General features: G+C 44.1%; 3 protein-coding genes and 1 long non-coding RNA gene across 5 annotated transcripts in view; 2 read left to right on the top strand and 2 right to left on the bottom strand.

The window, feature by feature from the left end:
- Positions 1-4,849, top strand: part of KLF11 (KLF transcription factor 11) — a 12,156-nt gene extending 7,307 nt beyond the window's left edge. The window contains exon 4 of the mRNA XM_083431687.1: positions 957-4,849. Within this exon, the coding sequence (XP_083287813.1) occupies positions 957-1,252 (296 nt within the window). The 3' untranslated portion in view covers positions 1,253-4,849. The remainder of the gene's footprint in view (positions 1-956) is intronic.
- Positions 4,850-6,053: 1,204 nt separating this feature from the next.
- On the bottom strand, positions 6,054-11,414 carry CYS1 (cystin 1). Its single transcript, XM_083431867.1, has 3 exons — positions 10,757-11,414; positions 8,543-8,595; positions 6,054-6,636 (listed from the first exon to the last, which is right to left on the bottom strand). Exons 1-3 carry the CDS (start codon positions 11,096-11,098, stop codon positions 6,540-6,542), a joined length of 492 nt encoding a protein of 163 aa, XP_083287993.1. The 5' UTR covers positions 11,099-11,414; the 3' UTR covers positions 6,054-6,539.
- Positions 11,415-20,860: 9,446 nt separating this feature from the next.
- Positions 20,861-28,685, top strand: RRM2 (ribonucleotide reductase regulatory subunit M2). Its single transcript, XM_083431727.1, has 10 exons — positions 20,861-21,139; positions 21,631-21,708; positions 23,068-23,226; positions 23,352-23,468; positions 24,480-24,613; positions 25,020-25,114; positions 25,215-25,348; positions 26,067-26,171; positions 26,310-26,423; positions 27,897-28,685. The coding sequence occupies exons 1-10, from the start codon at positions 21,026-21,028 to the stop codon at positions 28,047-28,049; spliced, it is 1,203 nt and encodes a 400-aa protein (XP_083287853.1). The 5' UTR covers positions 20,861-21,025; the 3' UTR covers positions 28,050-28,685.
- A 19,003-nt stretch (positions 28,686-47,688) lies between these two features.
- Positions 47,689-55,036, bottom strand: LOC310673463. 2 transcript variants are annotated; one of them, XR_014509040.1, is made up of 3 exons: positions 54,804-55,036; positions 54,340-54,463; positions 47,689-48,249 (listed from the first exon to the last, which is right to left on the bottom strand). It is a non-coding gene; the product is annotated as an uncharacterized lncRNA (long non-coding RNA). The 2 variants fall into 2 exon arrangements; XR_014509041.1 differs by lacking the exon at positions 47,689-48,249 and adding an exon at positions 53,042-53,434.
- Positions 55,037-71,007: the final 15,971 nt, after the last annotated feature.

The raw sequence follows: 71,007 nt of genomic DNA, 5'->3' as shown, positions 1-71,007 counted from the left end.
AGAACATTTCTTGTTTAGTGGAGAGGGACTGTTTTTAGGAAGACCAAAAGAGGAATGGGGAAACTGCAGCTATTCCAATGTTGCTGGACTACAGCTCCCATGATCTTGCCAGAATATTTACCATGTGTTGGGGCTGATGGGAGTTGGAGTCCAGTAACATATGGAAGGCCACTGGTTTTCCCCACCCCTATCACTGGTTTAGAGCTTCTAAATTCCTTGCATCTAAATGTCTAGGTGGAGACTGGGGAACTCCCCCTCCCTCCAAAAAACCCCCCACCCTCTGAATGTTCAGTAGAAGATCTGGAAAGAGCCACTACATGTGTACAGCTGTATGCATGTAGAGTCTTCCTTGTGGTCTGGAGCCCTCTTGGTTCAGGATACAGAAAGTCTGAAGAGAGCCCTAATTGCATTGAGTAGGTCTGAGCAGGTCTACAGGCTTAACTTCTAAGTAAGAACGATAACACTGTGCAGTAAATAGACTTAAGACCTGGTGTAACTTTAGGGAAAGGAATTTAAAGAGAAGGGTTATTTCATAACACGGGCCATCATGGGTGTCGTATTCTTTTATCTTGGGGGTGAAAAATACTGACCTTTAGCATTTTAATTGTAAAGACTGTAATCCCTTGATGAAAGGGTATGTCCCGGGATGTGTTGGGAACAAAGGAGGTCTTCTTTTTTTTATAAAACTTCTTGCTCTATTTATTCTTTAGAGGAGAAGCCCCCTGACTTCTGTAGTACTTCTTAGTAAGTGCAGATTCAAGACACGTTCCTGCAGTTGAATGAATTGCCTCTTGTCTTGTCCTTTCTTCACATACTCTGCTATAGAAAAAAAAAGCCAGTCCTAAACTAGAGATGGTTTGTGTGGCAATGTATGACCTCTTTGGTAAAACCATCTGTCTTGTTCTTGGGTTCCCTTTGATTCCCCCACCTACCTGCCCATGCTTCCTCCTTTCCAGGAGAGAAACCTTTCACCTGTAGCTGGGAAGGTTGTGACAAGAAGTTCGCCCGCTCCGATGAACTCTCTCGCCACCGCAGAACTCACACAGGGGAGAAGAAGTTTGCCTGTCCGGTCTGTGACCGCCGCTTCATGCGCAGCGATCACCTGACGAAACACGCTCGCCGCCACATGACGACAAAGAAAGTGCCCAGCTGGCAGACAGAAGTTGGCAAACTGAACAGAATTGCAACCATGGAGAAGCCTAAGAGTGAGACTCCTTTGAGCATGCTTCTGCCTATGCTGTCTTCTGGCTAGCAGGCCTGCTTTGGAAGATGAACATTTCAAGAGGAACTTGGGTGGTTTCCAAAAAACCAGCTTTGACTGTTTTTTTGTTTTGTTTTGTTTTTTTAAAGTATCCAAGAGTGGTTGCATTTATATTGTGGAGGAGGAGGAAAATCCTGTAAAGTCTTCTGCCCTCTCTTTTTCCTCCCCATCCCTTCGTATTAAGCCCTATTTAAATGTTAACGTTTTATTTCTGTTATCCTTTTGTTTTCTCCAATGCTTTTAGGGCATTCACCAGCACTTGGGGGGAGGAGGGAGAATATTTTTGGTGGAAATGTTGGCAATGGGCTTTGCAAACATATCTTTTCTGTTGAGTTAACAGTGGTTGATGAAAAGTGAAACAGGGTGGTCCCCCCCCCCCCCGGCATTTTAAACTAGTTTTTTTCCCCTATCTTACGAGTTCAGCTGTGGTCTGATCTTGCAAAATCACCCTGTGAGAAGAGTGAAAAGCAACATCAGAGGTACCACTTGGAAATTTATTTATTTTTTTCCAAACTAATTTGTAATTTCAGAGTGTCTGAACTCCAGTCTAGCAACTGAATCCACTTTAGGATTACCTGCTGTGCCACATTTTAAAGCAGTGTCGTTCTTTCCCAAATGTCTGAATATTGAGGCCTAGGTATTGTTGATGCCTATAACTAGCTCAGGACCAATTTAGGTGCAGCACTGACCATGTGCGTCCCTGCTGGGAAGTCCTAACCTGTGCAGTAATTCCACATGGTCAACTGCACGCTCAAAAGGTTTTAACCCTAGACACCATTCCATAATGCACACCCTCTGTTAGTCAGTGGTTGGTGTGTAAACACGTATGGATTAGTGGATGTGGTACATTGGCTACTTGAAGCTCCTGTATGTGTACGATTGTACAGTGGCAGGGCTTCATATATTCACCACTGCATTCAGATTTGCTTGTGTGAACAAAATCCTACTTGTTGCTTCCCTGCTTGCAGTCTGCTGGTCTGACTTGAGTTGGGTAAGTTTGGTGGACCTTGTTCATGTGTATTTTGTGGCAAAGGAGTGACTTGCTAAAGTGCCCCCTACATTTATTAATTGCAACGTGAGAAGTGCCCTTTTAATTTGAGTGCTGATAACGTTTGGAAGCCTTGGGGGCAGCTTGTCTGTCCGTTGGGACGGTCCTGCCAAACCGCAAAGACTTCTGTATATCCCGTCTTCAGAATGGAAGAACTTTCGGATCACATTCCCTTCAGAGTGAAAGTTAAGCATGCCCATCAATATATCCCTTATGACTTCAGTGGGAAAAATAAGTGCCTAGCTTTGGATTATGCCCTTGATCTCTTAATAGTAATGAGTATAAGGACCCCTTAAGGGAAATGCCCAAACCACATTGAGCTATTGTTTTGATCTAAATAAAGTCGGGGGAGGATTTATGATTTGAAGTAAAGGCTGAAAATGCAGTGCCTGCATAACCACTTTTATAATCATCCAAGCAAACATTTGAAAATCTGATCAATGACACAACCACAACAGATAGCACCTTAAATAATTCTCACTTGAGTAGTTCATAGGTAAAGAGAATAAACAAGGCAACAGAGGCAATTGGACATTAAGGGTTCAGCACTCAACTCGGCTCCTGTCTTGCCACTTTCAAAATGAGCTGGATTTATAATGGGAAATTGCTGACTGGCGATGGATTGTTCCAGATCAACAATTTGTTTCTCACAAAAGTGACCCAAATATTCTTAGCTTTGGCGCAAAAGCGCTTTGTGGAGATGTTAACTGCTGCTGTTGTGGTCTCCTTTTCCACAGCACATTGGATGAGCGAAATGAAAGGACGGCTGATGGAAGAGAACTAAAATTAAGGGTGGACCATTCAGCTGCCATTTCACATGATTTGCTCGATTCTGTATACATAATATTTAATCAAGCTGAGATAATTGTTCTAATGATGACGAGAAAGCATGATCAGATGTGTATGTATATATGTGTGTGTGGAATAAGTAATATCTGACACTTCATTGGTATCTGAAACTAGGTAGACCTCTCGCAGTTGGAATCTCAACCTGATCTCTTTATTATTCAGCCAAGATTGCAGTGCATTTGCCAATTTGTGTTGGAGCCATTGGAGAATATTTCCACAGATGGTGGGAGTTTACTTGGAAACACATCTGGAGTAAGTGGCTTGAGAAATGCAGTTCTAAAACACCTGCACCAATGTACCCTCAGTTTCAGCACAATGACTAGGGCAGAGATATGGTATGTGTGGCTCTCCTGATGTTGTTAGACTCCAGCTCCCATCAGCCCCAACCAGCATGACCAGTGGCCAGAGATTACAGGAGTTGCAGGCCAACAACATCTGCATTGCTGGCTTGGGCAGTACTGTTGAATAGGTTTGCCAGTATCTGCTTTTGTACCTCCGACAGCAGCCTGATCTGCAGAAATCAAGAAAGTGAAACTCACCCTAGCACTTCATTCACATTCTATGAAGACCTTCAGCTGCTAAATTTCTGCAAGTCAGGGGCAGAGACTGGTTGGCAACTCTACCAGCATCACATCATATGTTGGGAGCCTGCAGAGCCACTGCAATCAGTTTGCCCATTTTAAGCATTTAACTACCTCCCTGTCCATTATTGATAACAGAAGCACCCAATTCTCTCTTTTTTTTTTTAAAAAAAAAGTAGCCATGGTCATGGATATGGGAATTATGCATTGAAAGATTCTCATCAATTTAAACCAATCTGGCCTATATTCCCAATTCAAGTATATTGGAAGCAGGCAGACTTTGAAATTGATGATAAACCAATGCTGCCGCATTGTGTGAGCTACCAAGCCTATTGCAGTTTCCAGCGGTACATTGTGGCTTGGCAGGTGATTAAGCAGATGGAAAGGATAGGAAGTTTCCAGGAAGTTCTCCTAGGTGAGTGGACTGCATTTGATGGGTCACTAGTTCTGCACGCATGGAATGTTACCCATACTGCACCTTACTGTATTTGTGTGCTTGATTTACTATAAATAATAAACTTTATTTCACGAGCCAGCAGATCTGTGGCTCCTCTGAAACATGTTAGAAGGTGCAAGATGAGTATAAATAGGTTTTCCCCCCTTCACTTTATGGTCACCTAGTTGAACAAAAATGAATATTATACACGTTCAGTGTTAAAAAAAGGAGCTGGTGAGAAGACAAGCTACATGGCAGAAATGCAGTGTATATGAAACCAAAATGCAACAACTTGATTAGTCTGGAACCACTGTCTCTGCCCCTTTCTGACAATATGCAGACGCAATAGTCCATTTTTCTCTGGTTTAATTCCATTGAAGTTCATCAAAAGTTGCCAGAAGTCAAAAAGATTTTCCTTGTGAAATTGCGAGGCTTTTCAAAAAGTTTCCTAATTCTCTCCCCCCTCTCCCATGCTGATTATTACCTGACTTAAGATTATGGGAATTTATGTTTGGTGTAGTAAAATATTGTGCCTAATATTTTATAAACCTTGTTTTGTCTTTCTGTTCATTTTATTGTGGGATTCCTGTATTTGTGTGTATATGCAAATATTGTTTGTATTCCTTCAAGGGCTGCATTGTAATCCCTCTTCTAGTAAAGTGAATATTTGCATAGATGGTTTTGCCGTTTCTCCTCCCCTCTGACAGCTCTCCTTTTACCTCAAAACAATAGGGAAAGAGGAGAAAGCAACGTTTTTCTTGGCCGATACGAATGCTTTGCATTTACACCACACTTTGAAACACTCAAAAGTGCTTCGCATGTACAAGATCTGCAGAATTTTGCAGTCAACCCTGATGCAACCAAACCTTTGCATCAGCAAAGAGTATTGAAAACAAGGATTGGGCATGACCAGCCGATAGCCTCTTGTGCACAAATCTTCACGAATGCACAATAGAAAGAGTGTCTGGAAGGGGGCCCTTTGAGAGATGAATGGGACCATTAAGATGATGAAAGGGTGTATGTTTTGGCAAGGGAAGCTGGCTCCTATCTGGAACAAGTGGCTTTCATTCTAAAGGAAAAGGTTCCTGGGGAAATCCGCCAACCACTTGACTTGAGTGGGCATGTTTTCAAAGCAGCGTACGTGGTTCCATCAGCCTCAGCTGATTTTTGCAGGGAATTTCCTGTTTCAAAAAACAGACTGACAGAAGAATGGCATGTGCATCCCAGAAGGTTTCCATAGTGCGATGGACCTTGGTTTTAGGTACATCTGTATCTATTCCAAGTAATTTCTTGTAAAGCGCTGGCCAATTCTTGAATTGTTTCGCAGTCCTAAGCTGTCTCCATGAATGACGCATAAACACCAAACACTTAATTGTAGAAAAATATCGAAGCTGCATGATGTGTACATATTTGGGGGAAAAAAAAGATAAAAGAACAGGAAGTACAGGTACCACCCAAAGTTAAAATTTAGCCTCTGGACTTGCTGTATGAGCACTGGATTACATTATGAATACACATTTTGTTTAAGCTTTATGCCAACGTTTCATTAGCATTTGTGTTTTAAGCTTGCCTAATCCTGTAAGATTTTCTCCAGCACCTCTGCTGTTGAACCTCAAATAGAATTTTCTTTTAATTTGAACAAGAACAACCTACAAGAAGAACTATGTCCAGCACCAGCAAAAGGCAGAGGCAGGAGAAATCAGAAGCAGAGAGCATCTTATGGTGTCAGTTAAACTGCTCACAGAAAAGGAGAGGAAACAGTGCCTGCTTTAATATTGTTAAGAGCTAGCCTTTAGCTTGGACGCATGGCTGATAAATTTCCTTCCGATTCATTCCAGTGACCACGGAGAATCTTATAACTACAAGAGGCTGGTACAATTTGCTGGAAATATATGTTTTAATAATGTACAGGTTAGTGCTTGGGGTCTGACAGGATCAAAGCTGGCACACAGAAAAGGAAAAGTGCAGTCGAAAACAAGCATTCAAGTCCCAAGACTTTGAGGACGAAGGTGATGGTGCCTCCATAAGTCATAATTTTAAGATATCAGGAAAACTTGACATTCCGTCTGTAGATGCGCCAGCTTTGGAGATGTATTTACCCAAATGGACACAACAGAGTCCCTATAAGGCCACATCCTGACATAATGGCAGAGAGAAATCTGCAGAAGCTTCTCCAGCCTGTTTGAGGATTCTACCAGCCTTCTTGGATGGTGGCATGCCTTCTTCTCTGCTCTTGCTTTCCCCACCCCTCCCCACCCCATCCCAGAGAAAACACCTTTCTGAGAAACACCGCTGCAGCTTCAACTGTCTCGCCCCATAGTGAGCTTGTTCACAAGTCACTGTTGGCACAGCCCACAACCGGCTTCAGCGACAGTATTCCTGCTCAATCGTTGCCATCAGCTCCTCTTCGGAGTAATCGTAGGATATCTTGGCCTGCCTCTCAAGCTTCTTGAGTGGCAGCCTGCAGAAATAATAATAATAAAAAAAATACAAACAAACAAACTATAGTCAATATGCAAAACTAAATGAAGGAGAGGCCCAATTTTTCTGCACCCCAATAGCAAACTGTTATTTCTGCACAGAGCCCTTTTTTTTTGACTTTGAATATCTTTTGTCTCCTATCTACACACTTTAAAAAATAAATATTTATCCATAATATTTACGCCCCACCTTGAAATGCTAAATAAAATTGAGCTTGGAACAAAAGCAGGAACTTTTTGAAAGGGAAATGTGTCTGTATGTGTGGAAGAGGTGGAAATATATCCTCTGGGATCTGGGCATATTTAATTTAACTGAGGGAGAAGTCATGCAAATTGTAAGGACAGCAGTACTAAGAAGGGAAGGGAAAGAATTGTTCTGGAATAATAAATATCAAGCTAAAACAAAATTGTAGTAAAGGAACCTCTTCAATTAAACATCAGTAAGCCTATTAAAATATAATTATAATATAATTAATATAATATAATATAATGGGACATGGGTGACGCTGTGGGTTAAACCAGAGCCTAGGGCTAACGGTTCGAATCCCCGTGATGGGGTGAGCTCCCGTTGCTCGGTCGCTGCTCCTGCCAACCTAGCAGTTCGAAAGCACGAAGTGCAAGTAGATAAATAGGTACCACTCTGGCAGGAAGGTAAACGGCGTTTCCGTGCACTGCTCTGGTTCGCCAGAAGCAGCTTAGTCATGCTGGCCACATGACCCAGAAGCTGTACGCCGGTTCCCTCGGCCAATAAAGCGAGATGAGCGCCGTAACCCCAGAGTCGTCTGCGACTGGACCTAATGGTCAGGGGTCCCTTTACCTTTACGCCTATAAATAACAGACAGGTGCTTTCCTCCTTCAGCAAGAAGTGCAGAACTGTAGTGGGAATGCTTGTCAGGCAATTCTAGACCTTTCCCCGCCCTGTTCTAGAAGCAAATGGAAGGCTGCATCACACAGCAGAGTGATTTTTTTTTTAAGGGAAAGACATTGGATGCTATGAATAATTATTTTCAAATTTCCCAACACGCTTCTTGAGGAAACGGCTGTCCCTATTTAGGGGAACTCACTCAGCATCTAAATTAAGGCAACCAAATTCTGATGACGTTTGGTCTCCTCCAGTTTGCCTCAGGGTGAGTGGACTTCTCCACACTTACACAAGGATAAAAATAACAGCATTCCGATCAGGCTTCGTGGCCATAAAAAAGCTGAACGTTTCCTATGTGCCTGTAATACGCAGGGTGTGTGTGTGTTGGTTCCCAGACTGTTAAGCAAGAGATGAACTATATTAAGGTTACCAGATTTTTTCCAATGAATCCAGGGACACTTTTCAACTTCAGTAGGAATGAAAGGACTTTATCAGGCGACTGATTTGTAAATCCGGGGACTGTCCCCGGGAAACGGGGATGTCTGGTAATCTTAAACTATATAGGTGGAAACGGTGCCCTTTTCTGCAAAGGAGAATAATGATGCTCTCGCCTCCATCATGGGCTGAAAGCCAATTCCGCACAGCAGGACTCCCTTGCCTCAGAGGTCCTCAGTGGGAGCTGTTGCCTGGCAACCGCCAACAAGGAAAGGCTTGCCTTCATCATGGGATGGAGCAAATTCCAGCTCCTCAGACCCACTCCCTTGCTCCAGAGGACCTCAGTGGGCAGAACCAGGAGAGACGAAGGATGAGCACACCGAAATGCCACCTGAGTAATCCTGCTGCCACCAGAGGGCCATTTCTGTTCCTGGTGCCAGATTCGAATGCCTTTTTTATTATTATTGACAGAATCTTTTGTAAGCTGCTCTGATAACTTCCTGCGGTTCTGAGGTGGGATAGAAGTATTCTGTAAAAACAAAACAATGCCCATGGCTGAAAGGATTGGCATTTGAATTCAGGCGACTTACTGGTTGGCAAAGTTGTTGCTCTCTAGGCCTGGAGTGGATCTTGCTGAAAAGACCTGGGAACAAATCAACAGGACATCATGGGTGACACACAATGAAAAGTCAAATTCGCTGAAGTTTGTGCTCCTTTGTGCACAGGGAAGGTGGGAGTGGTAATTTTCTGTGGTTTATCTCTGATCTCGTATCTGTGATTAAGTGAGAGCTGAGGAACTGTGTGGCACCTGTTCTTGCATTCAGGAACAATGAATTAAGCGTGCATCTGCAGCATCCAGACCCCTCTCTTATGTCTGTTGACTTAGCAGATATCCTGCTGCAGGATTCTATTTTAGAGCCCTGCCAGGGAAAGATCCCTGTAACATTACCCAAACCTGAAAGGAGTTTCAATTACAACACAATCTCAACAGTGTGTCATTATTTTCCTGTAATACCTGTCCTCCTTTTTTCTGCCACTGTGCACTCTTAAAGATAGTGAAGAGACCCAACATTACATCCGTGACAGTCCCACCACCACCCCAAAAATTGCCAGTCATAGCACAGAGCCTATTAAGTACACTGATGCTGTTGCATAATTTCTATTCGTTTCAGCAGGTCTTGTGCAGGAGAGATCCCTGTGGCACCGTGCTTTAAAAAAGTTTTCATATGAAACCACAGAATGGCTGTGTTTGTCACACACCAAATCAGGGCACAGCCAGGAATGGTTAAGAAGGTAAGCCACAAGATGGCATTGTTTCACTTAACACTATAGCAAGCAGAGTATTTTTTCATAAAACTAGAATTGAAAGGAGGGCTGAGGCTTTGTGCACATTATCAACACAAAACAGCTAGGTTCTTCTTTCTCAATTTGGATCAAGGCTGGTCAAAATGAACTACTTCGTTAAAAAATGACATAATAAACATGCATGCACTGTTGCCACCCTCCAGGTGTCCCATGGAAGGGGCACAAGGAGAAGGACCTCAGGTGACAGGCTCTGGGTCAGTTCATGTGGGATGAGACGGTTCTTACTAACTAGCTCATTCTTATGCATTTAGCTCTGTCATATTTTTGAAGACAGGGCCCATGTGGACCACAAATATGCCAATCCTCTGAGTTCAAGCCATGCAAAACACCTTTCTGAAAGCAATTCCTAGATCACCTCCAGAGCCAGGCAGCCTGCTTATTGATCATTTAACCCAGAGTTTGCGGGAAAGTTCAACAATATGGCTGTTTCTTTAGCATCTGTCCTTGTTTGTTTGAGGGGAAGGTATTATGATGGGGAATAGCTTTGTGACAGACCTGTTGGGCTCTCTTGGAAGGCGGTGCACTCGCCTTCCAGGGAGGTTCCAAAGCAGAGATTAGGTGCTTCAGTTGAGATTTCTGCTTTGCAGCAGGTGGCCAATTTGAATAAAATATTGAAGGGGGGGAAGCCCCGTCCCGCATAATCAATCACATGACGCAGTGCACATACACTATTTGAATGGCAATGCCTATCAAATTTGAAGGCGTCCGGCCCTCACAAATATTTTACTGGGGGGTGGGGGGATCGAAGACCCCTCGGCAGTCAGGCGTTGGCTCTTGTGCTTGCAGGGGTTTGGACTAGATCACCCTCGGGCTCCCTCACAATTCTATGATTCCATGCGGCGTCGAATCATTTGTTATCCAGCTTTCCAGCACGCCAGGCCGCTTCAGAAAGCGCGCTGCGCAAGCGGCCCAAACCAACCGGAATTGCGCGTCTCGGCTTTGCGCCTGCGGGACAGACTCCCACCCCCCAAAACACAGCTGCCTGCAAGCGCCCTTAAGACAGTGCACATGCCAATAAGGCGCGCGCTTTCTTCCAGGATCCTGCTCCCTCTCCCAGACCTTCCAAAAGTCCCTATTTTCCAGGGACAACCCCAGATTTACAGAAGCCAACCCGGTTCCTGATTTGATCCTGGGATGTCCGGCTTTTCTTTAGGACGTCCCTATTTCCACGGCAGAAATGCTGGAGGATATGGAGCCATACGACCCCCCCCCCCCAGCCAAGGAAAAAAAACCTTGGAAAGCCGCCCAGCGTGGCTTGGGGCAACCGCGTCATCATAAAACGATCATCATTACTATTGTGGAATAGGACGTCCCTATTTGCATCGGAGAAATGTTGCCCGCCCGTCTACTAGATGCTCAGCTCGCTTTTCCAAAAACGCGTGAATGGAAACCCTGGACGCGCCGTCTCGCCTCCCCACCGACCTGCAGCACCGCCTTACCTCCTCGCCGCTGCCCTCTGCCGGGCGGGAGCAGCCATCCCCGGCGGCCTCGAGGAGGAGGGGGCGGCGGCGTCGCCGCCCCGTCGGCTGCCCGAGCCCTTCGTCGTTGCACTCCTCCAGCACCCGGTCCAGAAGCTCCGAGTCCGAGTCGGACTCGCCCGCCGACGGCGAGGTGGTGGCGCGCGCCGGCGTTTGGCTGTAGCACCTGGGCTCCGCGCCCTGCTCCTCCTCTGCTCGGCCCTGCCTGGCGGGGGCGCTGATGCTTCCGCTGCCCCGGCCGGGGCCACGCCAAGGCTTCACCAAGCTGCGCCCTTTCCCCGGCCTGCTGCTGCCCGTGCCCATCGCGGGGTCGCCTCGCCGCAGCCCGGCTGTGTGGCTCGCGGCCGCCCCTGCCTAGCGCTGCTGCTCCGGCAGACCCATCGTTCGGGTTCCAGAGCTCAACTGTTGCTGGGGCTTGGCGGGCGGAGGCAGAGGGCGGGTGGGATCCTGGCTCCTCGCCTCGTCCTTGGAAAAATATATATATATCTTTCCCTTGGTCACAAAGTTAAGCGTTTTTGTTTATAACTTAAGGACGAAAACGGTAGCAAGCAAAGGAGCTGGAAATCCAGCTCCGGCTTAAAGCAAGAAAAGCGAAGTTGGAATTATTTTCAGTCCTCCCTTCCCTTCCTCCCTCCCCCCCTCTTTTTTTTTTTTTTTAATTCCAAGAATTTGGCCTTGAAAGAAACCAAATGGGTGTAACCTCCTTCCTCAGAATGAGGTTGGTTTCAAAAATAGTCTCTGGGCAAATATTCTTAAAAGAGTATTTTTCGACGCAAGTGCTTATATGTGTATAGTCTTCATGATATATAGATATACGGAAAGGCAACCCTCACAAATCATATATGCGGTGGATTCTTGGTGACTTGAAAACCGCTTCAAAATAAACAGATTCCTGGGATCTGGAGCAAATGCTGTGGAAAGTATTCAAAGGGTCCAAACCGCAGCTCAGCCTCTCCTTCTCTCTCTCTCTTGTATTCCCAAGTGCTCCAAAATACATTTCCTTTTAAAAGCAACATAGCAACTCAGCTGTTTAACGTCTTTAAAATACTGCCAACCTATCTGTTAATCATATCTACTAGGCTGAATTGCAGAATTATTTGGTTAGACGTGCTGTTCCATTTGGACCACTGGAATGAATACTCCTATCTTGATAAGACTGAAGCTCTAAGCCAAGATGGGGGACCTTCAAGGGGCAGTGGCCATACCCGGCCCTTCAGACCTCTCTCTGTGGCCCTTGGGACAACAAAATCCCCTCCCCTGCCACACCCTCTCTCCCCAGGCCACATTCCTCAGCAACACTTCATTACACCTTCCTGAAGCTTTTTTCTTGGTTGATAACATCCTTGAACGCTGGCCGGCTAAACCGAGTGAGGGTCGCCAATGGGTCTCAAACCCTCAGTGGGTTAGGGGATTCCCCTGCATGTGAAGACGAGCTCCGACGGATTGAGTGGACGAGACCAATAGTGGGTCCAATGGTCAAGAAGGCGGTTTCTGCATGTGCTGTAGTGGGAAGTGAGGGGCAGATGGGGCTCGCCAACCTGGGAAGGTAGCCCATCTAGGAGAAGGAAAACTCCAATCCTAAACTTCCGCTGCCTTGCAGGATATCTTCGGGAGAAGAAAAGGTAAGGAGTAAGCCCTACACCGGGAGACAGCAAACTTTTTCAGCAGGTGGCCGGTCCGCTGTCCCTCAGGCCTTGTGGGGGGCTGGACTATATTTTGAAGGAAAAAAATGAACGAATTCCTATGCCCCACAAAGATGCATTTTAAATAAAAGCACACATTCTACTCATGTAAAAACACACTGATTCCTGGACCATCCGCGGGCTGTATTTGGAAGGTGATTGGGCCTTAATTTGCCTACCCATGTCCTACACAAACCCAGACAGGAGTCCCTAAGGCGGTTAGATGGTGGCTAGTAAGCCTCCTTCTGGGAATTCAGGCAGCCAAGCTGGTGCCAAACGTATTGCTTTGATTTCCTTGTCATCTGGGCAGTTCCGGGAGCAAGCAAATAGGAAATGCATCAACACCCCCCCCCCAAAAAAAAAGAGGTCTAGGGAGAGATTTGGAAAAAAGAGAAAGGAAAAATATATGAAAATAACAACAAGAGATGTGGAAAAATAATAAGAAAGGACTGGATAGTACTGTGAACATCATAAGGTTAGATTTGTGGACATTAAAACAGCAGTAAGAAGCAAGAAGTTGATTGGATCCCTTCGGAACTTGAAATATGGGTACCCCCAACAAAAATTTAAAATTCGGCTGTGTAATTTGGAATTTATGTAATTTGGTTTGATTTGATGTGATTGGTCGGTTAATAAAAAATTATTCTTAAAAAAAAGAAAGATGACCCTTGGAGTCCATTCCAACTCTACAATTCTGTGAAGATATGCCAGCCCTAGGAAAACACAACAGTTCAACTGTCAATTTGGCGAAACTATCCTGATTAAAATCTCTATAACCACCTCAGAATTTGACCCAAGGTCGGTGGAAGTTGCTGTGCATATTGTAAACTTGCCCCTATATAAATTGCCATCAATGCGTCCCGTCCCCCGCCCATTCAGCACACATGGATGTGTTTTTAGGGCCCCCATGTCCCCTTTCTGTGGTACAATGATCTCTCGATCTAATTTATTGTTGGCCTGTAAAACAAACTCTCCTGTTTCTTCCCCAATGCTATGGTTGCTTAGGCAACTCAGGGGCTTCAGATGGCAATTCCTTTTGTGCGGCACATTCCTCTCCAAATAGCGCAGCCCCCACAGATTAGCAATTTCCCTGCCTTTTTAGCCATGAAGAACGAGCAAAGTCTGCCCCATCTTTTCTGTCAGCGGCATTGACCCTGTGCCAAGCTGAGGTTAATGTTTGCTGACTCTCTCCAGCTGGAATGTAAACAAGCGGATAAAAAAACAGGATTTGACTAACCTCTCTCTTCTGAGATTGCTAGAGGTGGCAATGTTGCTTCCTAGAGTACTGGCAGAAACAAGAACAGGCCCTTCTAGTCATTCTTATTAGTCTTCAGAAAACAAAAGGAATTAAAATGCAACATAGAAGAGAGGCTTTCTTGGCCTCTTCCAAATACTTTCAGCCAGTTCTCCTCTGGAAATAACATCCCCCAATTTTGAGGCAAGCTTCCCAGTTCGGAAGGAAGCGTCCCAAACTCTGTTTTCTGAGACTCAGACGGAGGTGGTCTGTTTGAATTACTTCACATTTTGACACAAGGGAAACTTCTCTGATATAAAAGAACTTTTCAATCCTCTGCAGTTTTTCCTGCAAAATAAACAACAGCTTCTGATACTGCCAAGTTTTGGACTATTACTGTAGTGTAGGCTGGTTCAGTAGCAAGCGTAGGCTGGTTCCATGCAGTGTGAACCCCACGAATGCTGGAAAATGCTGGAAAAAGGACCATGAGTTTTGAGTTGCCCTCCACAGTGGCTATTCATGTGGGCACATTTTCTACAGTTGCCCTGCTCCTGTGAATTGGCACTGGAAAGTGTGTCTGAGGGCACTTCCAGACTGTCACTGTCCTTTCGCACAGGATTCAGTCACACAGCGGCAAATTCAGTTTGCACAATTGAAGTTGATTTGGATCTCGTACACAACAAACCTGCTCCCTCCACCCAGACTTTTTGCAATGGGCACTGTGGAGGTAACGTTTGCTTGCTGCAATATTTTCTAACCTCTCCGCGAATGAATCAGGATGAATGCCCAATAAACAGGTCATACGGAAAGCAATATTTGCCAGGAATTTTTCTCCCCTGCATTCCTGACAGCTCACCATATGGAGGATTTTCTAGCCCGGTAAAACTGTTCTGCTAGCGGAAAGTTCACTTTCAGCTCTCTTCTCAAATAACGTCTTAAGAATTATACATCTGAAGTTAGGAAAGGTTTGAGTATCACCATGACCAAGCCCTTCAACAACATTCTCAGGCAGTTTGCAAAAATTAGTTTACCTAGGGCGTTTCCAGGCAATTGTTGCTGCTTTGGGTGGGATTCAATCACATACCAGAAAATTAAGGTTGCACGATCATGGCTGAATGGGAGCTCTTGTGCAACAAGCTCCTTCCCTCCTCCGAAAAAAAACAACCAGACATTTTGCAATACTGAAAATGACAGGTAAATGAACTGAAAATTGTGGGGGAAACCCTTGCCTGGTGCAGCATTGTATAACCAAACAAATCTGAACGGATGCTCAGCAAATAGCTGGCATGATCTAACCTCCCTGCACACTTTGTGCAAACAAGCCAGGATCAATGAGCAATAAGCAGACCACCTGGAAACAATCTTACTTACGTAATTTGCATCCCACATCTTCAACATAAATCATTGGGTGGGGATGTTTCACTGATATGTAGACGAGGAGGACCTTTTTCACAACAAAGGCTACACATGCCTCTCCCATCTATGCAAACAAGGGTCCTTATCAGTGCTCAATGACCTATTCCAGCCAGGCAAAAACACTCCAGGAGGATGTGAAGCAAGGCTGGCGAGAGGTGTGGGCTGGGAAAGAGGGTGCAGCTAGTGGTGAGGCCTGTGGGGAGTCCCAAGGTCAGAGATGGCTGAAGAGCTGGATACGGCCCCCAGGCCTTCCTCTCCTCCTCCATTTTCCCTTTTGTGTCATATATTTTAGATTGTACTCCTGAGGGTGGTGACTGTCTTGTACTTATCTATCTGTAAGCTGCCCTGAGAGCCTCTGCAGGTGAAAGCCTGGGTTAAAAAAAACCCTTAAATGTAGCAGAACAGAACAACAAATTCCACAAAGCTCATGCACTACATTTCATATCTGCTTGGAAGCAAGTCCCACTGAGTTCAACAAAGGCTTATTCCCATGGAAGTGCAAACAGGACTGCAGCCTCAAGGGTTGAGCCCGCCTTCCTTGACTTCAACAATCTGCTGCTTGATAGCATTTTGAACGTAACAGAAGAAAACAGCCACACATTTGGCTTTTCAGACTGGTAACAAAACAGTGGATTAGCTAACAGAAGAACAGCTTTCCTGTTACTGAGTACCTTGAGCACTGTCATTCTTCACTGAACACAGTTTATTTATTAATCCACTCTCCTAACTTGTGTCTGCACAGGGAAAGCCACTTTTGCCTTTATTTAAATTTGAGTGGAAAAACAAAAGGTGTCTGGCATTTGAAGCTGAATGGACTTCGTCCAGATTTTTAGGGGCACACCATGCCTAAAAACCAATCAAACTCTTTCCAAAGATGATATTAACAAACACTGATTTACTTGATTGGGGAGGGCAGCTGCCCCCCTGCCCCTCCTTGGCTATGCCAGGGTCTCGTTGACAATCACTCCCATATTTTGGAATTGTTTGCCTTCTGAGTCTCTGTTGGTCCCCAGTCTTGCTGGGTTTCATTCTTCACTTATCTGCTGAACCAGCCCAATATATAATGCAGCGGTGGCTAACACGTGGCACATGGGCCGGATCCTGCATGCAAAGCCCAAGGAAGTACCCTCCAGGCCCCCAGGTTTCCCCCAGATTTATCTTTGGAGATTGGTCTCCAAAGATCAGGCAGAGTGCTTTATCCTCTCTCAAGAGTAACAGAAAGGCTATTTTATTTCAAAACTTATCACTAAGCACCACATTATAATGCAGGCATGCAAACCAATATGCCTTTAAAATAACTCTGAGGGTGTGTATCCATGTGTAAAAGAGGGGATAAACCTTTGAAAGGTTTTGTTTCTCTCCTGCTAGGGGGCAGCATTGTCATGAATACAGTAAATACTTAACTATTCCATGCTTTTATGCAGGTGGGTGGCAGTGGGAAGCTAAGTTAAATACATTTGATGTACTTAACACCTTCTTTACCATGACCAGGCAACACAAAGCCACTAAAACAAGTTCCTGTTTCTAATGATACCTCTACAAGTGAGAGGCAGTATGATCAGTTACAGAAGCAGAGAATCCTCAAGGCCATGCCTCTCTTTCCTGTTCAACAGTCTAGCAGCCTCCAGTTGCAGTTCTTACCCCACTCAACACTCAGAATTTCTTCAGCAAGTTCAGAACCACCTTCATCGTTTTCTTTGCAAAGCTTGATTATCCTCTTGCTAGATTGCCCATGCTATGTAAACAAGTGGGTCAGCTGGAGGCGTAGGCAGGTTTGATGCAGGGGGGAAAACCAATTACCCTTTCAACTTCTTTCTGTACAGCACTGGGCATTTTTTTTGTTTCCAGTGTGAAGTCAAATTATGAAGGAATGTGAAATGCTTAACGTGGTTGCTGAAGCACTACAGCATACATTACACATTCTGGTCAACCAAAGGTTCAACCAGAGAAATGCTTATCTGGCTTGTGAACTGCGTCTTGAATTACACAAACATGTGCAGGCATATATCTGTGCCCATTTTAAGACAAGAGCAAAGGTTTATACATGTTCATGCATTGCAATGTGAACATGTGGAGAGCATGTGTGATGAATTAACATGGACCTCAAATGTAACTCCTTAATGCAGGTCTAATAAGGGATGGCATTTTGAATCTGGCTCAATATGGAACCCTTTTTAAAAGAGCAAAATGGTTGAAGTTAAAAGAATACAGTAAAAACAAAACAAAACACTTATTTCATTTCATTGTTATTGTTAGCTTTTCTCTTTTTCTGTATTCCCTGTTTTTGTTTAATAATTACACACCCACCATGCTATTGTTTTAAGGATTCGGTAAAGAGTATGTTTCTGTCATTGCAGTGAGATCATAAAGTTATGAGTTTACCTGAGCTAAGACATTTGTTTGAGAGTGCAAAACCCATCCACACATCCGCACCAAACATTTAAAGCAGATAGCTTCCCCCTAAAATCCTGGGAACTGTAGTAGTTTACCCCTTACTGAGCTATGTTTCCCTTCACTTTTAACAAACTGCAGTTCTCAGGATTCTTGTGGCAGGGGGAGAGGAGCCATATGCTTCAAATGCACGGTGTAGATGTGAAAATACATTATTAAACTATGATTCCCCCATAACCATATACTTCTCTGAAGTATCCGTCTTTTCCTAACCCTTGATTGATGAATAGAAGGCATCAAAACTGATCTTAACAACATGTACTAAGCAGTAATCCCCACGGAAAAGCAATGCTAACTTCTGAATAAACACACATAGAACTGTGCTGCAAATTACATTTGTGGCCTAAGACTTGGGGCAGCAGGGGAGAGCTAGGTTCCAGATGTAAAACATTGGGAGTGGGATAAGGCATCTCCATCCAAAGACTTTAGAAATGGGCTCTTTGCTGATCGCAATTAACCTTGCTTTGCAGTTGGATTTTTTCCAGCTCTGCCAAGGCAGCAGATGACAGCAAGAGAGGCCTTTCTGAAGCTGGAGTTTACTTTTAATCACAGCCTGCACATATGTTGAATGTTGGCAGGCTTCCTCGCGGAGCAGCCTGCTTGTGACAGGCAAAGCTGAATAGCAGGAGGTGATCAGAACACGCAAGAAGCTTCTTGTCTGTTCCCGGGAGACGCACAGAAATAGCTTCCTGTTAACTGAACCAAGGTATCACAGGTGGGGGCTAGTGCGGGTGGGAAAAGCCTATTAGAGGGATGTGCCAACATTCAGCACAGTCCTGGGTGACTGAGATCTGCAATTCATTGACCACTGTGTTCTATTACAGGCTCCAGGATTGTGGCAGACAATCTCAAGATTCTCCTGCTGAGCTGAAGGGTGGGGAAGCTGTGGCCCTGCAGATGTTGTTGGACTACAACTCCCATCATCCATGACCTTTGCCCATGCTGGCTGGGGCTGATGGGAGCTGGGGACTGAGAACATGTAGAGGGGCAACGGCTCTGCACCCCAGCTACAGGCAACATACAAAATGGAGGTGGGTTGAGCGTGCCGGCCAAATTTGAACTTGAAATATATATTGTTGAAGACAAGGGGAGAGAGACCCTTCTTGTTTTTGCCTTTAGGATACCTGGTTTTGCACTGGAACTAAGCCAACTGTGCAAGACCTATCCTCATTATATCCCAAGGGCAGTGTTTGAAATTGACCAGGTGCATTTTGCACCTAGCTATTGGCCACACTAGCAGCACACCCAGTATAATTTTATCCATGCTATTTTATCTGCACAATCAGAATGAATTTCAGGAACCAAAAAAGTTGTATTGAAAAACATGACTTTTGAGCCTTCTTGCCCCCAAATGGCAACTGGACATTCTGTTTTGGCGACTATAACCCTGGTTTAAGGAGCAATTTGGCGCCTAGCTTATATATCTGAGTTTCTAACACTGCCCAAAGGTGGGGAGAGATGTTGAGGTGCAGGGTCAACCAAAAGCATTTTGTTTTCCGATGTAATGGACCCTCCTACCATTCTTTGTGCAGAAGCCAACCAGAGTAGCTTCAGCTCTGGCAACAGGGCATCTTCTACTGCACCTGAGGACAGGAAGGGGGTGCAGGGCATGTTCATAGGTGGGGACCAATGGGGCACTGCTCTGGGCAAGCTCCCACCTTGCCTACCTTGCTTCATACAACCAGCCTGAGAGGTTGGCCTTGGCTGTCAGCTCCCTCAATGTTAGTCCAAGTTTTACCCTTTTAGAACTAGCGAGAGGATGGGGACAAAGATGCATCCTCAAAAATTTGGCAATTTCTTCATACCTCCTGAGAACACTATAGTAGTAGATAATAAAACACCTGATCCAAGAGACATCTGTTGTCTGTCACTGAGAAGCCAAGTATTATTTCTCCATGTGTTTTACCTTGCCCCCATCATATCTCATCTTGACCACTTCATTTATCAAAGAATCATAAAACTGTAGAGTCATCTAATCCAACCCCTTGCAGGAATCCTACCCAAGGCCATCCCTGGGTGAGCTCAAACCATCAACCTTCTGGCTAACTGGCAGAAGCAATGGCCCCTTCTGGCCTTTTGCTGTCTCACCTTTGTCCATTCACATCCATCCAGCACTTTGAGTGCCCAAGTCATTCTCATGTCATTCTGACAATGCAACTCTCTGCCTTAAATCTCTTTGCTAGTTTCCCATCCACTCCTGGATCCTTCCCTAGCTTCTTGTCCTCCCCTTCGCAAGCTACCATGGCCTTGCTCCTGTTTATGTCACCTACTTAATGACAGCATAATCCATTCCTTTCTCCCAGAACTTAGTAAGAATAGGACATTGCAAAAACATGTTCTTTTAAAAAAGCATTAGCTTTCCTACATCTTTAACAAAATGCTGACTTAGAAAATCCTTTTCTTTACAAACGTAGTGGAGTCCAATGAATGCTAAACATTATTTTCTGTTGTGTAAGCTGTAATTTAAGGTACACCGACACCATTGCTATGGAAGCTAAAACACCCACTCTCTCATTGTCTAGGCAGTATAGACAATGCCATTATTTTTATTATATAATTTATACTCCAATTATTTATTTCATTCAGTTCTTAATAGCGGCATATAAAATTGATTTATTTATAACAAATATCCATATAGAGTAATCTGGGCTTTTTTTTTCTTAGTTTTTAAGAAATTTATTCAGAAACTCAAGATCTACCTTCCAAACATACCTGCAAACACACTCTAAGAGCATTTACTCAAAGGTAATAACACTGAGTCACAGAACAGTAAGTATTTGAGAGGTTGTAGCTGGCAATTGGAAATTATAATAATAATAAACCAATAATGGTAAAGATTAATTATTATTATTATTATTAATAATAATAATAATTTATTGTGCTTCCAATATTAGGATATCATCTACCAATGGAGAAGAAAGAAGAGGAACAAAAAAAATGAAAACGAAAAGCGCCACGTGATCAGTTTTCTCTAACCAATTGGAAACGCCGCGGGTTGACAGGCAGTTCCGGCAGGGTCAGACGAGCAACGTTTTAAAGGGCGCGGCCCTTTCAGCCAATGAGAACAAAGAGGAGCAAAGGCGAATGGGAGGAAAAGGGGGGGGCGGAGGACAACGAGCGGCATCGCTACTGGTTCCCGCGTTCGGCAGCTCTTTGTTGCCGGAACGCTCAGCCAATGGAAGGGCAGAGCGGGCGGAACGTCGCCGCAGCTTCCCGCGGTTTCTTGGACACAGTTTAATTCGACGGCAGGCGCCGGAGGGGGGGGGGGGAGCGTTCCGTACTGTGATTGGGCGGCCAGGCGTTCTGGCGCCAAGTTCGAAGCGCATATAAAGCCGCAAGCGGACCGGGGCCTCATTCCCACTGCCATCCGCACCCAGCGCCACGAAGGGTTCCCGCCGCCGCCGCCTCGCTCTTCGCCTCGCTCGCCTTTCTCTCTCTCCGCCGGCCATGATCTCCTCCGCAGCCCGCAGCCCACTCTCGGCTCGCAACGAGCAGCAGCAGCGCCTCAATTCGCGACTGCCGGCGCTGAAGGATTTGGCGCTGAAGGACAAGGAGAACACGGTGGGTTGAGAAGGGGGAACCGGGAGCCCGTCGGCGGGCTGGGGAAAAAGGGCTTGTTTTCCTTCCCGCGCAGCCCAAGCGCCTTCCCTTAACTTGATTAATGCGCCCAGGACAACCAAGGCCTTTTGGGGGGGGAGGGGGAGTCGATCCCCCTCGTTATCCTTCTGCCCCTTAATTAGTCCTTGCAGCATAAAAGTCCATGGCGAGTCGTCAAAACGCAAGGTCGTCCCCCCCCCCCCAACATAGAATCAGAATTGTAGAGTGTTCCCCCCCCCCCCCCGGGTCATGTAGCCCAGGCCCCTTCAATGCAGGAATCTCAACTAGATCACCCCTGACAGACGGCAGAAGTCTTGGAGGTCTTCTTCACCTTGGCGCTTCCTTTAATTGCTTCATTAAAAAGGAAAGGCGACCTCCCTCTGTTCTGCCTTCGCACCCTAAAAAGCGCGCGGTTTTAATCGGTCTTTTGTGTCCCTCTTCTTGCGGTCCTGCAGCCTCCGTCGCTCAGCGCTACCCGGGTCCTGGCGTCCAAAGCGGCGCGGAAGATATTTCAAGAGCCCGGCCTTGAGGCGGTGAGTCCCATCTTGGGAGGAGGAAAGCGGACTTGGTGGGGGAGGGGGAGCCGTTTATGGGAGGAGGTGTTAAAATCGGGGGGGGGGGGCGCTTGATCTCGGGGGTCTTTTTGTGACGAGGAGGCTTCTGTTCCCGCCGTCATACGAGTTGAAGGGGGCGCTGCTTAGCTTCCCCGGCTGAGCATTTGGCGCCAAATGCTCGAATTATACAAAGGAACAGCAAGCCCCGACCGCCCCCAGCAGGGTGGGGCAGGCGGGTGTTGAAGCATTAGCCTCTGCGTTGCTATAACCGACATTTTCTCCTAGGTGAAGTCGTCTGCCCAGGTTTCAGCCTGTAGCTTTAAGGCTTAGATTCTCCTACTTTCTACTTTATTGTCATTATTAATTAGGTTTATCTGCTCACCTTCTGTGACTGCTTCTAAGTGGTTCATAAACGTAAAACGAATGCGTGATTAAAGCACACAGCAAAGGAAGCGATTCTGTCAGAAGCACTTCTGTATAGAACATTCGCTAAAGCAAGCCTGCTGTAAACAATAATTAAAAAGGGAATTTTAAAAGTTGGATCAAGAAGATCTAGTTCAGGGGAATGCATGGCTGAATGAGCGTGTCTCTAAGCACGGACAGAATGCCAGTGTGGGTGGGTATTTCCTTTAGGTTCCTATGTCTCCAAGAGAGATCTGAGCTCAGTGTTTAAGGGCATCCAAATTAGCATTATATATTGGCTGTCCAATTAATTTTCACTCTTAAGTCTAGCCTGTTGTACCTCCATCCCATCTGCTTTGCCCATTCCTTTTGTTTCTAATTTTTTGTCAAAATTCTACCTGGGTTTAAATCAAACGTCTCTTTCCTTGTGTCTCACTCCTTGGTAATAATCCCGCCCATACTTAATTGTGTTACACATTTTGCCTCATAACTAAAGTTCCTGATGCAATTCAAGTTCCACTCCATAGCTCTCTTTTCATTGTTTTAATTCAGTCTTATTTCCTTACTTCATTTTTAAGCCCATGGCCTGCTAATAACAATAATTTATTATTTGCATGCCGCCCATCTGACTGGGTTGCCCCAGCCACTCTGGACAGCTCCCAACAGAATATTAGAAGCATGATAAAACATTAAAAACTTCCCTAAACAGGGCTGCCTCCAGATATCTTCTAGAAGCCAAATAGATGTTTATTTCCTTGACATCTGACAAAGGTTTTAAGCTTTCCACCACTTACCTGCCCATGTGCTAAGTCAGCCTTTCTGTGTCTACATTTTTGTGTAGAACCCTACTCCTTTTTTGTTTCAAGAAAGGAGAGATTTGGTGCTTGCGTTCATGTATTTTAGGAATGGGTTGATATATTATATTTGTGACTTTAGGATGCACCTAAAGGAGTGACACAGCTGCCTTCAAACAGTGTACAAGATGAACCCCTGCTTCGGGAGAATCCCAACCGGTTCGTCATCTTTCCCATTCAGTACCATGACATTTGGCAAATGTACAAGAAAGCAGAAGCATCCTTTTGGACGGCTGAAGAGGTGAGAGGCTTGTGTTCCCTCCTTCTAGGTTTGAGTAATGATAGCAGACAGCATTGCAGTCATATAGGCATATTTCAGATTCTCTTAACATTACTGCATTTTCGTTGGCTGCTTTGTATATTTAGGTGGACCTCTCCAAAGATCTCCGGCACTGGGAATCCTTGAAGCCTGAAGAGAAATATTTCATTTCACACATCTTGGCGTTCTTTGCCGCAAGTGATGGCATTGTCAATGAAAATTTGGTAAGTATGCAGAATATCTTCTGGGTTCCATAGTAACTTAAAAGTACCATCTTCATGTTTCCTCCTAGCCAAGCTATCGTAGCTTCTGGCGTATTAGGCGACTGGGCATATTAGGCGACCCCCCAAAAAATGGGAAGCTGCAATTTGGGGAATTTGTCTTATAAGCCTAGTCGCCTAATACGCTGGGCAGCTCCGCACCGGGAGAAAGTTTAAAGATGTGAAAGCTTTTTGAGCTTCTCAAAAGTCTAAATTAGGCGAATGGAATATTCTGTTCACAAATGAGTAGCCCATGTTTTTCATATTCCATGTTTCAGAACTTGAGATGGCATGGCTATCAGGGTGGATCTACACACAGGAAAAGCCCACTATAAATAAGTCAGAAATTAAATCATTATAACAAAAGGGAAGGAAACCCTATGGGAAATTGTTGAAAAATTCTTTGCTCTCTGGAGCCATCTGGTGTTGCACATTTATAACGCATTCAAATTATTGTTTCTTTTACTAATGTAGCTGAGTCCCAGGTTTCCTCTTGCCCAAAGAGAAAGAGTTATGAAAAGAGTATTGAAAACCCAAGTCAAACAATAGGTTTTGTGTCCTCACATTATTTTTCAACAAGGGTACAACAATTGCCTTTCGGTAGGTCAGAATTTGGGTGCTTTGAATTTTTGCTGTTTTAAAAGCTTGGATGAAAAGTTTCCTGCTACTCCTAATACCTCAGCTAGATCTTGAAAAATCTCATGGCTAGGTAATACTCTAAATTTCCATTCCAAAAAAAAGTTACATTACCTTATATCCTCCTATCTGGGTTCTCCCCGCCCCTTGCTGTAATATTCCACTTGCAGAGATGTTTGTGAATCATGCTATCTCATTACTTGACCAATATGCTGCTGCATAATCTGGCATCTGTCAGACATACCTTGCCATCGGCTTTTGCTGGTGGGGTGTCTCTTTCTGAAAAACCTTTCAAAAGCAGTATCATTTATAACTGAAATGGTATGTTGTGTCCTCTAGGTGGAGCGATTCAGCCAAGAAGTGCAGGTCACAGAAGCTCGCTGTTTCTACGGCTTCCAGATTGCCATGGAAAACATCCATTCAGAAATGTATAGTTTACTTATTGATACTTACATCAAAGACCCCAAAGAGAGGTTAGTGCTGTTTTGAGACAATCTTTTCTTATTCTATAGTGATTTTTTTAAAAGAAAGTATATGCATAAATATTTTAAATACTAAAATGCTTCAAAGTCTAGGTCATGTTTTTTTTAAAAGTTCGTGCTTTTTTAACTTACTAGCATTGTAGGAGGACACTTGATTCTCTTACAAAACGTGCAAAAAAAGTCCTACCTATTCAACGTTCTTGTATTTTTCACTGCAATAGACTGTAAAACAGCATTGGCTTTGGCTGTATAATTGGTCTTGATTTCTTTTAGTTAGGCTGCTTTCTCAAATTCCTGGGTTCTAATCCTTGCTAATTTCTGGTCTCTTCGTTTATCGGCCTACAAATCTCTCATTACAACAGATTGTACACTTAGCTGCGTTATTGTATCATTTTAGGGAATTTCTGTTCAATGCAGTTGAAACCTTGCCTTGTGTTAAAAAGAAAGCCGATTGGGCCATGCGCTGGATTGGGGACAAACAGGCAGCATACGGTGAGTGTTGCACTCGGTTCTCCTTTCTGGCACATCCATCCTTTTCCAGCGTCTGACAAGTCTCATCACCCAAATCAACAACGGGCTTTTCTCCCAACAGGAGAACGAGTTGTAGCCTTTGCTGCGGTGGAAGGCATATTCTTCTCTGGCTCTTTTGCATCTATATTTTGGCTGAAGAAAAGAGGATTGATGCCTGGGCTCACTTTCTCTAATGAACTGATCAGCAGAGACGAGGTAAGGCTTCGCACTTCCCATTTAGCTAATCAAACTATTTTGTTCCTGCTCTGATGCTTAAAAGGCGTAACACAAAAGGAAAAGGGATTGGGAGGGAGGAGGAAAAAGAAAGCAAATGTGGCAACTAGTTCTTAAAGAATTCTTAAATGTTTTCTGTATGGCAGGCAGAGAGGGAAGAAAGCTGCCTGCAGCTGCTCCTTCTTTGGCTGATGGACAGAACCGGGGGGGGGGGTATTCCCCCTTGCTATGGTACTCTTCCTGGGAGTCTTAACTTCCCTTGGACCCCTGGTATGGCAAAAGCTGGGGTGTTAACCCTTCAGCTCTGTAGCCCCAGGGCAAATTGTAGGTACCGTTTGCCTTCGCTTTCTGGAAGCCCCCACCCCAGGGAATTCATTTAAATGTTTCACAGTATCTAATTATTATTGATGACTTGAGCACATAACTTCCACCTAAAGGTTAATTCTGCTAGATGGAGGAATGTTTGAGAGGAAAGCTCACCGAGAATGAATTTAATTTGCATTGCTGGCAGCCATGGAAAACTGAAGATCGCCCAAAGTATTGTTCATCTGGAACCTATGCAGAAACCTTATTACTTGTTACATCTACAGCCACTCCACTGTTTCAGGCTTTTCAGGTTTGCTGATGATACAGAGGAAAACTGCATTCCCCCCCACCCCACCCCAGTTCTCTGAAATATCCCAATTATTTTTTCCCCCAGGGCTTGCACTGCGATTTTGCTTGCCTAATGTTCAAGCACTTGGTACACAAACCATCTGAGGAAAGAGTGAAGGAGATCATCACTAATGCTGTCAGGATAGAACAGGTAATTGGCAAGTCTTTCTGGTGGTGGCAAAAAGTGCCTGCAGAAAAAGGGTACAGGAAGCTTAAAAGTTAGCAGGGTGTTAAATTGTCTAGATGGTGTAGGATTTGCATACTTACATACTTGTTCACTTAAATGCAGGAATTCTTGACGGAAGCACTGCCTGTAAAGCTAATTGGCATGAATTGCACTTTAATGAAGCAGTATATTGAATTCGTAGCAGACAGACTGATACTGGAACTAGGTTTTAACAAGGTAAGTTCTGTGCTGTTTGCCTCTTAAGGGATGAACATTAAGCAACTGCTCTCTGGCTCGTTAGTGGAAAATTGTGATTAAGAAACAGACTAATTCAGGGGTGCAGTTTATTTATTTCAGTTTATATTCTGCCAAAATGCACTCAATGTGAACATGCATTATAATGCTTTTTTGTACATAAGTCGTTTTGATTATCATTTTCAAGGGATGTTCCCCTTTTACATATAACTGAACCTTCCATCCGTGACTTGTGGATTTCATGTTCTTAATGCTAAATCTGCTGGGTTCTTTTTGCAGTGGCTCACTGTTATGCTTGCATAGTCTTGCTTAATTTTTCTAGAGGCCCTTGGTCTATTGATTCTTTTTATATTTACAAAGCAAGGGTCCGTACTGGTAGAGAGGAGGTCCCTAAATGGTTAAGGCATAAATTTGCACTTGAATCAAACAGAAACAAAAATCCACTTGGTCCAGAACTTCTTGCAGTGATTCCAGTAATCTGCAGGTCATAGGTGATCCACGAGACATTAGCCAGCTAAGCAATGATGGACGATGGTCTTGCCTTGCTCTGCTCAGTAATTAATAGCCAGGTTATACATGAACATGTACCATTCAGGGTAAAGGTAAAGTAAAGCGACCCCTGACCAGTTGTGACCGACTCTGGGGTTGCGGCGCTCATCTCGCTTTATTGGCTGAGGGAGCTGGCTTACAGCTTCCAGGTCACGTGGCCAGCATGACTAAGCTGCTTCTGGCGAACCAGAGCAGCGCACGGAAACACCATTTACCTTCCCACCAGAGCGGTACCTATTTATCTACTTGCACTTTGATGTGCTTTCGAACTGCTAGATTGGCAGGAGCAGAGACCGATCAATGGGAGCTCACCCCGTCGCAGGGATTTGAACTGCTGATCTTCTGATTGGCAAGTCCTAGGCTCTGGTTTAACCCACATCGCCACCCCCGTCCCTTACCATTCAGGGTAAGATACAGGCAAATAAAAAATGGATACTTCCGTCAGGGAAAGCAGGAGAGAGAGAGCAGATGGGACTTAAGAAATTGCTTTAATTTTATAGAACTGGAATTCAGGTGGGAGACTTACAGATACAAGCTGTGGGATCTAAAGATAGTACAGAATGAACAGAAACCAGGATGCTATGGACCAGGAGATAAGAGGTGTAAAAGTACTGTATTTACTCGAGTCAAATGCACCATGGAACCAATGCGCACCTCAATTTTCAGAACCTCGAAACAAACAAAAAAGTATTTGCTGGCGAATGTAAATGTGTCTTCGAGTCTAATGCACACCTCAATTTTCACAATGTAATTTGGCCAAAAAACGGGGAGCATTAGATTCAAGTAAATACGGCAGGTTGTTTGGGACTAGATGTTAACAAGTTTATTTGTATGACATTCAGCATTTCCTGTCAGATTGTGTATCCTAGATAAGACCCATAAGCTGTCAATTTTATTTGTCTTCAGATATTCCAAGCTGAGAATCCATTTGACTTCATGGAGAATATCTCACTGGAGGGTAAAACTAACTTCTTTGAAAAGCGTGTGGGAGAATATCAGAGGATGGGGGTGATGTCGAAGTCTACAGACAACTCTTTCACTCTAGATGCAGACTTCTAAATTGAACCCAAGACTGTTTTGGGGTTTGCTTGAAATAGCTAGCAGTCTGTCCAGTTGTCCTCAAAATCCTTGCTCTTATAATGTGTGGTGGTACTTTAGAAAAGTTTGGGAATTTTGTTTGTTTCCGGTGCTGATAAATGTATTTGTACAATACATGGGCCGCTTGATTATCAGAAATATCGGTGCTTGCTGGTCTGTTCCGTTATCTGGTCATAGGTCACCAGTAGTTCCTCCACAGAAAAGCAAGTTATATGGGGTGCTGTATAGAAAATGGCAGTTTCAGGGCCTCTTCTATGGGCTGTAGACAAGCTGCAGAAGCTACATAACCACATTGCCTCTTAGCAGGTTTTAAGTCTTTATTTACTATTTTAATAATTTGTACATAAATATGGCACTTTAATAATAAAGGTCTGTCCTACAATTCCTTGAAAAGGCTGTGGTAATGTGGGAGTTTAGAATGAACTCTTTTTAGACTGCTTTTCATCTTCATTTCTCTGATTTACTTGCATGTAAATTAAATACCCGAAGTGCTGAAATGAAAATCTCTCGGATGTGTATGGCTTCCGATAAAAGTAGACTTTGTATAGAAGTAAAAACTTGAATAAAGCTCCAGTTTTCAAACTGCTGGATCAAATGCTGTTGAGTTGCCTTCTGAATGTGCACCTTTTTCTCTCTTCCACCTCCAGCTTTCCTTGCTGGCCTTTTAAAACCTTGGTTGAACTGCAATTGCTTCTAGCCCTGTTCTGAATGACCAGTGTTTTGGGATACAACTACTGTAAAGGCCTACACTTCCTTCCCATTCTGGAGGGGGGGATGGTGAGGTATTTCTGGCAATGACCTCAATGTGTGTGAATGGCTGAATATGAACAACCGTTGAAGGCAAAGGGGGGGGGGGAGTGGACAAATAAGTAGATTGAGTTTGCTTTATTGAAGGGGGAAAGCTTTATTATACAGACATGCAGGCTGCTTCACAACAGCCATCAAAGTGGTGTACAAGGCCAAAAGCAATGAAACACTCTAAAAACCTTATGAATCCAGCGAAATAAAAACAAACCATCTGTATGCTCTGGGAACGGAACAGTAAAAGGACCCTGACCATTAGGTCCAGTTATGACCGACTGGGGTTGCGGCGCTCATCTCGCTTTATTGGCCGAGGGAGCCGGCGTACAGCTTCCAGGTCATGTGGCCAGCATGACTAAGCTGCTTCTGATGAACCAGAGCAGCGCACAGAAACGCCATTTACCTTCCCGCTGGAGCGGTACCTATTTATCTACTTGCACTTTGACGTGCTTTCGAACTGCTAGGTAGGCAGGAGCAGGGACCGAGCAATGGGAGCTCACCCCGTCGCGGGGATTCGAACCGCCGACCTTCTGATCAGCAAGTCCTAGGCTCTGTGGTTTAACCAACAGCGTCACCCACGTCCCTATAAGAACGGAACAGTATCCTCATATAAAGCTGATATTCCATAAATGTCTGGGTTACGCCTCTGGAGAAGTCTTCCTAAACAAGCAAAAAATGACTACAGTAGGTGTTTCAGATATTGTGGGAGGAGTAAAACATTGGGCACAAAATGAAGATTGCAAATAAACTCCATGTGCTCTGCATGTATATAGGGTCTCTGCACTAGTCTGATGGAGTGTGGCTATGGGGAGGAGCTTGCCATCTTGCCTGGACTGTCACCAGCTGAGTGGGTCCTATCTACAGCGATCGCATCTGCTGTTTATAGTGACTGCAGAAATACATGTTTAGCTGTAAGCCAGCCAGTTTTTCTACATGCTAATGTTAAACCTTAACTCCTCTGAAAAGTGTGGGAAGAAGTATCGCAAGATGGGAGAGATGTCAAAACCTACAGACAGGTCTTTGTCAGCCCGTTGACAAACATCTCTGCAATTTGGAGACGAGCTTCTTAACGCATTTTCCTCAAACCGTAAGCATATAAATATTGTGAATAAAAAGTGATCTTTATTATAAACTGCTGACTTAATGGAACTCTTGCCACAAGTAGCAGCCAATGGAATATCAAAGTGGGCATTCATATATTAGATTTTAAGGTCTGCCAGCATCACCAATGGCCAGAGATTATGGGTGTGGCAGCCAACATCTGAAGTGCCATAGTCTTCCTACCCTTGGTTTAGATTATGGCCACTATAGTTGCACAGAATTGGGTATTCTAAATTTACATGGCTACAAACTGAGCTAGAGGACATTGCCTACTGTCACTGTCTCTGAAACTTAGAGCTAGGTCTTGCCATGCATCCTGCCAAGGCTAAAGGGAACTGGCTCTGATTTTAATTTAAAGCGGCAATCCAAATGCACTGGATTGGAAGCCCCTTCTATAACCAGAAGGGAATACTTTGGATTGTGACATTAAGCTGCCTTGTGTACATTCTAATGTTCTTTATGATTTACAAGTCCCATCAGAGTAAATTCTACTCTTATCAATTAGACTCCTTGCTATTTCTCTGTCCCTTCAAAGTATTGGTAAGCTTGGGTGTTATTTATTTCAAACACAAAGGCAACAATGTGCTGAAGCCCTTTTACAGTGGTACCTCGGGTTACAGACGCTTCAGGTTACAGACTCCGCTAACCCAGAAATACTGGTAGTACCTCGGGTTAAGAACTTTGCTTCAGGATGAGAACAGAAATCATGCAGCGGCGGCAGCAGGAGGCCCCATTAGCTAGAGTGGTGCTTCAGGTTAAGAACAGACCTCCAGAATGAATTAAGTTCTTAACCCAAGGTACCACTATACTTCCTAGGATCAGAATCAGTTCATTTTATTCTCCACATATTCATAATCATGGCTTGACTAAATGTCCTTGCAGTCTTTGCCAATTACTGGCTCTCATCTTCTATTGCATCCTGTACAGTACATGGTATAACTTTGTGCCAGAAGCAAAGAGGGCTTTTCATTTATTGAAAATCCTTAGAAGATAGAGAAAAGGCCAGCGAGATGGTTTTGGTATTAAGGTTTCTCTAGTGTTATGAGCTACTGTTGCCAGTCTGAAGTGGGGCAATTATGTCTTAACAGCAGGAATTACACTGAGGTGCTTGTTAGATGCCCCCAGAGAGACAATACCTTTGGGGGAATTTTATTTAATCCTCTTAATCTCTTCTGGAGTAGCAGGCACGTAGCTGAGAACAAAGGAAGGTTCAGAAGTTTGTAGGTTTCTACATAAAGCATGCAGCCTGAACTATACCAGTTGCCGAAACTGGGCATCAAAAATAGAAACTTGTAAGCAAATATATGGCCAAAATCTGACTGGCACTCAGTTTTTTTCTCGTAAATGCAAGTAGTTCCTGACCTTGCACACATATCTGGGTTCATGGGGCGAAACTTAGCTGGCAATTATTTTACATATTGCAGTGATTCCCCGTTGCTGTCGCTGAATGAGGCTGAGTGTGTGCTGCTGGCTTAACATTTCCTGATATGAGCTGTGTTCCTAGCAGGGAGACCGGATAAGATGGGAAAAGTAGAAGAGGGGCTACTTGCTGTTGAAAGACAAGCTTCATCTGCTGAAACATTGTCCCTCTTCTACAAAGTTATTGAAGTCGGTTATTATTTGCATCCAGTCTACCTAGCTAAGCTGAGCAGCACTATGGATGACACAGGCTGTTGGTAGGGAGGTAGTTCCTAGCCAGCCTTACTCGGCCAGTAGACTTGTGGAACACGAGAGAGAGGGGGGGGGGCTAGGGCCAGTGGCGTAGCGTGGGTTGTAAGCACCTGGGGCAAGGCAAGTAATTTGCGCCCCCTAACCGCACCGCATGCCTGGCACCCCCCCCCCTCCACAGTGGGCGGCGACCCGGCGGCTCGGATCGGATTCGCACAGCCAGCACTGCAGTGAGAGTGAGTGAGCCAGGTAGGGGCACAGAGCTGCGAGTGCGAGCGCCCCCCCGATGTTGCGACTGGTGTGACCGCCCCCCCCTGCACCCCCCATGCTACGCCACTGGCTAGGGCTGCCCCATAGCCTGGTGGAGGACCTACACAAACCTGGCGATGGCTGTCACCCTTGTTCCCATAGGACATCCACAGAGGTGGTCTGTGTATAAAGGAAAATGAGTGCGCCTTGAGAGAATCAGCTTCTAATTCACCACCAATATATTGAAAGCCACAAACTACATAGAAGATTAAACACTGGTTCAAAGGAATTCGGATTCAGTTCTTTATCAAGCTTCAATTCCAGTTCTACAAATACTCCAGGCTTAAGAAGCTGATGGTACTGTAATAATACATCCTGTTAGCATAGCTCAGTTTATGGCTAACATCTGGCTCCCCACATGTTGCTGGACTCAAAACTCCCACTTGGTCTTGGTGGCTTGGGCTGATTGGATTATCAAACTACAACTCTCAACCATATCAGTAGGGAAGCCCTGATGAAGAGTCTTACCCAAGTGTTTTTTAAGGTTTGGGGTTATTTTTGTTGCCCATTCTTCCCACACAGGGAGGGGTACATAAATGTGTAACTGTAGTACAGTGGTATCTCGGGTTAAGTACTTAATTCGTTCCGGAGGTCTGTTCTTAACCTGAAACTGTTCTTAACCTGAAGCACCACTTTAGCTAATGGGGCCTCCTGCTGCTGCTACGCCACCGAAGCATGATTTCTGTTCTCATCCTGAAGCAAAGTTCTTAACCTGAAGCACCATTTCTGGGTTAGTGGTGTCTAACCTGAAGCGTCTGTAACCTGAGGTACCACTGTATATTAAATTTGCCAACCAAGAGGAGATTCCTCCATGTAGGTGCATTTTAACCTATAATCTGAAGTGGCTGAGGAAATGCAATACCAAAGATACCATCTAGAGCAGCGTAGCCACTCTCAGAAATGTGCAATTTCTAAGAGATGGGTTTATGTTTGATTCCCCCCCCTCCAACAACAATCAGATGGCTAAGAGCCAAATGGCAGAAATCTCCATTATGATACCCGGCAGACCTCTACTAAAAGGGGGGAAAGAACTGCGGCATATTGTGTGCATTAAGGAAAACCACAGGTTTATCTGAAATCTTAACAATTTCCCTGTTTGATTTACACGGGGGAAAGCTTTCCTCCCTTATGCTACTCCTGCCGCAGCTGCTATAGTCAGTCTAGAGTTGTGCCAGATTTCCATTTGCACTAAATCACAGCTACGGGTACCTTTCCAAAACAGTAATGTTGTATAGCAGGTCATTGAGATTCTTTGTTCGTGTACTAGTGGAGCTGGCAAGCATTGAAGCACCTGCCTAACAATATTTTTTTTAAAAAATAATCTTTATAGAAATGCTTTCCCTTGTCAAAATGAAAACTTCGTGCATGATGGGTAGGCAAGTCGTGTTCCATTTCTAGGGTAGGTTTTTAATCTTTACAGATTTCGTATCTAATTTAGATATGCATTAGATTAGGCTTCCTCAAACTCGGCCCTCCATATGTTTTTGGCCTACAACTCCCATGATCCCTAGCTAGCAGGACCAGTGGTCAGAGATGATGGGAATTGTAGTCTCAAAACATCTGGAGGGCCGAGTTTGAGGAAGCCTGCATTAGATTGGCCTAGCTGTTTGTATGTCGGTGTCCACTCTTGGTGGGCTGCCTAGCTGTTCTATACAGCTGCAAATGAAACGTTTTAAGTGTGTTGCAAATTGCAATATACAAATGTGACATTAGATGGCGACAGTGAGCTATGGCAAATTCAATGTATTTTTTCAAAATATATATATATTTTTAAAGTGTTTTCACAAGTGTGTAAATTCCACCCATGTATCTCCACAGTGATAGATTCTCTATAAAGTAGTACCTCAGGTTAAGTACTTAATTCGTTCCGGAGGTCCGTTCTTAACCTGAAACTGTTCTTAACCTGAACCACTTTAGCTAATGGGGCCTCCCGCTGCCGCTGTGCCACCGGAGCACGATTTCTGTTCTCATCCTGAAGCAAAGTTCTTAACCTGAAGCACTATTTCTGGGTTAGCGGAGTCTGTAACCTGAAGCGTATGTAACCTGAGGTACCACTGCAACTGTATACAGGCAAGATTCCTTCTACGCCAGCAGAGCATTGCCTAAGGCTACGTTTTCTATGGTACTACCTGTAAAAATGCATAGCGTTGGATCAGGACTTAGCTATACATCAAACAAATGAGATGCAAACATGAGTAACCCAAGTTCTATTTATTTCAATGGGCCTACTCTAAGCAACTGGGCAAAGCAATCCTAGTTCTCTGCTGCCCCTGCTGGGGCTTTTTGGACTGGGTAGAGGTGGTCCCTTGGCCCACCTCTTCCAGCTAAACCTGCCTCCCAGCACCTCTGCAACCGGAGTAAAGCAAGTCTCACTTTGTAGGTGTGGTTTCCCCCTGCGCAGACAGTAGGAGTACCCTTCATGGCATGCCCACCAAGAGTGGACACCGACATACAAACATTTCCCAGTACAGTCGTACCTTGGAAGTCGAATGGAATCCGTTCCAGAAGTTTGTTTGACTTCCAAAACATTCGGAAACCAAAGTGTGGCTTCTGATTGGCTGCAGGAAGCTCTGTTGGATGTTCAGGTTCCAAAGAATGTTCACAAACTGGAACGCTTAACTTCCGGGTTTGCGGCGTTCGGGAGTCAAAACGTCCGAGTACCAAGGCGTTTGGGATCCAAGGTACGACTGTACAAACCAAACCTTGGCAATGCAATCGTTTTAATGCCAGCCACTTCTCTCAGTCAGAAAAGCTTACAACCAGACTACCTGCTTAACTCTTCCCTGAAGTTACATCGCTTTTTTCCCGGTAGTGTCGCACCTGATGTGAGGGAGCATCTCCACCCCCACCGTCCAGCTCCAAGGGCCTTCTGGCTGTTCCCTCACTGAGAGAAGTGAGGTTTCAGGGAACCAGGCAGAGGGGCCTTCTCGGTAGTGGCGCCCACCCTGTCAGATGTCAAGGAAATAAACAACTATTTGACACCTGAAGACAGCCCTCTTGTGTTGACCTCAAAAGGCTTGCTGGTCTGGAAGCAGCCTATTAATGTCAAGATCCCTGCCTAATTGGTAGCAGCTGTAGCGTTGAGCCCATTTGTTTCACGTGCTTTGATTTGTAGCTGAAGGGGGAGGTAATGGTTGATACCAGCCACCTGTGTTCCCTTGTGATGTGATGTAGCCTGCCTGGCCCTATAAAGCTTGTATGTATGTTTAGTTAGGTGTGGACAAGCTTTCTTCTCGCTGTGGAGTCTGTCTCATGGAATACTGTGAGCAGGAGTGAGCCAGGAGCCATTGGACCTTTGCTGTAAGTTTGTACCCTTCTTTAATAAATTGTTAAAGGTTTGGGAGTCTTTCTTTGGAGTTCCTGTGTATCCAAACTCTTGTGAGCTCTCCTCTGGCTCTGCAGCATGTTTCACCTGCATATGGAAGGGTGTTTTTGTTTTTAAATTATTTTTATTGGTTTACAAAAGTGCATACCTTGTCACAGATTTAAGGAAACCATCCTAGTTTTTTATTTGATTCTGGAATGTTCCGTTGTTGTTTAGTTGTTCAGTCGTGTCTGACTCTTCGTGACCCCATGGACCAGAGCACGCCAGTTTAGTCAGATTCATGTTTGTAGCTTCGAGAACACTGTCTAACCATCTCGTCCTCTGTTGTTCCCTTCTCCTTGTGCCCTCCATCTTTCCCAGCATCAGGGTCTTTTCCAGGGAGTCTTCTCTACTCACGAGGTGGCCAAACCTTTCCTTAGGATGTTGCTATTTGCATCAGATAAATGTTGGAGGGTATGGAGTTATGTGTCCACTGAGCTAAGGAGAGAAGTAACAATACAACCTTGAGAAGACACCCTGTATAGGGAAGTGGTTTTTTTATGTTCAATGTTTTACTATATTTTTATATATGCTGGAAGCTGCCTAGCACGGCTGAGGCTGCCCAGTCAGATGGGTGGGATATAAATGATAAAACTATCATTACCATTGTTATTATTGCTATGGAGCAGATGTCCCTATTTTCATCAGAGAAATGTTGGAGGGTGTGGATAAAGCAGCAGCAGCTATCTTATAATTCTGCAATGTGTTGTGTTGCAGAGGCTGCTGTTAGGTAAAGACATGGGTCATTAGAATGAATGAATTCTACACATTTAGAAAACGGTGCACATTTCCTTTGACAAAGGAGTAGGTGATCCTCCTGCTGAGGCAATGCAATTCTGGTTTCTACCTCCAGTGCTCATAATCTTGAATTATATACATAGTTGTCATAAAGATGAATGTTGAATGGAAGACATGTTTTACAATGCTACTGGCAGAACATCTTGAAATCTGAAACCTCAAACGGCTTTAGTCTACCATGTAAAGTGCAGGCTAACTTCAGGGTCTCTTCTGAAAGATGTTTTTAATTCATTCACCACATGCCATTACGTAGAATTGCAGATCTTGAACTAAGATGTGTGGTGCAGGCATTTGTCACCAGAGGGCAGCATGATGATCCTGATTATTTCTTTTACTCTGCCTGGGGATTTATGCTTATGTACTATATTTGTGTGCATGTATAGACATTTATAAGTCATTTAATGCTTTTAAAAAATCTAAACGTATATGCACGTTCTCGTATTTGTGTGAATGTGCTCCTAGCAAAATTTACTTAAAGCTTTTAATAGCACACCTCCTCCCTCTCCCCACTATGTTTTTTAAAAAACCCAAATGATAAGCTCATATAGTGTTAAGTTGTGGGAGAACATATCAGATGACACAGCGATTCTTCAAACAGCTCTTGTTTATTCATAGGCCAGAACAGAACTGAACTGAAGGGTTCAGCCAGGCTGCTTATATAGAGCTCTACTACAACAGTAGCAACTTTCTGTAAATAGCCAATCACTGAATGTCACTTTCAATTCCTTATTTGCATATGTGGACCTGAGTGAAAACTATCTACAATATCCCCCTGCTGGCCCAGGGCGAGAACTTCAGTACATAACATATAGTATGTTTGTGTAAGCAATGACACCAAACTTTAGTAACCCCCACCCTCCCTGAAAAGCAGGAAGCAACAGAGAGAGGAAGAGATACCAGGAAATGGAAGCCCCTCCCTGTCTTGCTGTTGAGGTCCATTTTGTCCTTTCCTATCTTTCCCAAAGCAGAGGGGGCACCCCGTGGTTGGACAACCACTGAGCTCTTAAGCATCTGCCTTTATTGCTTGCAGATATTCATGGGCAAAATGTGCAGCAACAAGCAAGAAAATGAAATAATATTTTATGCAGTTTTTTTTAAGGGAAGCAATCCTTTTGGACAGGGTACCAGAGCCTGTCTGCAGTATAATTGTAATATCCTGTGTTGAATAACGATAGGCCATCTCTTGCAGTGCTGTATAATTGCATTCTAACACAAATACTGGGCCGCATTATATGACAGCCAGGATGAGGTCAAATTGAAACAGACTAAATTTTTAATGCTACAACTGGAATGCGATTTTGAGATTTACAAAAAAAGTAAGCGTATTCTGAAAGTATTTCCATAAATCACATTTAAAACACAACACACGCACACATCACACCCCTACTCACGGAGGTTTTGAAAATGGTTATAAGCAGCAATTTCGGACATAATCCTATACGCAAGATCCACCGACTTAGGGCCTTTTAGCAGAAGTGGGGAAGTGGGATCATACTGGAGGACCGGTTTGAGAAAAGTACAGGTCACTTTTATAGAATCGTAGAACTGTAGAGTGGGAAGGGACCATGAGGGTCATTTAGTTCAGCCCCTGCAAAGCAGGAATCATGCTCGCAGCCATCCCTGTGTGGGCTCAAACCCCCAGCCTTCTAGTTAACAGCAGACACAATGAACCACTGTGCCATTGTAGCCATCGTTTCCCTCTCCTGCACCTGATGTTTTATGTCGGGATGGACAAGTGAATGCACCCAAACCACATAATATATCAAATGGGGAGATCTAGTGGACCTAGTCTGGCCTCCTACTGCAGGCCTATAAGATTAAGTGGGGACCCTGCTATGCCAGGGGAATACAAGATTGGCTACTTGTGAAAAATATGCCAGTGGAATATTATGTTGGCAGGGTTGTTCTGCCAGCAGAACAGCCAAAATGGGATGGAGATATGGGCAGACGATGGGTATTATGGGGGAACAGTACACACGATCCACCCTATATCCCTTCAGTCCATAATCACGTGTCTCTTCCCCACTCCCATGCCATTGGGAGAGAAGAGAGAGACTTGTGTCAATCATGAAATGGGTCAGGTGAGTATTCCAGGCAGAATATGCTGATCACCGAAAGGGGGCAAACCCTATTCCCAGCCGAAAATGGGAAAAGCCAGGTCTGTGCACGCTTGCATGCGAAGGAGCAACAGATACACACAGATTCCCCCTTGTGAGCTTTTTAATAAAATAATATCTGATGTGCATAAGAAGCTGGCTGGCGGGCACTAGAGTCCAAAAACATCTGAAGGACCATAGGTTTATGGTCCATCTGATTTATACGCTATCTGTTTGCTGAGCGGCCTGTGATAACAGTCAAAACATTTAAATAACTTCTACATGCAAAAATATAGAGGGCAGTTGAGTCCATTGTGCCAGGCAAATTGAAATAAGTCTACTGGTCGCTTTTTGTCTTTCCATTAAATAATATTATTATTTATCCACAGAACAACCTTGTTATAATTGGCAATTCACATGAGGGACAATTAGTATTGACATTGGGCCAATATAGAGTGTAAAACTGATAAGAGCTCAACAACAGCCACAGCACAAACCCCTAAATCCCAAAACAGCACTAAACCAGCGAAAGAGAGGTGTTGAACTTCACGGCCTATCTGGAAGCTGTGACCTCGTAACTTGAAAATGCTTCCTTTGCAATTCCAGCTGTGTTTGGGTTCGTTGTTTACAGAGCAGTACAAAAAAGAAAAAGAAAAGGCTATTGTGTTGTGTCTTCTGCTGTTTATATGTGAACATGCTACGAGTTGAGTTAATAGTAAATTAAAACATTCACATGAAGTGTACTTCCAGTAACTTCAGCCCGTTAGATCTAGCCCTGCCCCTCTAGGGCAGCAGCAAACAAGTCTTTGCCCTCTTTTATACGGCAGCCATTCTGCCATATCTGACGAGTTCTGTTGTGTTTCTGCCCACTTGGGTTTTTTTCTGCCTGCCTCTGAATTCATTCAACACAAATGGGATCTAGCTTAAATCCAGAGCTAGAATAATACAGCCTACAATGAAGAACCCGCTTCATCACTTAAATATTTCTAGCACACTTTCGTCTTGTGCGTGGAAAGTTAGTAAGCACAGGTCCTTTAATTCAGAACTCCTGACTCCTACAAGTCCCAAAGGGACTGTACTGAGGTCTATGTACATCAAGGACTGGCCGAAGCAGTGAAGATTGCCCAATTCCAAAAAGTACCTGCAAGAATCCTACAGGGTATGGGAGCAGGGTACCTTAACATATAGCATCGCCTCATCTATGCCTTCCTGAAGAGGTCATGCGATCAGGAGGTCTGTTCCACACAATATAGCAGGGGTGTCAAACTCAAATTTATCGGGGGCCGCATCAGCAGTTTGGTCACCCTCCAAGGGCTGGTTCGAGTTGGAGTGTCTTCAAAGCCCATGACACCTTTAACAGCTGGATTAAGTAATGCAGAGCTTCTGGCTCATGGAACGCTACACCTTGATTTCATTTGAATACATATATGAATATAAAAATTGTTTCCTGTTTGGCTTGGTGTTTAAGTTGCACAAGATGTGCAGGTTTTAATTTTTCTCATTCCCCAAATTTTAATCGAGCATTTGTTTGGATTTTTTCCCCTTTGCTACCTACCCTAAACCTTTGAGGAGGGAGGGAACTGATGGCCGGACCCTGTAATAACATTGAGGAAAAAATTGCATGATGTGTAAATACCAACCAATTCCTTATCAGCTTTTTTCCCATATATAAATTTTTGCAATGCGCACCCTGCGGAAGCCGCGCCTGACGTTATTTACAAAACATGCACTTGCGTATCGAATTTGCTTTTGAATCACGAATCCCCAGAGGCAGAGGATGCTGTTCGTTGGGCAGCGCAGAAACACGCCTAAAGAAATAAAGCAAAGCAAAAGCACGCCACCCTGAGTATTCACAGGGCGCGCTCCCGAAACACAAGCACGCTCTCGGTCTCCCTCTCTAACGCGCGCGAAACCGGCTCTGCCCTTCTCCGCGTTCCACCTCGCGCAGGCGCGCTGCGCTCCTGCCGGGACTTATTTCACCCCGGCGAGCCCGAAAGAAGTTGAGAGCAGCAGCAGCGGCCTCCCATATCCAACCCCGCCCTCGCCCTGTCAAATAAGTCTCGGCTAGGTAGCTGGAGGAGGGGGAGGCCTGTGCAGAAGGGACCTGAGGCACCCTGCGCGCGCGCGCCGCAACCCAAGCTTCCCTCACAGATATATATAGACCAGACTACATGGGCCACATGACGAGGTCTGGTGGGCCGGATTCGGCCCGCGGACCTTGTGTTTGACACCCGTGCAATATAGGAATCGAGCCTTTAGTGTGGTGGCTCCAAGCCTTTGGAACTCTTTCCTGTAGCATATCAGGCAGGTGCTGCCTGTGGAGATATTTATCCAGTAACAGTGTGGTGAGGCAGCAGTGCTCACCTAGCTGCCCAACAGCTGCAACCTTCCCACTGTTTCCCGCCCCCCAATATCCAGCGGCAACACAGCTGTCACCGAGGCCCAGTGAACGCAGCTGGTCCACCATGTTGTCCTCTGCTGTCTTCAACCCTATCGGCATATGTACAGTGGTACCTCGGGTTAAGTACTTAATTCGTTCCGGAGGTCTGTTCTTAACCTGAAACTGTTCTTAACCTGAAGCACCACTTTAGCTAATGGGGCCTCCTGCTGCTGCGCCGCCGCTACACAATTTCTGTTCTCATCCTGAAGCAAAGTTCTTAACCCAAAGTACTATTTCTGGGTTAGCGGAGTCTGTAACCTGAAGCATCTGTAACTCGAGGTACCACTGTACTGGATTTGAAATTGTTCTTATATATGGAACAACTTTTGCTTTTGCTGATCCTCCCCCACAAAAAGCTCAACAACTCTGGTGAATCCAATCCCAATCGGTAGATCACTGCCAGTTTTTTTTTATAGTGGGAGTAGTCTCTTGGAAGTTGGATGTGCCTGATATATGGAATGCAATGGAACAACAACAAAAAATCCTGCCTTAGCTCATTGCCTTTCACTTCTTTCAATGCCTGTTCAACATCACTGGAAGATGGGTGAGCTTTTTTCCTCCCCTGACCTAATTCCACTCTGGCTTTGAGCAGTCTGCCAGGTTATTGGCCACACAGCTTAAAACAGAGCCATAGGAAAAAGGTAAAAGGACGCCAATGGTTTCTCCAGATGCTGGCTTTATAGAATCATAGTTGGTGGGGCTTTGCAGGAAATGGAGCTAGGAACATGTCCAACAGGTAGATGTCCAGTTGCTGTTTGAAGACCGCTTAATTATTATTGTAGAATTATAAGACTATTGTATAATCTTGGAAGGGGCGTGGCTGTGTTGTGACTATCACAAGGGGACCCTGCACGTCTGAATTTGCCACGGTGTCACTGCTAATCTCCCTCCAAGGAAATTGGGATGAATAGGGACGCGGGTGGCGCTGTGGGTAAATGCCTCAGTGCCTAGGGCTTGCCGATCGAAAGGTCGGCGGTTCAAATCCCCGCGGCGGGGTGCGCTCCCGTTGCTTGGTCCCAGCGCCTGCCAACCTAGCAGTTCGAAAGCACCCCCGGTGGCAAGTAGATAAATAGGGACCGCTTACTGGCGGGAAGGTAAACGGTGTTTCCGTGTGTGGCTCTGGCTCGCCAGAGCAGCGATGTCACGCTGGCCACGTGACCTGGAAGTGTCTCTGGACAGCGCTGGCTCCCGGCCTCTTGAGTGAGATGGGCGCACAACCCTAGAGTCTGTCAAGACTGGCCCGTACGGGCAGGGGTACCTTTACCTTTTTATAATCTTGGAAGGGGCGTGGCTGTGTTGTGACTACCACAAGGGGACCCTGCACGTCTGAATTTGCCACTGTGTCACTGCTAATCTCCCTCCAAGGAAACTGGGATGGATGCTCAATAAACAGGGTGCCTGGAAGTGCCCTAATTCTCTTATTAAACAATGATTAAATAATAAATAAATAAGGTGATGGACTACTAAATAGTGCCTTCCCCTTCATGGAGCGTGGAGAACAAAGAGAGTCCATTCAACCACACAGCTGACTCAGAGCCGTCACCCACTGTTGCTCCTGGCTTTTGTTCCCTTGAAGCACAGATCTGAGCAAATGAAGGCTTAAAGCATAATAAAAAATTTGCATTATTGTGTCAAGAGCATTTAACTGCTTGGAGAAGCTATGTGCTCATCTTGTTTTGACGTGCGCTAAATGATGGCAGATATTCCAGCAGGACAAAAGCCTGATTAGGAAGTAAGATGCAAATGAGTAATTAACAGGAGCTTGTCAATATCTGCTCCTTATACAGTTCTGCACATGGGACAACAAATGGAAATTATCTTTACGCACATATTCAAAGTGATGTTGCTTTCTCTTGCTTGAGGAATAATCAGACCATAGCGACCTCACATTTCAATTACTTTTATGAGATGCTTTACTACCCCATATTAGACACTCTCTAGAAGTTTTGATGAGACTGGGGGTGCTTCCGCACTGCTGGAATTAATGTGGAATAGCTATGTTTTATTTACTCCGCTTTTATGGGATATCTGGAGTTTGTGCACAAAACGCCTCCCTCTCATGTTTTCTCTATTCAACTTCCATTTCATTTTCGGAGCTCAGAAAATATGCATTTCCCCCATAACTAAATGGAATAACTGCACAGTTTCTCCGTGGTGTAAATGGATGCTACTCTGGTCAGTAATGGCTCATATTGGAGCCAGTTCTTTATTTATTTCTGGTTTGTCAACTCTGTCATTTTAACCATTCCCTTTCCAAATAGCATTGATTTTACAGTGGTACCTCAGGTTAAGTACTTAATGTGTTCCGGAGGTCCGTACTTAACCTGAAACTGTTCTTAACCTGAAGCACCACTTTAGCTAATGGGGGCCTCCTGCTGCTTCAACATTTGGAACTGGGGAAAAGGGTCCTGTCCACTTGGGTACAGAGTATTTGATGGCTGGTAGCAGATTTGCTATTGCCAAATTGCCAAATGGAGCACTCCGTGTTTTGAAATTAATTTAGCTACTGTTAGTCTCTCTGCTTTCCCACTTTCCCCCTTCTCACTAGAACATGGGTGGCAGATCTTGGGCTTTAAAAATTCAATGGCGCCCTGCACGACACCAAAAATCCCCCATCTTCCATTGTTTGTTATTGTTGCAGTGCCTCCTCTGGCACCCTCTCGGTGCCCAGTGTGGGCAAACAGGTCACACTCCCCTAAATCCGCCTCTGGGAAGTACAGAGAAAACCTCAACTTGTTCGAATTTTTGTATGTATGTGGGACAGATCTGAAAATCTGCCTCTGATTTTGAGTTCTTGGAGCCTTTGAAGATTTCACCCTAATCTAATAATATTTAGAGCAACTTTACAGATCTTGATACCATCCAGATGTTGTAGACTACAACTCCCATCACCCACGACCTTTGTGCTGAGTAGGGCAGATGGGAGTTGTAGTCCAAAACCTATGGAAGGTACCAGGTTGAGAGGGGGGTTGATTTTAGATGTCCAGTTTCCTGGCATCTTTAACTAGTCAAACATTTATTCTGTGTTAATATTACCTTTAAGAAAAGAAAAGTAAAAGCAATCCCTCTATTGAAAAATCTTAGAATACTGCTAGGCTGGGGAAAAGAGGAAGCAGCCGTTGTGACTGCCACAAGCATGGATCAACTACTGGAGAAAGGGAGGCAGATTTGTAATTGATAAAAGGTTCAGTCAAACAGCACAGGTTAACTTCTGATGGCAACATAAACTATATAGCTCCTTACTTCAGCCCTCTAAGAAAGCTCATAATCTTACCAGGAATGGTTAAATGTAGATCCACATGCAAACTCTGTATGCAGGTTGGGAATACCTTTGTGAAAACTGCAGCAAGTGTACATGGTGAAAGATATGGACAAGATATATACAGTGATACCACGGGTTACATACGCTTCAGGTTACATACGCTTCAGGTTAAAGGCTCCACTAACCCAGAAATATTACCTCAGGTTAACAACTTTGCTTCAGGATGAGAACAGAAATCACGCAGCAGTGGCACGGCAGCAGGAGGCCCCATTAGCTGAAGTGGTGCTTCAGGTTAAGAACGGACCTCCAGAACGAATTAAGTTCTTAACCCGAAGTACCACTGTATCTCAATATGTTTTATTTTACTGTCTTGTTTTCTTCTGTTTCTGTATAGAAAACTATGATACCTCTGTGGGTGGACATTTTGGGTTCACATGAGACTCATTTTTTTATAATGTTTCTTGATGCACACTGGTAGTTCTCTTGTAATACAAAGTTTGAGAATTGCTGGCTTAGTTGTTCAACTGATGGACTGATGAAAACTTGCAGCTCTGCTTACTACTACGTAAGTTATCCGCCAAATCAGCTTCTCTCTAGAAGCCCATCAATACAATTAAGCAGCGTCTGAAGCATCACTTATCCAGCTAACAGGAGAATACAATAAGCAAAGATGAAGAGATTTTGAGTTTTAGGTCATCATCTGTCAATATATATTAATAAAATTCACAGAGAGGACATGACCTCAATTGAACAGCCTCTGAAATGATGCATGCTGCTAAGGTTTTGCAATCTGAACAAATCAAGCAGTTCAGACTAAGCCCAAACAACATCAGCTGGGAAATAAATAAATATAAAATCACCAGCAAGTGAAACCAGAATTGGATTTGAACTTGGAGACAGCAGCCTGATCTTTATTGATCATCTACTCATTTTTAATTCCATTACTCACAAGGGAGACTAGGGATCTAAATTTATGAGGTATTTATAGAATCCTATTCCTCCATCTCCAGACAGTCTCCCTTTCTTTTTAAAAAAACAAAAGTCAGTCTCTTATTTTTAATTTGGGTGGCTGAGTTGATAGTTTCTTTGGAAAGTCTCACACGAGTTAAACTTCGAGAATATATGCCAAATATGTGAATCTTTACTGCAAATTATTGAAATATCTGCTATGCAGGAGAGTAGTAATATTAATCATGTTCTTCCTCAATAAAAGCACCCAAATGTCATGGAATATTATCTTTGTGTGAATGTCTTTTAATGCAGTTAATCTTCCTACCTAAATTTGTTCAGTGGGCAGAGGTCAGGAATTTCACTGAATACCAAATCTAGGCATTTAATAAAGCTGAAGGAAAGAGCTTAGCGGCAAGAATTTTCTCTGCCCAGCATCTACGGGGTTCTCATGGAAAAATACTATATTCCCACCATTCAGTCGCAAATGTCTTCACTGATTGATTTAAGACTAAAATTGGCATTTCACAGCCTGCTCTGATAGCTTCATTCTTGCTTCCTACCATTTTATCCTTTAATCCTGTCACAACAACTTCTCAAGGAGGCAGACTGATAAGTTCCTCCCTCCCCCTTAGAATAAATGCTTATGGGGGGGGGGGATAGCTTTCTCAAAGGGATCACTTTCTCAAGACAACAGTTCCCAGTACGGAAGCAAAAATACACCTTAGTCCAGACCAAAGCAACTACCTAAGGTAGCCATTTAGGCTGGCAAGAAGCGTTTTCCGAGTTCGAGGACACGTTCCAGCCAGGCAAAAGCTCTCAAGGACTGTGTGTAAAGTAGGGCTAGTGAGAGGTTGTGGCCTGAGGAGCAGGCCTAAGGCCCTCTCAGAGAGGCCTTAGAACCGGCATCCCCAAACCCGGCCCTCCAGATGTTTTGGGACCACAGTTCCCATCATTCCTGACCACTGATCCTGTTGGCTAGGGATTATGGGAGTTGTAGTCCCAGGGGCGAGTTTGGGGATGCCTGCCTTAGAAGCTGCATTTGGTCTCTGGAGCGGAGGTTCCTATCCCTAGGGTAGATTAGCTGGCTTGGAAAAAGCCCCATCTCTGCCATTCCAAGCAGCCGTCTGGAGCCGGTGGTTCTGACAAATCAGCTGATGTGCTTATTAACAAATCGTTCTTAACACTGCACAGTCGGGTTAAGAGAATGCACACCCACAAAGAGCAGAAGTAAAATGTTCTGGTGGGAGAAGGAAGAGGTGGAAAGAGAAGGCTGCAGGTTTCCAACCCTGGCTTTAAGGTGAAAGTGTGTTGCCAAACAGGGGACAAGGCTGCATGGCCTATACAGTGGTACCTCGCAAGACGAATACCTCGCAAGACGAAAAACTCGCAAGACGAAAGAGTTTTTTGTTTTTTGAGTTGCTTCGCAAGACGAATTTCCCTATGGGCTTGCTTCGCAAGACGAAAACGTCTTGTGCCTTTTTCTTAAAACCGTCAATGTATTCCTATGGGAAACCGTCAATGCATTTCCTATGGGAAACCGTGCTTCGCAAGACGAAAAATTCACAAGATGAAAAAACTCGCAGAACGAATTAATTTCGTCTTGCCAGGCACCACTGTAGTACCAAGTCTTACAGAGTATAGTACTTTATAGTAGTTTGAGAGTGTTATGTACTGGTAAATGATGAGCTTTTTACTGAAAATACCGTATTTACTCAAATCAAATGCTCACTTTATTTGGCCAAATTACGTTGCGGAAATTATGTTGCAGATTAGATTTGATGGCACATTTACATTCGCTGGCAAATACTTTTTTGTTTGTTTCAAGGTTAGGACCGTTGAGGTGTGCATTAGGTTTGATGGTGCCTTAAAAAGGTAAAGGTACCCCTGCCTGTACGGGCCAGTCTTGACAGACTCTAGGGTTGTGCGCCCATCTCCCTCAAAGAGGCCGGGGGCCAGCGCTGTCCGAAGACACTTCCAGGTCACGTGGCCAGCGTGACAAAGCTGCATCTGGCGAGCCAGAGCCGCACACGGAAACGCCGTTTACCTTCCCGCTAATAAGCGGTCCCTATTTATCTACTTGCACCCAGGGGTGCTTTCGAACTGCTAGGTTGGCAGGCGCTGGGACCGAACAGCGGGAGCGCACCCCGCCGCGGGGATTCGAACCGCCGACCTTTTGATCGGCAAGCCCTAGGCACTGAGGCTTTAACCCACAGCGCCACCCGCTGCCCCTTTGATGGTGCCTTAGACTCTAGTAAATAAGGTGTGTCAAGCATGTCATAAGCAATGTGTGTGCCAGCAACGAGTGACTGAGGAACCTCCTCTTTCATTCAGGGCAAGCATATAATCTCCAGCCTTTGGTTGGTTCTTCACATTCTTCATGTGTCGTTCAGGGGGGACCCACACAGTCAAATTCAAAAAAAGTTATCTTCCTATGGATCTGTTTGTTGGTCTGGGTCTTAAACAGTGACTCAGCAGGCCCACTCAGAAAACCACAGATTTCAACACCTTCATTATATCCACCAAACTTGACACATTCTATACAGTGAGATGCATTTTACATTTGGACGGCATACAGAAAACTTGTCAGAAGTGGCTTAGTTAATTTGGCAGTTTTCCTTCAGTCAAACAAAACCTACAGTAATAACAGGTGTAGTTCTTTATGTGGCGACGTCTGCCCACACAAGTCTCTGAATCCAATAGATTTATAATTAATCTTTTATATAATTTTTTTAAAAATTTAAAGTTAATAACAAAAGATAAATCAATGCAACCCACCCAATTTAATATTATGAAAAATCTTAATTCTTCATCTTAATTCTTTCCAGCCCGTTTTTGCTAAGCTACCAAATTTAAATCTACCTTGATATGATAATCACTTTTGTTGTAGATTAAAAATGAAGTTCAGTAAGTAAATGCAGAAGTAAAATGCTTGGGTGTGCCAGCAAGTGCCTTATTAGCTTCTGTGTAAAGTACAAATGGCATCTGCATTCTTGAGGATTAACATGGCCTATTCCCACCCCCCCTTTAAATTTAATGCGAGAGCTTATCTGTGGCATGAACTTCCCCCAGTTTGTACAACCACTGAATCACTGGTGACATTTTTATCATACTTTCTTTTCCATTTCCTTTCCCCCCCAACTTCTATTTTTGCTGCTGTGAGAAGGAACGACAGTAAATCCCTGTATCTTGTGAGCATATTATGGTTGTTAATTCCATTAAGTCCTTCAAGCCGAACCAATGTCTCTCAAACACCAAGATACTAAAATAAACATATTTTCTCTTTTCTTGTTACTGCAATTGCTCTTTCAAGCACAATGCCGATTACGGGACAATATTCCATAAAAATCACAGGCTGGTTTCCACCATATTATCTGAAAACAAAATGCAGATGAATGAAAGCATGCAACACTAATACAGTATAAAATCCAGTATAAAACAATTACAGGTAAACAGCAGCAGATCAGAAAGACCTTAAGCACTAGTTGAAACCAAAATAACTTAAATATTTCCAAAGGCTATGAGAGACCACATATAATCTAGTGAGTTGGCAGATGCTTAATAATTTTGTCGTCATCCAAGCCTCTAGGAGGCGTAAGTTCCAAGCCTGGGCACCACAATACAAAAGGCCCTGTCAAGGTCACCACAAAGTGTGCCGACTGCCATCAAGACAGCAAGCAGCCACCTTCCTCCACCAATCTCAAGGCCTAGGTCATTCAATATAGGGAAAGGTGCTTTGACAGGTTACTGGGTCTCAAGTCGCATGGGGCTTTGTAAACCCAAACTAACGCCTTGAATTGGGTTTGGTAACAGATGGGCAGCCGGTGCCCAGCTTGTAGAATAGATGTTACACAACTATGTGCAGAAGTAGCAAAATATTTTCAAGGGAAGGCCCACTGGAGTCCATTTACAGTAATCAAGATGCAAGTTTAACAGGAAATGCAGTGCTGTGGCATGGCTGTAGCTAGTGAACCAGCCCCTTGCTGCAAAAGCTGCTTGGGCCTCTGATTAAAATGATGGACCCAGGAGCACCTCAGACTACAAACCTGTACTGTTTAGAGCAGCTGTGCTATGAAACATATACTAGCAGTTGTTATAATGGTAGGCCAATCCATAGCCATGTTTTGGTCATGAGTTTCCAATGTTTTTGTGACTATGATACTTCGTCCATTATGGATAGTCTGATACTGCAAATATACATTTGGTAGCACAGCTCCTTACATTCATCTTAATGTACTGTTGGGGTCGCTTTGACACCTCCCTTGGTGCCTGTCAAGGTCCATTGGTGGGTGGGTGGGTGTAGCTGTTTTGTCTATTGTTTAGGGGACATTTCTCCCTGTGGCAGTTTCTTAAATTTCTAAATGTGTTCCCAGGGCCCTGCCCAAAAGGTTGTGAACTCTTGGTGTATGGTATGTTCAATTTGGGATGTGGGTGGCGCTGTGGGTTAAGCCACTGCACCTAGGACTTGCCGATCAGAAGGCTGGCGGTTCAAATCCCTGTGACCGGGTGAGCTCCCATTGCTCGGTCCCTGCTCCTGCCAACCTAGCAGTTTAAAAGCACATCAAAGTGCAAGCAGATAAATAGGTACCGCTCCGGTGGGAAGGTAAACGGCATTTCCGTGCGCTGCTCTGGTTTGCCAGAAGCGGCTTAGTCATGCTGGCCACATAACCCGGAAGCTGTATGCCAGCTCCCTAGACCAATAAAGCGAGATGAGCGCTGCAACCCCAGAGCCGGTCACGACTGGACCTAATGGTCAGGGGTCCTTTTACCTTTATATGTTCAATTCATATTGAACATATAAAGGGGTGAAGCCATGCCATGCAGTGAGCTGTGACCTTGAAGACCTGTTCTCCTATATTGGAGAACACAGGTCTAGGATTTGTATAGGGAACTGAAAGCCATGGGAAACGCCAGTGATTACTTTGAGTACCACATCATTATTTTAAAAAAAGAAATCTTAGGCTGCAATCTCTACCCATGTACCTGGCAGTAATCCCACCCCCCCCACCCTGGAACTCAGTGGGATTTAACTTCTGAATACACATGCATATGGTTACCCTACAAGTGATTAACACAACATGTATGCATGGGCAGTAAAGCAGAACATTCATCTGCAGGCTTCCACGGGAGAATGTGTGTCTATATCAAGCTCACCTCTGCCCTTACCCCACTGCAGATCTTGTTGTGGTCTAGAAATAGCAGCTGCGGCTGTATGCCTTCCATAAAATCATTGACCCAAGGACACCGCACCCCCCATTTCTTTCTAAACTTCCTTTGCCTGCTTGCTCCTTACACTGTACTTTTAATGCTTGAAGCCAGCAGGTTGTTTTGAATTATTTTTGTTTCTGTGTGGTTGTTTTCCTAAAACTTAGAGAGTGAAGCAAAATCTCAGTGACAAGGTAGAGGCACATTTCAATCTGAATGTTATTGGGAGTGTAAAAGGAGGATAATAAGAGGCTTTGGGCATGTTTGTGCAGGCACTAATGCGTCTAAAAATGCTAATGGATTGTGCGCCATCCATTTGTAAGATTGTAGATGCTGCTGCCATGCTGAACAAAATGTGATAAGACAGATTTTAAGCAGCAGGGGGGGTCGGCTGGTATCATTCAATAAATACAATTAAACAAGGCGAATGATTGCTTGCCTGCAGTGTGAGAAATTGTGGCATTGCAGTATCAGATTTAACTGTATGGGCATGAGTGAAAAGGACAGCTCCAAGAAGCACTTGTTAAACGTCCTTGTCACTTGGAATCATAGGTTTGAATCCAATGTCTTCATCTCAAGGGCTATTGTAAGGACGCTACCAAACAATTGCTTCTCCTTGGGATGGTAGCATGTGGGGAGGGAGTCAACCAGAGCTCCCGAGGTAATACAGAGTTGGGCGAATGGCGCACTACCCCTTTCCCATCCAGCCTGGCCTCAAACACCACCACTTTTCACCAGATCAGGTGGTGACACTGCTTGTGGCAGATTTCTCTTCTGTAATCTCAGTGTTGCCCTTGTAGGACTCCAAAAGGAGCAGGAAAATGGGGTTTAATCTAGCATTAGATGGCATTGCCTGTCATTGACTCTGGCTCTCCTTACTGTTGGTCTCCCTGTGTTATGTACTGAGTTGAATAGGATTCAGAATGCAGCAGTCTGATTGGTCCACAGGAGTCCAATCCAGCTCCAGGTGGAAGTGAATCCGCAACCTGATTGGCCTACAGGTGAATCCCAGAATTAGCTAATCACGTGGGGCCCATTGTGTAAATAATGTATATAAAGCAGACATTCTGGGGGAACTTCCATTCCTCCTCACTACTATGAGCTGAATAAGAGCATACTAAGAGCATGAAATCCACACTCGACTCCGAGTATATTTCACCCTGCCTCCCACCCTACCATTCCCCACCGCCATTTGCCGCTAGAGAGAGGGATGATTCCAGGAAGGAGTGGAGAAAAGAATACAAAGTTTCATGCTAAGTATAGGGATGGATGAATCTTTCATTGCTGGCTTCTTAGTTTCTAATTTTTCCAATCACATTTCTGCATCCATTTCCTTTAAAAAAAAAAATCTAAAAGCATTTTAGTGTTCACTTCTCACAATAAACACATTTGCAAGCAACCCCCCCTAATATAATGCATTTTACATGTTTTCATTTGTATTTCAATTTTTATGCACACCTTCCTCTAATATATGCATTTCCATAAACGTTCTAAGGGTCGAGAACTGCATTGCAGAATTTGGAGAAGTGCTGGTTTCTAAAGAAAGTTGTGCTTTAGTTCACGTATTTGCTTGGGAAATGCAAATTCGGTAGGGTCACACTGGAATTACGGATGCTACTGTTCATTTGTGTAGCCAAAGCTGCTACAAAATCAAAATACATGAAACAGAATAAAACGCACAGAGATGAGAACCAGACTGAATTTGTCTCCCAACCCTAGAGAGTGGCACAACTGGCAATGTGCCTTGCCTTATCCCCAGCAAGACATAAGGGCAGAATAGATGAGGACTGGAACAAAGACCATTGCAATAGTATCTCAGCTGGGAAGCTAAGCTGAAACAGAAGCCAGATGAGGGGGGCAACAAATCTAGTTCTGTATATCCAAGGACCTTTGGGGAACGGAGAATGCACGAGAGACAAATAGGCTGTATTATTTCCCTTTCATCTTTTGCCTTAGGAAGAAACCTCTGCTGGGCTGGAACCACAAACTTTGTCCTGTGCTTCACATCGCTGGATTCTATTAAAATGGAACGTTATGGTGTTGAGCTGCCCTTGCTAAGCCGCTGCACAAAACAGGAAATGGTAGGGAAACATACCGTACTTCTCAGTAAAGCTACCAACTAGTGGCACAAGGTCATATTGTTCTGAATTTTGTGTGCCTTTTGTGTGTGTACACTGCAGCTGTTGTATTGCATGCACTGATATTGCCAGTCCATTTGGAATATTCATATATTTATCTACATATTTTTTAATAACCCTCTTGTACAGACTCAATGGCACTTGCAATGCAAGGGTGATCGTTCTGAGGTTAACTGATACTGTATTCCCCCTTTCTTCTTCTTCTTCTTCTTCTTCTTCTTCTTCTTCTTCTTCTTCTTCTTCTTCTTCTTCTTCTTGTTTTGTTGTCAGCTTAGGTTGCTTATGTCTATGCTACCTGGAGCATAGTGTGGTTTGTTGGAAATTTAAAAAGGGCATGAGAAACTCTGTCCTGTTAATAATGAAACACCCCCCCCAACATACGATGTGGTGGTGGTCACTGAGATAGAATATTTTGAATTGGGATTTGACAAATTCATGGAGGATATGGCTAGCAATGGCCAGTTGCTAGTTATGAGGGACATATCCTACTACCAAGGACCAGCAGCAGCACATCTCTCTAAATATTGATCACCGGGAATAAACATTGGAAATGAACTTTTACTTGGCAGGTTGGAGAATTCTGACATAAACAAAAATGGGAACAGAAATTGCTAATGTTTGTTTATGTCACATTTGGAATGCAAATCAATCCAGCTTAGAATCCGTATTTGCTGTTGCTTTCAAGCCACAAATGATTATATACCTCCAGCACTTGTGATGTGTTTCCTTTGCATTGAACTGAATGGGGTGGGATAATATATGTTACATAGTTTGCATCATTAATTATGTTACATATTTTTATTGTTACATCATTAATTATGTTACATAGTTTTGCCACGGTTGGCAGCAAGATGAGTTGTTACTCATCTTTTGCTTTTGTAAACAGATGAACTGCAGTAGAATGGAAATGGTGCTGCTTGCAATAAATAAACCACTTTGCAGATTTTTGGCTTTTTTTTACAATCAAGCAGCATATCTCATGTATAGTAGCACACATGTTTGTTTCCTCGGGATCTGGAACCCCAGTCCTTCAAGGGTGGGGCTACCAGGAATGTCCCCCACATAGTCCACATGAAAGATACTCCACATGCACAATGAGAACATGTTGTGGTTGTATAAAACTGACACATTCGAAATCCAGCTTTTTATTTAAAAACACCAATGAAGTGTACATAAGGAGAGGTGATTGGTTTTAACCACAAGTTTAAGCAAAATACTGTATTGGGGAGGAAAAGGGTGTGAGGAAAAGAGAGAAAGAAGAGAGAAGGGGGGGAGGGAGGGAGGGGAAATGTATCTTGAATGGGTTTTGCAGTCTTTCATCTACAATAATTAAAAGTCACATTTACAATGATAAGAGTAAATTCATACTGTTCAGTGCTGGCTTGCATCAACTTTCTGTGAAACACACTGATAATATATGATGAGGCTTTAACAGTCAGATATATGTGTCCTCCTTCCAATGGATAAAAGATGCAGCCGTATTGTTTATACTTTCCTGCCAATTAAACACTCAATCCCACTGCTTTTTATCTTCTTTAAAGGAATTAGAGTCCATATAAATAATAAAATTGTTGTTATTAAGCCATCATAAAATCCCATCTTAGTCCTTTGTGGGGGTTTTTTTTTGAAGTCTGGAAAAACTTCTCCAGTATGCCTCTGTTTAGCAAGCCATTTGCACAGGGGGCACTGAGAGAACTTAGCAACCTTACAATTGCTTCATTGACTGCTGTCTGCAATTCTTTTAACCCCCAATACTTCCATAGTACTTCCTGCCAACCTAGCATCCTGCCAACCTAGCAGTTCAAAAGCAGGTCAAAGCACGGCGGGAAGCTAAACAGCGTTTCCATGTGCTGCTCTGGTTCGCCAGAAGCGGCTTAGTCATGCTGGCCACATGACCCGGAAGCTGTATGCCGGCTCCCTCGGCCAATAAAGCGAGATGAGTGCCACAACCCCAGAGTCGGGCACGACTGGACCTAATGGTCGGGGTCCCTTTACTTTTACCTTACTTCCACATAACATTACCAAGCAACATAACTTGCAGGGGGTTTGTGATGTCCCACTTACTTTTCTTTCACTCACCCCCACCCCAGAGGAGCAATGACTGTGGTGTAGTCCACTCACCGTCACTTGTCTTCATCTCTGGTCAGAAAGATTTTGCAGGTTATTTCAAAAAACTTGTGCCACCTGTTTGGACTAGAGCCGACAAACGAAATATTGGCGCAGAGACACAGTGCCTCTCAAAGCACTATCACCACCAGTGGCATAGCGTGGGGGGTGCAGGGGGGGCCGGCTGCAACATCTGGGGGGGGCGCGCTCGCACTCGCAGCTCTCTGCCCCTACCTGGCTCACTCACTCTCTCTCACTGCAGTGCTGGCTGTGCGAATCCGATCCGAGCCGCCGGGTCGCCGCCCACTGTGGAGGGGAGGGTGCCAGGCGAGCGGTGCGGTGCGGAGAGAGAGCAAGGGACTATCTGGGGGAGGGACAGTGCAGCGGGGTGGGTGGGTGCAAATTACTTGCCTTGCCCCGGGTTAGGGGGCGCAAATTACTTGCCTTGCCCCGGGTGCTGACAACCCACGCTACGCCACTGATCACCACTATGCAAAACTATTGGATAGTTTCTACCGTATTCTGGATTCTACCGTAAGAGGATGTTGATTTTGAATGGAATTGGCGCTTTTGTTTGATCCCCATCTATGGCTAGATGAGAAGGTATAAGCATCAAAAAATAAATGGATTCCTTGTGGCGGCACTCTTCACTTTGCAGCTCAATGTTCTCATGTCAGCAGGAAAAATAAGAGCAAGACATTCTGGCCTTGAAAAGAGCTGCCGGAGGGAATGACACCCTTTTATGCAGGCTTTCAATCCTTAGAGACGTAGCACTGTGCAGGTTTGAGCTAATGAATGACACTTTCATGTCAAGCAGCTCCGAAAAGGCAAGGCTAGGAACAGAGTTACTGCTAACATTTCTGGTTCTCTTAAAAAAAAAAAAAAAAAAAAGAGGGGAAAAAGAGCCACCTACATTTTTGACTTTCAAGTGTTCTCCTTATGACTTTGAAGGGCGTACCTTGCTCTGAATGTCATTTGAGAAGTACAAAGTAGCGGAAGGGTTTTGGTATCGATTGTTGTAATATGTTCCATCGCAGTTTGTGTAAAATGCTGTACTGTATGTTTCTTCTCTTTGATATTTTTAAATTTTAGTTTGGGGATTTATATTTAAAAAAGGTGAGAGCAGTATGCAAGTAAGGCACCTATCCCAGAATAACCCACACAAATGCCTATTAATATTCATAGTTTTTCTCCCGAATGCCACCCAACCTAAGCAAATGCAGACATGGCCATATTTTTTTAAAAAACGTATTTTTTTAATTAAAGATTTATTGATTTAGAAAAGTGTGTGCAATGTCTCTTTTTCCAAGTTACATTTTCTACAGATCAGTTTCATTTGTTGAGACATTAGTGTTACATTAGGAAGAAAAGAGGGGAAGAGGTGGAGAGGGTCATGGTGGGTGGGGGTGGAGTCGGGTGGCGATGTTTCTATTTTACTTAATCTATGTGTGGGGTTTTGTATCAGCATCGCTTGTGCAGGTTCTCTTTACTATTCGCTTGTGTTCCTTTGGTGGTGAGAGAGGTTGGGGTTGGCCTAGGGCAGGGGTCTGCAACCTTTAAGACAAAAAGAGCCACTTCTACCCGTTTCCGAAGAAAAACAACTGGGAGCCACAAAACCATTGTGACATTTAAAGCATGCGCGCCGCTGCCCTCCGATCTGACAGCGGGCGGGAAGGTGATGTTGGGACAGTGCGTGACTAATGCACGCACCGCCTCCATGCAACGTCACAGCCAGTACAGCGCCCGCCACAGTGGGGAGTGTCGGGGCACACAATGCGCCTCCTCCCCTCGCTAGTATGCGCCCCGGAGCCGCGGCAAAGGTGTAAAAGAGCCACATGCGGCTCTGGAGCCGCGGGTTGCAGACCCCTGGCCTAGGGTGTGGTTGTTTGTTTGTGATTGGCTGTGGTGAACTTTGTTTTCATGTGTGAGTGGGGTGGGTGGGTGTTCTTGAATCAGGTTAGCCATATTGATTCATGTGCTGTTTGCATTCTTGTTGGGCTGTGTATGTGATAAAGGCGAGTCATACCGGGGTGAAAGCGCCTTCCTCCGTTTGTCCCCATGTCAGTTTCAGCTTATAGGTTAGTTTTTCCAATAAGGCTGTTCCCCATACTATTTGGTACCATTGGTCCATGCTTACTCCTGGCAGGTAGGCAAGGCCATACTTGCTACCCATTTTGTATTTCTGGATTCATGTCTATTTTTTGCCCCTCCCTTCCCTTCAAGTTCCTGATTTTAAGTTCGTACCCTCCGTCCCATAATTACGAAAGCCATCCCAGCTTCTGATTTGATCCAGGGACACCCCTATTTTCCCCACCCAGTGCCACTGTCACCCAGCCTGGGAAAGAGAGTGAGCCGGTGTTTGTCTTGAGATGCAGTTGCATCAGCGGCTGTTGCAGGGGAGCACCCCATGGCCTATTCATGGCTGTTGCTGGCCTCCTCCCTTGGGTAGCTCGTAGCTGCTGCTGGAGAGCAGGCGAAGAGGAGGAGAGGCTGCTTCCATCAAGCCCACGTGACATGCCAGCTCTGAGGGACAGGCAGAGGACAAGGCCTCCCTGGGTGGGAAGAAATGGGGAGCAGAGCAGAGCACAAGGAGTCTCGATTTAAAAAAATAAAAATAAAAATGCTTTGTGCACTCACGTCTAATCTTGCTCCTTTCTAAAATTGATTTACAGTGGTACCTCATATTACATACGCTTCAGGTTACAGACTCCGCTAACCCAGAAATAGTACCTCAGATTAAGAACTTTGCTTCAGGATGAGAACAGAAATCATGCTCCGACGGCGTGGCGGCAGCAAGAGGCCCCATTAGCTAAAGTGGTGCTTCAGGTTAAGGACAGTTTCAGGTTAAGAACGGACCTCCGGAACGAATTAAGTACTTAACCTGAGGAACCACTGTATTGGTGTGCGTTTTTCTTTTTGTACACACACACACACACACACACACACACACACACACACACACACATTACACACTACACAAGTCATTACACAAGTACATGAAGGATAGCTGTCAGTATTGACTAGTCCAGGTAGCTAAGAGTGCAGCTTCTGTTTTCAGAAACAATAGATCTCTGATCACCAGATGCCAGTAAAAGAGGGATGTCGTCATCAACTCCTATCTCTCAAGGGCCATTTGGTACTTGTTAAGCCACTGCAGATAGCCAGGATGCTAAGATCGGCAAATTATTAGGTTCTAATTGTGCCACAACATACGTCATCATACTGGTGTGAATAGATGTCTGAGGCTGCACAGGGTTATTCTATAAAAAACATCCTTTTCAGGTGCTCCTTCTCCTGCGTATGCACCAGTTTTTATAAAAATCACTCCTCCCTCATTGTTGTTGAAAAGTTAACTATGTTCTTCCAATTTTTGAATTCTGTTTAGAAATTTTTTGTTTTAAAGCTTCATCTTTGTACATCCCTGCCATGATTTGCTTTGCTCTTTGATCTCTGCTTCCATCATATTGTTCAATATGGATGATGCCGGCTCGTTTATTAAATTTGAAAGCGGAGCACCTGACCTTGGTTTGTGTTAGCTGACCTTCAGACATTTCCTGCCTTAACAGGCAGAGAACATCTGGCACTCTGTGGTGCATAGCCCCCAAACCTGCAATTCCCTTTAAACAACTTTTCACAGTAGAGAAAAATCCCAAATTGCTCTTTCAACATAACTTTTGTTTGCTGGTAAACTCCTTCCAGTTAAGCTTGCCTTTGTTTGCCGGGCGTTGTTTGCCGGGGGTTGGGTGGCGTGGTCCGGCTAAATATTCAAAAGTTATATCCTGAAGCTTTGTATTATATATATATACACACCCCCACACCCCACACTTACTGCTGTAGCTGGAGGAGTTAGTGAATTAAAATGATCAGTCAGCTGTTAGCAGTGGCTTCACCTGTCACCATGGCAATCAAATGCTGTAATTATTGGCGTCCTATTCCTCTTGCAATGTTTAGGATTACTTTTGCTTTAGAATATCAGGTTTTATCCTTGTCGAGTCCAGTCTAGTGCTTACATTTTAGCTGTTGTCTGGTCATTGCTTTTTTTGCTAGATTGCTCATTGTTAAGCCAAATGATCTACTGATTGGAGCTAATGGTGAAGACAGAGCTGGAACTCTCTCTGTATTTAAATGAGACACTCTCATTTAAGGTTCCCCTTCCCAGCTGTTGGGAAGAGGTGAATGTAAAGTGTGCATGAATGTGAATCAACAGTAGCACCACCTCAACATTCCATTTTTTTCTTGCAAGAGCATGGCAGCCAAGATGGCCGCCACAATCTCACATGATTTTGAGTTATAATCATGCCTCCCCCCCCCCAGCACTTTTTTGGGGCAACGATCTTGCATGGCTGATGTGACTCATGTAGGAGTCCGGCCCTGGAAGAGTGTATCCTGGTTTTGGACCACTTTGTATTGGAGGACACACTGTAGTTTGGGGAGGGAAAAATAGAATTGTTAATAGGGATGGGTGAATCTGTCATTATCAGCCTCAGCTTCTCATTTTTGCAATTAAAGTTCAGTTCACCACATTTTCACATCAAGTTTGCAAGTTTTTTTTTAAAAAATGTCCTCTCAAAAATATGCCCACATTTTAGTGTACATACCTCCTAATATGCACATTTTTTTGCAAGCAACTTCCCCTTATTTAAGGCATTTTTAAAATTTTAGGTTCGTGAGTATATGGGTTTTTATGCGCACTTTCCCGCAGTGTAATAATTTTTGTACACATTTTTGTTGGCGAACTTCACTGCAAAATTCAGAGAAGTGTGAATTTCCAAATATTGCTATGTTCACTTATTATTTTGGGTAGAACAAATAAGGGAGGCTTGTGTTCAGATATGAACCAAACAGAATTTCTCCCCTTTCCATAGCTGTTGGCACTTTCTCTGTGGATCTGATGTAGGGTGTCAAATCCGTAACCCTCTAAGAGTGCCTGCTATTCTTCCATTTAAGCTCTATTTCTATATTTATAAATAAAGGAAATATTACAAAACATTGTATGTCCCCTGCTCACTCATCTCCTGGAGACCAGCGCTGCTATGGAACATCTCATTGCTTGGGGGAAGTGAAGAACACACAATATTCTCATCTTGACTCCTTTGATGAAAAGGAAGCAAACTATGCTGTGTCAAACTTGTTTTCAAGCTACGATTGGTTAGAGTTGGTTGCAAAGATGACAGTCATTCAATACAAATCTGAAGACTGGTTTCTATTTAACTTGGATTGATTTTTGCAGGTAAATAATTGATTTGCACAAACTTACACTGCAATCCTGTGTATGTTACGTAGAAGTCTGCTTCCCGTCCTAGTAGGGTGTGCACAGGATTTCCAGCCTTAGAGGCTTTTGGACTTAGGTCACTTCCAGATGGCCTGTTTACTGAGCAGTCATCCTGATTCCTTCGCAGTGAGGTTATACAATGTTGTATCAGGCACTTTCCAGTACATTCCAGTCACATTTCTTACAGCAAAAAGACTGATTGTGTATGTGTTCTATAAGAGCTCCAAATCAGTTTTAATTGGACCCACTGAATTGAGCAGTATCTAATTGAATCTCACCTGAAAATAGCAATGATCTGGAAGGGACCTTAGTAGACTTACACGAATGGTTACTGTGTCGTAGAACAGATCAACAGGTCTATCTACTTTCCAGAGCTAGTCCCAAAGCAACATTGATTAAGCCTTTCATAACTCCAGCCCCTTCTGACCACAACATTGCAGCAGTTTCTCCCACGCTCTTGCAGCAATTCTTTACCAGATCAATGCTTTCAGTTGGTACGCATAACTTCCAGATATGGTCCAAGTACAGGCCTGAGACATTAATCCCCAGACCCATGGAGCACAAGTATTAACTGATTTCTTTGGCTAGAGTTACTTTTTTCTTTGTTCCCTTTTCTGTTCTTTCCGCCATCAAACAAAGGAAAGCAATATTAAGCCATGGTAGCTTGGGTAGAATTTATAACTTAGCAAGTGAAAGCAATATCTATAATCCTCTTTGGGATATATCAGGTCCTTGCTCAATGACCTCCTTCCACAGTATGTATTTCTGTGAAGAGCTTTTTTACTTGAACTTTGTGCACTGAGCACTCAGAGGCACAGACCATTGATTTCTATCTGCCAGGCAAGAAATAAAGGAGTTTGTGGAGTGGTGGGTTGATGATGCTGAGGTGATCCATTGTGTGGAGCGAAAAGGGCAGATGCTCTGCTTCTGTAATCCTCAGTTGGACTCGATACACATTCAGATGTGCAAAATTTCCTTGGCTGCAAGTATCTAACAGAACAACAACAAAATCAATCCAGCAAATGCAGAAGTAATTATTTCATTTTCTGATACACAAAGCATGTTAATCAGAATGTTCATACGGGGGTTGTGGCATATCCTCCTCACTCAGCACTCCTCCTTTTTCTCTCAGAGCAGCGCCATAAGCCACTTCACCCTGAGAAACTGCTTGCGGTGAAAGACAGCTGCCGTGTTCTTCTGCAACCTCATATTCTCACCTTGGGGCAGTAGCAACCCCAGATTCTCCCTCAGATGCAACTTAGTTTAAAGGTCTGAAGGGTGTCATACAAACTCAAGACGTTCCTGCTGGATCAAACCAGTGGCCCATGTAGGCCAACATCCTGTTCTCAGTCACTAATCAGATGGGGAAAATAGCACGGAGCATCGCAAGAGCACTCCTGTGGTTTCCAAGAACTGGCATTAAAAAGCATAGTGCCTAGGTTGGTGAATGGAGAGTATCCTGTTGCCTTCTTACAAAACCTACCCATTTTCACATTCCCTATCTTTGCTGCTATTTACTAGAGAACACTTTTGTTTCTGTCTCTGCCCACCACCAGCATATAGCTCCCAAAAGATCACCCCAGAGCAGGCACCCCCAAACTCGGCCCTCCAGATGTTTTGGAACTACAATTCCCATCATCCCTGACCACTGGTCCTGTTAGCTAGGGATGATGGGAGTTGTAGTCCCAAAACATCTGGAGGGCTGAGTTTGGGGATGCCTGCTCCAGAGGAAATGCGGCTCTGCTCAGAAACATGTCTCCCTAACCCCAGTTTAAGAACTGGGAGTGGGGGCTGTAAAATATCTGTGTTTCCTGCATCGAAAGGTTTTCAGATGTGTATTGATGATCCATATTCCCTAGTCTAAAAACAAACAAACAAAACACCAATATAAGGTCCTCCCTTGAGAATAAAATCCCGGGGCAGGGCTCATCTAGCTTCTGGTTTATCATTTTAGTTGATTACCAGTCAGTGGTCACAATGCATAGAAGAGGCAGATGTTCTGAATACTATTTTGCATGCTGTTAACAGCTAAATTAATGGTAAATGGAAGTAGTAATTCCTGCTAAAATGTGAGCTACTTTGAGTGAAAGTTTTGCCACAGGGCTTGAAATGATTTGAAGCCAGTATGGTATTTGATATGATGCAATATGAACTTTTCAAATAGTGGGTGATTGATTGTTTGATTTAGATAGCTTTGTCATACTGCTTGGTTCAGTGTTTGTTGGGCAGAAATAACAAGATATGTCAGGTGGCAGAGAAACCCAGTTTTAAGTATATATTGGGTGGGGAGTATTATCTTTCTCATTCACGAGAGTGCAGATTGCAATCTTCCCCAAACAAATGTTAACGATAATGGAAGTCTGAAATAGAAGGCCCATTAATAAAAGTGGTTTACTCTGTTCTGTTGGGATAGCCAGTCTTTCCACCCACCACACATTTTCATTAGAGGACATTGTTAAACCCACTCCATTACAGTCTTCTGTCACGTTAGAAAATCTCTCTCCGTATTTGGTCTGTATACTCAGTAAGTTTTATTGAGGGAGTTGGGGCAGGGAACTACCATGAGCCATAAAGAACACTCCATTAAAAAGTATTGAAAAGGGGCTGTGGACCTTAGAAATATGAGAGCTTTTTCAAGAATTCCAGATGACTAAGGCAGGGACGCGGGTGGCGCTGTGGGTTAAACCACAGAGCCTAGGACTTGCCGATCAGAAGGTCGGTGGTTCAAATCCCCGTGACGGGGTGAGCTCCTGTTGTTCGGTCCCTGCTCCTGCCAACCTAGCAGTTCGGAAGCATGTCAAAGTGCAAGTAGATAAATAGGTACAGCTACGGCGGGAAGGTAAACGGCGTTTCCGTGTGCTGCTCTGGTTCACCAGAAGCAGCTTAGTCATGCTGGCCACATGACCCGGAAGCTGTCTGCGGACAAACGCCGGCTCCCTCGGCCTATAAGTGCGCAACTCCAGAGTCGGTCACGACTGGACCTAATGGTCAGGGGTCCCTTTACCTTTAAACTGCCGGCAACAGTGCTTTGTTGGTAAAATAAAATAAATGGAGGGGCCAGTACTCATATCTTGGTACAAGCGTTGTGGATGCCTTCACAATATGGCTTCCATGGTCACTAAAAAGTAAATAAGTGATGCTGCTCCATACCAATGAGTTCTGTCACACACACAAAGCACTGGTTAAAAGGATCTGAATAATAATAATTTTTTAATTGTGCTGAGATGTAGCCAGACTTTCCCACCAACTTTGTTATAATTAGAAAGACATATGGTTGTGTTTTATAATTAATTCCCACAAATTAGATGCTTTTGGAGTTGACTGATTAGTCTTGTGCAAATGTTGCAATGTTTTCATTGTTTAAATCTGTGTTATCCTAGCACAGGCAACGTGCACATCATAAACATCTGCCAGACCTGAATCAATTAAATCATATTCATTCTCTCTCTCTTTTTTGGGAAGGAGGGATTTGATTTCTGAATTCATGCAAACCAATGAACAAAATTCATTAAAATGAATACCGCTGAGATGTGTACACATATTTCAAATTGTTTTGAACTGGAAGCTTTTTGTACACAGAATCTAATATTTTCATAGTACATTTAAGGAAGGGGGGCTAGCTAAATTTGTGAAACCAAAATATGAGAATAAGCCCTTTTTATTTTGTATTATATTATTATTATTTAAAAGTTTGTATACCACCATTTCATAACAAATATCAAAGCAGCTTATCACAATTGTAATGCAATAAAAACCACAGACAAAAAAAAACCACCAGATCACCAGCTGACTATTTTGGAAAACGTTTTTCTCAATTCTCTGCATTAGCCTGGCAGTTAATAAAAGTTTTCAGCAAATGTTTGAAAGTTAGTATAGAAGGGGCCTGCTAGATCCTGACTGAAAGAACGTTCCAGAGGAGTAAGCTAATAACACTGAAGATTCAGTTCTGTGTTGATGTCAGATGAGTCTCACCAACACAGGGCACAACCACTGGCACTCTTACAGATGATCTCAGTGATGGCCCTGGGATATATTGTGCTGACTGACAGCCAAACAGAAGTGAAGGGAGAGATCTGTGATTGGGATGTTCTGGGGTTTTTGCTTTTAGCTCCTGTGCCATTGCTCTGAAACATGTCCCATCAAGAAAACCTGACATTTGTTCTGATTCAGCTTTAAAGAGTGGGTTTTCGCAGGGAAAGTTTGAGGCAAAACCAACAAAACCACTCAGACATGCAGCGTCTCCCCACCCCCAACATAAAATAAAAATAAACGGTATCATTACAAGAGTTGACAATTATAATTCCATGCACATATATGATATATAGGTATTATTATTCAAGCACATATGTTTATTTTTAACCTACTATATTTTGTATGAATGTGTTCCTAATGTCATTATACTTGTCCCTGCAAACTCTGCGCCAATAAGTAATCTGTCCATAAGTTGAAAGTGTAGTCATATCCTCAATCCATTGATTAAATGGAGCCATACACTTATATTTCCAGTGCATCCGTACAGTATCAGTATTTTGGCCATGGTAAGGGCATGAATAATTGTTTAACTTGTCCAGTTGTCAAATTCCATATAGTAGGCATGTACTTCAAAAGAATATTTTCCTCTGAATTTTTTTAACTTTTTCTGCATAGTCACATTTTAAAAATCCACTACTTTCTCCCAGAACTTAGTAAAAACATGTGTTTTAAGACACATGTAAAAACAGGTGTTTTGAGGAAACATTATTCATACAACAGCATGCTGTTTTAGACAGTCCTTTTCTGTACAAATATAGTGGAGTCCCTATAACATGGGTAGGCAAACTAAGGCCCGGGGGCCGGATCTGGCCCAATCGTCTTCTAAATTTGGCCCGCAGACGGTCCGGGAATCAACATGTTTTTACATGAGTAGAATGTGTGCTTTTATTTAAAATGCATCTCTGGGTTATTTGTGGGGCATAGGAATTTGTTCACTCCCCCCCCCAAATAGTCTGGCCCCCCACAAGGTTTGAGGGACAGTGGACCAGCCACCTGCTGAAAAAGTTTGCTGACCCCTGCCTATAAATTCGAAGACGTGGAGCGCTAAAGTGCAGACCTCTGCCTGGAAAGAGCAAAGTGAAAGATAAGTGTGGATAAGCCCTTAGTTTTCTTAAATATTTGCATTTGAAGTAAGCACAGAACAAGGCAGCCTTGAGAGCTGGAAGTTCAACTCATTCTCCTTGGTAAAGTCAAACTTTTAAGTTCAATATATTCAATTTCATGGTCAGTGTACTTAGGAGACAAAGCCATACTCTGTGCCAATATTTGAAAAGGCCCAAACAGGCAGATTCAGGACTTTCTCTTTAACCCTGATGTTTGTGTGCTTTGGTCATAAGCCTGTCTGGGGGGGGGGGTGTGGGGGTGTGTTAAATACAAATTTCAGATCCTCTTTGCAAGGCCATAATGCAACATCCATCTGGTGTTTTTTGTTTTTTTAAAAGGTAAAGGACCCCTGGATGGTTAAGTCCACTCAAAGTTGACTATGTGGTTATGGCACTCATCTCGCTTTCAGGCCGAGGGAGCCAGTGTTTGTCCACAGCAGCTTTCCAGGTCATCTGGCCAGCATGACTAAACCGCTTCTGGTGCAACGGAGCACCGTGATGGCGCACGGAAACACAGTTTACCTGCCCACCACAGTGTTACCCATTTATCTACTTGCACTGGTGTGCTTTCAAACTGCTAGGTTGGCAGGAGCTGGGACAGAGCAACAGGCGCTCACCCCATTGTGGGGATTCGAACTGCTGACCTTCCAATGGGTAACCCCAAGAGGCTCAGTGGTTTAGACCACAGCACCACTCCTGCCCCTAACCAGATTTTTACCATATGGTGTTGTAGCTAATCCAAGGTATTGCTGTCACTGGCAAAGTATACTCCCTGCCCCCCGTTGCACAGGTTTCATACTACAATATGACAACAGTGACAAAAATACTATATATATATATATATATATATATATATATATATATATATATATTGGCCCTTACCACCCATAAAAGTTAGTAGCCCCTCCCAGCTCTCACCTGGGATCTTTCCTTTCTCCTTCCAGCCTCTCACCCTGAGAGTGACATTTTCATCTGCCAGTTACATAAAAAGGGAGGGGGGGAAAGTATTGAAGACATTCAGTCCATGATAACATCCATCTTCTCCACTTTCTGTTAGGAAATATTTCATATATGAGTCAAAGTGTCTCTGAAGTATTATTTAAAATATCCACGTAATACCTCTGGAGATCCTGTGAACACCCGAGCAAAGGTTACCTTCTTATGAACTGCCCAAGCTCCTCTTTAGTGTTTCACAGCATCAAAGGAAAGCTGCTTTGTATCAAGTTTGACCGTTGGCCCATTTAGCTGAGTATTGTCTATGACCATTGGCCAGCTTGTGTCTTTCCCAGTCCTACATGGAGCTGCTGGGGTTTGAACCTGGGACCTTCTACATGCAAAACTGATTCTCTACCACTGAGCTACCTGTGATTCTTCTTTCCAGCTTATAGCACAAGTCTGTCCTTGAACTATGCCTGTTGGATGAGTATAAACGGCTACTAAGCCCCTTGCAATGGTATAACTGTGGCTGCCAGTATAGCTGGGCTATAGGATAGGACAGCCCATTTTGAATCTCGAAGCCAATGGGACCAAGTAGTCTTAGTCAAGAGTTAGGTGGGGGTGACCGAAATCCTCAGTGCTGAAAACCAGTGAGAGCCAGTGTGGTGTAGTGGTTAAGAGCGGTGGACTCGTAATCTGGTGAACCGGGTTCGCGTCTCCGCTCCTCCACATGCAGCTGCTGGGTGACCTTGGGCCAGTCATACTTCTCTGAAGTCTCTCAGCCTCACTCACCTCACAGAGTGTTTGTTGTGGGCGAGGAAGGGAAAGGAGAATGCTAGCCGCTTTGAGACTCCTTCAGGTAGTGATAAAGCGGGATATCAAATCCAAACTCCTCCTCTTCCTCCCCCTCCTCCTCCCCCTTTTGAATTTGAAACGTGTTTTGCCATTTTATATATTTATTACATGCATTAGAACTTCAGCTCATGGGTGTGGCCAGGATTTTTTTTGGGGGGAGGCCTTTGTTAGGCGAGGCAAAACCAACATGATTGGTCAGTTGGTCAGTTAAATATTTCTATTTTCTTATTTGAACTGGAGGGAGGTTCAAATAAGAAAATAAGAAAAAACTGGAGGGAGGTTCACCCATTGGCTGCACCCATGTTTCTGCTTTCCATTTGAGCTGGAAGACCAAAAAACAAACACACACACAAAAACAAACAAGCGAAAAAGCAAGCAGTCTAATGATAGTCCCAAAGGGGGTGGGAATGTATGTTTCTGAAGCTGCACTCCTGCACATACTTCTGTAAGTAACTCCCATTGAACTCTGTTGGATTTACTTCTGGGTGGACGATTAAACTGGGAGAGCCATTTGAGGCCCTTTTAAATAGCAACTGTGCCTACCAAACAGATCTGCCTTCCTTTGCATATTCTGTGTTTTTAGAGCTCATCCTCTGTCACAACCAGGCTCTGCTGCAGGATGCCTCTGAATTGCAAGATGCTTGGGAAGAGAAGCAGTGGCGGATTTAGGGGACTGCGATCCCTAAATCCGGGTGTTGGAAATTTTTTTGCACCATGGCCCAAACCCGTCCTTGGTGACCCTGTTTGTAGATGTCTAGCCTGGAAAGTCCATGTAAATATCAGGTTCTGGTGTTAATTCCAGTTAATGGATGCAGGGGAAATATATATATATATTGTTTTTTCACTTCTTTAATTTGACCAGGAATAGATAACTTCTTCTAGCACATTTAGGATACTTAAGGTGGTGAATGAAGAAACTTTAACTCTGGTTAAGCAGGAGGGACAGTTAGGTTTTGCTTATTAGGTAATGGACAGCTCTCACGAGTGGGACTGATGTTCTGGGCTCAGCAGGCCTGAAGATGGAATTTCGAACCTTTAAAATAGATGCAAGCAGTGTTAATATAGGGCAGGCTCATCACAGGCATACAGCTGTCATTTTATGTATTCAGCTTTCTTTCGTTTTTAATCACCTAATCCAAAGTCCAGAAGACTGATTATACTGGAAATATGTAAAGAGCAATAGACATATGATGAGGGGAAATGACAGAGAAACTCAAACAAAAGGAAACATTATGAGCTGTAACAATGGAGTGCTGGTTCAGTCATATCCTGAGAGCACATTTGCCGTGTGATCCAGAGAAAGCTGCTGTTTATTGACAGTAGAAGGAGGTGGAAGAGAGGAGCTGACAGTCACAGTGAAGATGAGGGTGCATAAAAGATGTAAGAATTCAAATTGGCTTTGGAAAGGTCATTTTGCATGACTCATGGTAAATGTCAGAGACTCTTTTTTAGGGTTTCTTGATAAGCCCATAGTCCTTTCGGTCTCTGTTAATCTAGTTAATCAGATGGACATCCCGCTTCCTGAACCTGCATAGATAAATTGAAATGGAACTTCATTTGCAAGTTCTTGTGCTTTAATATGAAAAAGTTGGTGTGTGCTGGGTGTGTTACCTGGAGAACAGCTTTATCCTGACTTGGGCACCTGTTTAGTATCTGATGCCAAGGGGTGACGTAATTCTTGTCTAGACACCTCCTAGTCTAGGTGTCTCTTGGGCACTGTTGCATTCTGCCTTCCTAACATTAAATCTGTTGGTTTTAGCATAATCAATGCATTCAAACCCAAGCTGGAAGTGGAACGCTAAACAGGATGGGGTACTGGGTGAGGAATGAAATGAATTGCGCAAAATACTTGCAACGCGTTTGGGTACAAATCACATGAAAAGTGGCTTGGCTAGCCAGACATAACCAGCAACATCTGCCACTCTGGGCAAAGTCAGAAAAGCCATTTCCTCCCAAATCACCTTGACTCTTATGTGGCTAACCCTTTGATCCTGTTTCTGAAAGTTTGTCAGTTTAACAATAGTTAGTGAACTTGAACCCTTGTCCAGGCTTACCTGTTAGTCCTCTTTGTAGGTGTCAGGAGTCCAGAGATAGCATAGACTAAAGTCACCATACTTTAAGAAAAAGGGGAACAAATCCAACTAGAGACGAGGGCAAAGTATCAACAAGGCAGCAGCAATAGCTTTGAGGAAGCAGGAGGGACGCTGACTAACAAGGTCAGAGTGTTACACGCTTGGCTTCAGCAGTAATTTAGGACTGAGGTTTCGGCACTGTTCACGACAAAGCACTTAATCTGGAGCTTTCCCTTTGTGTCTTACTCATGTACCGCCATCCTAGACTCCTTATCGTCTTATCACTTCAGGTCAAGGGTGATGTTGGGCGTCTTTCAGAGTAAGGTCCTTGAGGCATTAAATTTTACAGGAGACTTTTTGAGAGAGCCATCCTCGTTTCATCACTGTCCTGCTGGAAAGATGATTAAGAGCTCTGTTCTTGGCCAAAGTGCAGTGAATTAGCTTCCTGTCTAGCTCACTCGCTTTATTATTTATTAACTTGCTAGGCAGAGACTGTGTGGGCTGGCAGATGGATGGGAACGATTAAAAAAAAAAACACCTATTGCAGCTGACCTAACCCAGAAGTATCACTGCAGCTCAGTGCAACAAATGTTATTTTCCTTCACCTCCCCGTGTACGGAGCAACACGTGTGCCAGGCCAAATCCCCAGTTTTTGAAGTGAACATGCACATTTAACATTTCCAGAAGTTTTGGACTGATAAGAGCCAGGAGAGGAAGGGCTTGCAGAGTTTGTTAGACTTCGTGAGATTGGAAATTTGGACTTGTATGTTCTGAGGTTGGCTGGGTTGGTATGCTTCATGCATTAATTCCTTTTTGGCCTACTTCAAAAGCAAAGCCAAAGATCCTCAATGAAGTATTTGTCTCTGCGGAGGATAGTTGGCATGATTGCAAGGGCTATATATTACGTTGAAACGGGGGATGTTTTCCTTGTGATTTCTTGGCTTGAGGAACAGAGAAATGCAAAATGAATGAAATAAAAAGTTGCTAAACAAAATGCAAGGTCAATTGTTGCTCTCTCGGAGGAAAACTGTAACTGTTAAAACCGTTACGGTTGTCATTTCAGGCCCATCTGTGGCCTCCCACAGAGCTTTTACATTCCCTTCTCTTGGATTCATTTTCTCATGGCCCAGCTTGTAACCTGAATGCTAAATGTGTAGGTGGCATAAATATATTATGCTTTGGTGGAGCTGTATCATTTATCATGCAAAGATGTTCTCTTCTCCAAGGAGATGAAGCTGCTTGATGAAAAATCAGAGCATTGCCTTTTTGTTAAATAATATAGCCTGCTCTATTTTAGGAGAAATGGATTAGTACGAGAGTTGCCAGGTCAGGAGCATACCAGATGCTGAGTTTTAAGGTTCCAAACCTGAGACTTGGGGCATTGCCTGGTGATGTCATGGAGGAGGTCCCAGGTGATTGGAAGAGGGGAGCGAAGGAGGGCAGACCTCCTAGAGTGTCTATGCTATAATTTGCAGCCAGCTCCTGCCGGGATGGAGTTTCTTAATTGTTTTTTTCTTCTTAGCATTATTATTAGAGGCGCTCTCGCCCACCTGGAGTTTCAAGTCCTGCACCTGCCACCTGGAGGGAACCAGGGAACCCTGGAGACTTCAAGTCAGACCTGGAGGTCTGGCAGCCCTCATTAGCACTAAAGACTGAAGTCTGGTGTCTTGTGTGATATGATAACTTTTCACAGATTGCCATTTTTCTTTCACTTCAGCCAGTGCTGCAGTCAGAGAGACTCCCCTGCGGTTAGGGCTGTCAACTGATTAATGATTTTGGTTGATGAATCATCTACTTTTCAACTGATTGATCCGTGAATCATTAGAAAAACAACCTTTTTTTTTTTTTTTTGGCAAAACCTCAGTACAGGAGCCTTTCATGGATACGGAAACAGGAATAGGATAACATACAGATAAATAAGCAAAAGCCACTGTGCCTTATTAGGAGGAAGCATTTTATTTTTCATGTCCAGTTACAATGGCTCAAAACCACTGTGGCTTCAAAATGCGAACAAGTCTGTCATTAACTCAACACTCTGCAGCTAAAGATGGTCTCCACTGATTCATCAGTTAAAGCTTTGGTTTCTCCACCTGTGCATGGGAAAACCAAACCTGGTTGCCATGGTGACAACTAGGTCCATCCTGTCATGCAAGAGGCAGGGCAAAATGCCAAGGAAGCGCTGACAAATGATGGGACAGCATGGCCTGGAACAATTATTTCCCCATGCTACTTCAAGGCCAGGGGGGGGGGGGCATCTAATGCATTCATTCCGTTAGGCCAAGGATTTCCATTGGCCTACTGGAATTTTACAGTCCTTGCACTTCTGGAGAATTGGGGGAATGCTTGGAACAGAGGAGAAGGGAGGGAAAGTTCCATTGCACAGCCAAAAGTTAGAACAGATGTGTTGGATACC

Source organism: Podarcis tiliguerta, assembly GCF_965153285.1.
Source record: "Podarcis tiliguerta genome assembly, chromosome: 3".
NCBI lineage: Eukaryota > Metazoa > Chordata > Lepidosauria > Squamata > Lacertidae > Podarcis > Podarcis tiliguerta.
The sequence above is the reverse complement of the archived record's forward strand: the minus strand, read 5'-3'. Positions and strand labels throughout refer to the sequence as shown.

What these genes read in the sequence shown, in the direction of transcription:
- CYS1 (XM_083431867.1), bottom strand. Translation starts at nt 11,098, where the DNA reads ATGGGCACGGGCAGCAGCAGGCCGGGGAAAGGGCGCAGCTTGGTGAAG. An exon ending in CAGAGGGCAGCGGCGAGGAG is followed by an intron (nt 8,596 to 10,756) that starts GTAAGGCGGTGC and finishes ATTTGTTCCCAG; the next exon opens with GTCTTTTCAGCAAGATCCAC. An exon ending in AGCAACAACTTTGCCAACCA is followed by an intron (nt 6,637 to 8,542) that starts GTAAGTCGCCTG and finishes TTATTTCTGCAG; the next exon opens with GCTGCCACTCAAGAAGCTTG.
- RRM2 (XM_083431727.1), top strand. Translation starts at nt 21,026, where the DNA reads ATGATCTCCTCCGCAGCCCGCAGCCCACTCTCGGCTCGCAACGAGCAG. An exon ending in TGAAGGACAAGGAGAACACG is followed by an intron (nt 21,140 to 21,630) that starts GTGGGTTGAGAA and finishes GCGGTCCTGCAG; the next exon opens with CCTCCGTCGCTCAGCGCTAC. An exon ending in AAGAGCCCGGCCTTGAGGCG is followed by an intron (nt 21,709 to 23,067) that starts GTGAGTCCCATC and finishes TTGTGACTTTAG; the next exon opens with GATGCACCTAAAGGAGTGAC.